This window comes from Molossus molossus, unplaced genomic scaffold (assembly GCF_014108415.1).
Source record: "Molossus molossus isolate mMolMol1 unplaced genomic scaffold, mMolMol1.p scaffold_m16_p_14, whole genome shotgun sequence".
Lineage (NCBI taxonomy): Eukaryota > Metazoa > Chordata > Mammalia > Chiroptera > Molossidae > Molossus > Molossus molossus.
Window position 1 is genome coordinate 25,286,647 of NW_023425349.1, and position 72,089 is coordinate 25,358,735.

The window sequence follows — 72,089 nt, forward strand, 5'->3', positions numbered from 1 at the left end:
TCATAAATGCAAGGACCTAGTTAGAGTCATGTGTGATGGAAAAGATCTATTATATAATCAACATCAATGTCATCCATATTTATTAAACCTTTCCTCATCATTATGGTAAACTGGGCCATAGTACTACATGTGGTCACTGACTTTCAGCTTCCTAATCAAGCTTGCTCTTGTGAGATCCACTGCTTCTTGGGGGATAAAGTACTATGAGGTGAACACAGACACAAATGCTGGGAATAGTTGTTTTTAATATATTTCATTAGTTTAGAGTGCCAGAGAATCAGGTAGTTGTATAGAAAATGATCTTACGCCCTGGCCAGTTTGGCAGCAGTTAGAGCATTAACCTGCGGTCCAGAGAGTCCCGGGTTCGGTTCCCGCTAAGGGCATGTACCTCAGTTGCAGTTTGTCCCCAGCCCTGGTTGGTCGTGCAGGTGGTAGCCACTTGATGTGTTCCTTTCTCGTCAATGTTTCTCTCTCTCTCTCTCTCTTCCTCTCCCTCCCTCCCACTCTGCCTGAACAAAACATAGAAAAATGTCCTCGGGTAAGGATAAAAAGAAAGAAAATTATCTTACTTCAGTTGATAAAAGACTAATATCCACTGGTATTTGGACCAGATAATGTTCACAACAATGTGCTTCCAGTTCTAAATGTGAGAAAGAGTTTATCTATACCAAAAAGACAATAAGGTCAAAGCTAATCTATGTAGCATACCCATGCAAATATGTGTGTAGAGACATCTTCCCTTATTTGCAGATGAATGAAAGATGAATTCTATATAGAGCATATGAAATCAAATTGCAGCCAGAAAGAAGGCTAGCGTGATCCTGATACTCAGAGAAGTGACATCCTTGAGAAACATAATATAAACTAAAAAGGAGTCTTACATTACAATGAATTTCCAATGGAATTCATGATGGCATGACTTCTAAAAAATAAAACTAATTATAATAACAAAGAAATAAAAAGATTAGAAAGAAAGGACAGAATGGAGAATTAAAAGTATAATAAGATGAGGTGCAAGACAATTAGTTAAGATTAAAGCAAGAGCCAGGCAAAATTAGACAGTAATAACAAAAATGATATCTCTATTAGAAATAGAATGGAAAGACACACATATGGAGAGAAGACTGAGGTTCCTAAGAACTCAAAGGAGAAAAGCAAAAAAATTTAATTAGGTAGATAATAAAAAAGACCCCCAAAAAATGATGCAATCTAAGAATAATAGATAATTCCAGTAATTTTGAGTAACAAAAAATAACCAAAGACATAACTAAAGAAAACTTCTCAGAACAACAACAACAAAAAAATGTTTTAAATATTTTTAAATATTTGGTACCTAAAATTTATGAAAAACAAGACTAAACCCAGATATCTGGAATTTTTGTTGATTGTATAATTAAAGCAAAAAGTAGTCTTTAAAACATTCAAAGAAAAATGTTGTTATCTTAAAAGAAACACAATTCAAACTGGTCACAAATTTTTACAATTTGTTCAAAATATCAGAACATAATAAAACAATGTCTTCAAAGATTTGGCGGCAGGAGAAATATTGTAATATGAGTATTTTGAACCCAGGGAAAACATTCTTCATTTGAGACACCTACACTGTGTTGTGTGTAATATGGGAAGGGCCTCTTAATGGATTACCTTCCATCCTTCTCTCTATGATACCTCCAGTCTATCTTCCATACCCTTTGCATTGATCCTGCTTCCTTGCTAAAAACCCTTCAGAGCTATATGATTGTTTTAGTGTGGTAAAATGTTAATGTTGGAAGAACATCAAGCTGACCAGGCCTTCCTGATTCTCTACCAGATTCCCTGAGTGCCAGCAGTGGTTATCTGTCTGTCAGTGGTGACCTACTGACAGAGAATGGAAACCGCTAAGGAGGAGCTAACCCAGTTTCATGTCTAGGTCCTCAGGACAGTTTCCTACTCTGTCTGCAGAGCCACAGTGCTGTATTGCCCATAACTTATATTATGTCATTTGTACTGCAACAAGGTAATGATGACTGGTTTCCGATCAGGTCCCACTACATATTTCCTATTTGACAAGGCTTAGAAAGAACTGAGCACAATGTCTATGAGAAGATACGACATTTTCACAGTAGTCACTCTTCTCCTCCAAGAATATATATGTCGTGTCTTTCCATCTATCCAAATATTCTTTGTATTACCCTGTATACTTTGTTAAATAGTTTCTTCATGCTTTAAAATTGTTACTACTTTTGCCTGGCTGGTGTGGCTCAGTGGGCTGAGCATTATCCCATGGACTGAGAAGTCCTGGTTTGATTCCTGGTCAGGGCATATGGCCAGGTTGCGGGCTCAATCCTTGGTGGGGTGGTGTGTAGGAGGCAGCTAATTGATGTTTCTCCCTCACATCGATGTTTCTATCTCTCTCTAAAAAATCAATAAAAACATATTTTTAAAAATAAAACAAAATTGTTACTACTTTTATTATTGTCATTGCAATTGTAAGTTAGATATTTTTCTACATCATATTGCCTAATATGTTATTTATTATATTGAGAAAAATCTATTAATTTTTACATATTTATCTCATATATTGACATTTTACTGAACTCTGACTACTTCTAAAAGTTTCACAGCTGATATTCTTGGGCTTTCTAGAAACATGAAAATAATAAAATAATGATGTCTTTGTGTCTTTCTTTGCAATAGTCTTTTATTTCTATTTGCTGTCCTATCGTATGGCTCAGAACTTCCAAAATAAAGTTATATAAAAATATCTTGTTTCTAACTAAGAAAAACAAACAAACAAAAAAAAACCTCATACATATGGACAACAGAACAGTGATTAACAGAGGGAAAGGGAGCGGTAGAATGAAGAGGATAAGGGGGGTCAGGTGCAAGGTGACAGGAGGAGACTCAACTTCAGGTGGTTAGCACACAATTGAGTGTGCAGATATTGTATTTTAAAGTTGCACACCTGAAATTCATATAATATTATTGAACAATGTTATTCCAATATATTTTATTTAAAAAAATAAATAAATGTGTGCTTCCTGATTTTGTTGCCAATGAGCCTAATGTTTCACTATTAAGTGTCACAATGTTTATTTTTAAATAGTTTATTTGACACATTGAAAAAAGCTGTTTAGTTTCTTAAGATTTATGTTTTAAAATCTGAGATAGCATGCTATTGTATGCCTTTTCACTACCTACTAACATTATCATATAGCTCCTTCTTCTTTTACTTAGAGTTATGATGTATTATATTAATCAATTTTATTCTGTCCTAGAATTTGAAAATTACCTTCATATTCCCAGAATAAACCATACTTAGTCATGATGGATGACTCTTTTGACGTATTATTGTATTCAGTTTGCTACCACTTCTTTTTTAAGATTTTTGTATCAATAGATTAGTGAGAATGGTCTCCAGTTTTCTTTTGTATACTATCAATATTATGCTGCTCCAAAAATTTCACAGGATCTGTTTAGACTGTGCATTTACTATCCTGGAAGATTAAATGTAATATTATAGGAATCTCCATCTCCACATTGTTCCTATCCTTAATGGGGACACTAATAATAATCCCTGCAAGTGTCCCCAAAGATGGGATATTGCTTTGAATTTCTCTTCTTAGCAAAATAGAATAATTCTACGGACTTTCATTTGTAAAAACATAAAGTAAGCCCTGGCCGGTTTGGCTCAGAGATTAGAGCATTGGCCTGTGGTCTGGAGAGACCCGGGTTTGGTTCCCGCTAAGGGCACATACCTCGGTTGTGGTTTGTCCCTGGCTCTGGTTGGGTCGTGTGGGTGGCAACCACTCGATGAGTCCCTTTAACATTGATGTTTCTCTCTCTCTCTCTCTCTCTCTCTCTCTCTCTCTCTCTTTCTCTCTCTCTCTCTCTCTCTCACACACACACACACACACACACACTCTCTCTCTCTCTATCTGAACCAAATATCAAAAAATATCCTCAGGTAAGGATAAAAAATAAATAAATAAATAAAGTAAGACAGTAGGTAGTTCATAGAATTAATAACAAAGCTAGAAGACCATGCCTATAGACCAAGGAAAACTGAGTATAGCAGACCACAGCCAGAATACTGTCATATCACTGGACCCCAGGTGCCACGCCCTCCATTCCAGAAGATTCTTTCTAAACTGCCCCTGATTCTTTGCTCCATTCATTTAAATTCAAAATCCTGGGATGGCCACTTGCACAAGGCCCAGTTTCTAAGTTAGGGGGGCGGAAAAGCAACTATGTGGCTATTTTATATTATGGGATGTGGGTCAAACTTTCTTTGAGAACTCACACAGATATCTGGAGGGAGTCTGGAAGATGTGCCACCTCCTTTACAAAAAAATAAAAGGCTCAGCCTTTGGAGGTGACTCCGCTGAGCCAACACCAGTGCACATTGAACACTTATTTCTAATCCTCCAAGTGCATGCAGTTTGTCTCTTCTCACTGACTGAATTTCTGTTACAACATTTTAGTGCATTGGCCAGGAAGCTGAGAGCCACACTGGACCCTTGAGCCACTGTTGTTGGAAGCCAGTGGGAAGGAGCCACTAATATTATGCCCCCTTGACAGAAAGGAAGGCACACCACTAGTGATTTCACTGGACCCTGACCCTCACCAGCCACTGTTGTGCTCGAACAAACTCCAGAAAGAATAGAAAAGCCTGCCAGGACATTGGGTGGATAGACTCGAGAAGAGATTCCAAAATGGCAGTGGAGTGAATGGAAGCTACACAGACCATCTCCCAGGAACAAACTGGAATTACAACTAAAATAAAGACAAATCATTTGGGAAAAAGCAACAGAAAAGCAGCTTGCGAGGACCATATAACCCAGGGACACTGAATCTATCCTGGTAGGATTGCAGAGGCGCGAGAGGGCTGGGAGCCCATGGACAGCAGTGTCTTAGCTGTGAGCAGCACTCTCAGGGTTAAAATCCCAAGACGGCTCCACAGAGCAGAGGGCCAGGACAAAGCACTAAATTAGCCACAGCCGCTCACCTTGGGCTCCAGCAGAGAAAGGGTGGACTGGACTGGAACTGTATGGAAACACTCAAAATTTGGAGGGTGCTCAAAGCTTTAGCTGAGTTGTGGCCACGCAGGACAGTGGCCATCTTTCTCCTCTCCAGGGCTCTGAGGAGAGGCAGCAGCCCCTCACTCAAAGAGTCAACCCCACCCAGGTGGGCCATTGAAATGCAAATTGAGACTCCTTAACAACCAGCATTTGCCCCACCCTCGGGAAATCCTCTTGTGCTGAACACCTGAGGGAGTTTTTCATTCAACTGAGAACCCAAGGCTCTTCAAGTAACTGTGACTAATAGCCTCCAGGCAAAAAGCTAGAGGATAACTGAACCATTCCTGGGCTTGCAAATCTACCCAGGAAAGTAAGACTTGATAGTGGTGGTTAACCTGGGCCAACCCAGGCTCATCCAAACCCAGTAGAGGGAGCCACAAACAGCATAACACCAACACCCACAGAGAAAATTTGGCAGGCCCCAAAACCCACTGAGATAGCCAAAATGGTGAAACAAAGAAACAAATCCCAATGAAAGAACAAGAGACCTCTACCAAAGATGAGATAAATGAAACGCAGTTAACTAAGTTATCAGAGGTACAATTCAGAGACATGATCTTGAGGAAGCTCAACAGCATAACTAAGGACCTCAATACCATGAGTAAAAATACAGAAGCATTGAAAACCAACCAAGTAAAAATGAACAATGACATAGCAGAGATAAAGAACACATTGGAAGGACTAAACAGAAGAGTAGAAGAAGCTGAGGATCGGATCAATGAATTAGAAAACAGGATAAAAAAAAAACATCAACCAATCAGAAAACCAAAAAGAAAAAAACAATTAGCCCTGGCCGGTTTGGCTCAGCGGTTAGAGCATCAGCTTGCAGTCCAGAGACCTGGGTTCGGTTCCCGCTAAGGGCACGCACGTATCTCGGTTGCCATTTGTCCCTGGCACTGGTTGGGTTGTGTGGGTGGCAGCCACTCGATGTGCACCTTTCACGTCAATGTTTCTCTCTCTCTCTCTCTCTTCCTCTCTCTCCATCCCACTCTATCTGAACAAAAAATGGAAAAATGTCCTCGGGTGAGGATTAAATAAATAAATAAATAAAGCTTTGTTTCAATTTACCAAAAGAGAAAAAAACAATTAAAAAAAAACAAACAGGAAAACAGCTTAAGAGATCTGTGGGACAACTGGAAATCTAATAATATTTGCATTATATGAGTCCCCGAAGAAGAAGAAAATGAGCAAGGGTTAGAGAATATATTTGAAGAAATAGTAACAGAAAACTTCCTTAATTTGGTGAAGGAAGAAGACATTCAAGTTCAAGAAGCACAGAGAGCCCCAAGTAACAAGAACCCAAACAGACCCAAACCAAGACACATAGTAATTAAAATGCCAAAAATTAAAAACAAAGAGAGAATCAAAAGACAGCAAGAGACAAGCAACAGGTTATCTACAAAGGAACCTCCATAAGGCTCTCAGCTGACTTCTCAACAGAAACACTACAGGCCAAAAGGGAATGGCAAGAAGTAATCAAGGTTATGAAAAACAAGGATCTGAATCCAAGACTACTCTATCCAGCAAGGCTATCATTCAAAATAGAAGGTCAAATAAAGAGCTTCTCAGACCAAAAAAAAAAAAAAAAAAGACTAAGGGAATACATTAACACCAAATCAGCACTGCAAGAAATGTTAAAAGGACTGCTGTAATTAGTAGAGGAAATAGGAAGAAAATATATCCACGCTAAACAAAAATGGCAATAAATAAGTACATATCAATAATCACCTTAAATGTAAATGGATTGAATGCTCCAATAAAAAGACACAGAGTAGCAGATTGGATAAGAAAGCATGACTCATATATATGTTGTTTACAACATAAAGACTCACAACAAAAGACTCACATAGGTTGAAAGTAAAAAAATCTTCCAAGCAAACAGAAAGGAAAAAAAGGCTGGGGTCACAATACTCATATCTGATAGATTAGATTTCAAAATGAAGGCTATAACTAGAGACAAAGAAGGCCACTACATAATATTGAAAGAATCTATCCAACAGGAAGATATAGCCTTGGTAAACATACATGCACCCAATATAGGAGCAGCAACATATATTAAAAATCTTCTGGAGGACTTCAAAGGAGAAATTGACAGCAATACAATCATAGCAGGGGACTTCAACACCCCACTGACATCACAGGATAAATCCTCTAGACAAAAAATTAACAAGAAAACAGAGACTCTAAAGGAAGCATTAGACCAAATGGATTTAATAAATATTTACAGAGAATTACAACCCAAAACTGCAGAATTCACATTCTTCTCAAGGGCACATGGGACAGTCTCCTAGATAGAACACATGTCAGGGCACAAACTTAGTCTCTACAAGTTCAAGAAGATTGAAATTATATGAAGCATCTTCTCAGATTACAATGGCATGAAACTATAGAAATCAATTGCAACAAGAACATGCAAAGACATTTAAACACATGGAGGCTAAATAGCATGTTATTAAACAATGAATGGGTTACCAAGAAGATCAAAGAAGAAATTTAAAACTTCCTAGAAAACAATGAAAATGAACACACAAAATCTATGGGATGCAGCAAAAGCAGTTCTGAAAGGGAAGTTCATAGCACTACAGGCCCACCTCAAGAAACAAGAAAAATTTCTAATAATCTAATCTCACAACTTGAAGAACTAGAAAGCAAACAAAAAGAAAACCCCAGAGCAAGTACAAGGAAAGAAATAATAAAGAGCAGAGCAGAAATAAATAACATAGAGACCAAAGAAACATTCAAAGGATCAATAAAACAAAGAGCTGGTTTTTCGAAAAATAAACAAGATTGATGGACCCTTAGCTAGACTCACCAAGAAAAAAGAGAGATAACCCAAATACACAAAATCAGAAATGAAAGAGCAGAAGTAATAACTGACACCACAAAAATACAAAGGATCATTAACAAATACTATGAACAATTATATGGCAACAAATTCAAAATCTAAACAAAATGGACAAATTTCTAGAAACACATAGTCTCCAAAAACTGGACCAGGAAGAGATTGAAAACTTGAACAGACCAATGAACTAACGAAATTGAAGATGTAATCAATACACTCCGAGCAAACAAAAGCCCAGGCCCGGACAGCTTCACAGGGAAGTTTTACTGAACATTCAAAGAAGAAATAACACCCATTCTCCTCAACTATTTCAAAAAATTCAAGAAGAAGAAAGACTTCCAAACTCGTTTTATGAGGCCAGCAGAATTCTAATTCTAAAACCAGAAAAAGACACTACAAAGAAAGAAAACTACAGGCCAATATCCCTGAAGAACATAGATGCCAAAATCCTGAACAAAATACTAGCAAATTGGATCCAGCAATACATCAAAAAAATTATTCAACATGACCAAGTGGGATTTATCCCAGGGATACAAAGCTGATACAATATTTGCCAATTAATAAATGTGATACACCAAACAAAATGAAAGATAAAAACCACATGATCATATTAATAGACACTGAAAAACCATTGAACAAAATCCAGCACCCATTTCTGATAAAAACGCTCAGCAATGTGGGAATAGAGGGATCATATCTTGACATAATAAAGGCCATATATGAAAGACCTACAGCCAACATCATACTCAATAGACAAAAACTAAAAGCATTTTCCTTAAGAATAGGAAAAAGACAGGGATGCCCACTTTCGCCACTCTTATTTATGATAGTACTAGAAGTCTTAGCCATAGCAATCAGACATAAAGAAAAAGTAAAAGGGATCCAAATTGGAAAGGAGGAAGTGAAACTGTCATTATTCGCAGATGACATGATATTATACATAGAAAACCCTAAAGACTCCATCAAAAATCTACTAAACTTAATAAATGAATTTGGCAAAGTAGCAGAATACAAAATTAACGTCAAGAAATCAATGTCAATCTTATACACTAATGATGAACTCTCAGAAAGAGAAACTAAAATAACAATCCCATTACCATCACAGCAAAAAAATTAAGATACCTAGCAATAAACTTAACCAAAGAAGTAAAGGACCTATTTGCAGAAAACTATAGGACATTGAAAAAGAAATAGAGGAAGATATAAAAAAGGGAAGCACATACCTTGTTCATGAATTGGAAGAATTAACATCATTAAAATGTCCATATTACTCAAAGCAATCTATAGATTCAATGCAATCCCCATCAAAATACCAACGACATATTTCACAGAACTAGAAAAAATACTTCAAAAATTCATATGTAACCAAAAAAGACCCCGAATAGCCACAGCAATCTTGAAAAAGAAGGACAAAGTAGGTGGGATCACAATATCCGATATCAGGTTACACTACAAAGCTACTGTAATCAAAACAGCCTGGTACTGGCACAAGAACAGACATATAGCCCTGGCTGGTTTGGCTCAGCGGTTAGAGCATTGGTCTGCAGTCTGGAGAGACCTGTGTTCGGTTCCCACTAAGGGCACGTACCTCGGTTGCAGTTTGTCCCCAGCCCTGGTTGGGTCATGTGGGTGGCGACCACTGATGTGTCCCTTTCACATCGATGTTTCTCTCTCTCTCCCTCCCACTCTATCTGAACAAAATATCCAAAAAACAAAACAAAAAAAAAAACTTTAAAAAAAGAACAGACATATAGACCAATGGAACAGAACAGAGAACCTGGACATTATGCTCAATTCATATTTGACAAAGGTGGCAAGAGCATACAATGGAGTAAAGACAGCCTCTTTAATAAATGGTGTTGGGAAAACTGGACAGCTACATGCAAAAAAAAATGTAACTAGACCATCAACTTACAAGAATAAATTCAAAATAGATAAAAGACTTAAATGTGACTCATGAATCTATAAAAACCCTAGAAGAAAATGTAGGCAACAAAATTTCAGGCATCATATGCAGCAGAATTTTTACTGATACAGCACCTAAGGCAACAGAAACAAAGGAAAAAATGAACGCATGGGACTACATCAAACTAATAAGCTTCTGCACAGCCAAAAGAAACAACCACCAAAATGGAAGGGCAACCCACTCTATGGAAGAGCATAATTGCCAATGATACATCAGATAAGGGGTTAATTTCCAAAATATATAGAGTGCTTTGTCTTTGGGAAGACAAAGAACCCAATTTAAAAATGGCAGAGGAGCCCTGGCCAGTTTGGCTCAGCGGTTAGAGCGTCAGCCTGCGGTCCAGAGAGACCCGGGTTCGGTTCCCGCTAAGGGCGCGTACCTCGGTTGCAGTTTGTCCCCGGCCCTGGTCGGTTGTGCGGGTGGCAGCCACTCGATGTGTTCCTTTCACATCGATGTTTCTCTCTCTTCCTCTTCCTCTTCCTCTCTCTCCCTCCTACCTGAACAAAGAATGGAAAAATGTCCTCGGATGAGGATAAAAAAATATATATATTTTTTAAAATGGCAGAGGACCTTAATAGACACCTCTCCAAACAGGACATACAAATGGCCAAGAGACATGTGAAGAAATGCTGAACATCACTAATCATCAGAGAGATGCTAATTAAAACAACAATGAGGTATCACCTCACACCTGTCAGAATGGCCACCATCAACAAATCATCAAACAACAAGTGTTGGTGAGGGTGTGGAGAAAAGGGGACTCTAGTACATTGCTGGTGGGAATGCAGACTGGTGTAGCCACTATGGAAAACACTATGGCGTTACCTCAAAAAATTAAAAATTGAATTGCCATTTGACCCAGTGATCCCACTTCTAGGACTATACCCTAAGAAACTTGAAACACCAATCAGAAAGAAAATATGTACCCCCATGTTCATAGCAGCACTATTTATAATAGCTAAGATCTGGAAACAGCCCAAATGTCCATCAGTAGATGAATGGATAAAAAAGCAGTGGTACATATACACAATGGAGTACTATGCAGCTGTAAGAAAGATCTCTTATCCTTTGAGAGAACATGGAGGGACCTGGAGAGTATTATCCTAAGTAAAACAAGCCAAGTAGAGAAAGACAAATATCACATGATTTTACTTATTTGTGGAATATAATGAACATAACAGTCTGAGGAACAGGGTAGACCCAGAGACGTGGAAGTAGGGTATAGACTGTCAACCCTCAGAAGAGAGGTGGTGGTTTGGAAGAGATAAACCACAGAACTTATATGCATGTATGCATAACCAATGGACATAAACAACGATGCTGGGGATGGGGTGGGGGATCGAAAGGGTGGTGTCAATGGGGAACAAAGGAGAAACATCTGTAACAAAATAAATTAATAAAAATGAAAATAAAAAAATAAAAAATCTTCCTACATAATAATTATTTTCTCTGCTATAAAAATAGTTTATGTATCTGTATCTATCCTAAATTCTGAAGTAACTCACCACCAGGTTCCAGAGCATTTTATCAGTAATTCTATAGCAACACTCCCTAATTCTTTTATGATCATTAATATGTTTAAAGGGCTTGTATTGGGTGTATTCAAGGCTGGGTAAACCAGGAACTTATAACCAATACAAATGTGATTATATTTCTTCTTGTACTCTGTCATTAAACAGAATGCCTAACACACAACAGGATCTCAGAAAAAGTTTTCTAAAAAAATATTTTCCAAAATGCAAATTCTTTTTAAAAGGTTCATTTAAAATACTGTCATGTTTGTTTGGGAATTCTCCTGATTTAGTGACTGCATTAAGGTTCTCTTGAAGAAATCAAACCCGGCAATTAGATAACCAGACAGGGCATTAACAGTGATCCATGGATTACAGAAGGATTGAGGAAGCCAAGTGCAGCTATCAATGTCCTCCTCAAAAATTGATCATTTGAGTGTAAAAATGAGCCAAAGATACTGAAAGTTATCTACTATTATACACAAAAACACAACAAAAATTGTTTTAAGAGTTACTAAGCATCGTTCATGAGAACCCCAGAAGGGATGTAAAAAACCGTAATAGACAAAATTGAGCAAAGCCATCTAATTTCACAAGCATAGAAGAGTCATTGCTAAAGGCAAGTCCACCCACCATTTGTCAGAGTAAACACGTTGAGGTTTAGAACCATCAAAAACTAAACCATCCAATTCAGTCAACCCTGGAGATGAAAGTTATAAATATTCTGGTAATCATAAGAATCCCTTTAGAAGGCAGCATGTGTTTACGGAAGATATCATTATGGCCCTGTTTTCTTAACCAAGGATTCCTAACCCAGGCACCTGAATAGGGAAGCAAGGCCAGAATTAGGCAGGAAGTGACCATTTCAGAAACCTCTGGCCAACTGCGGGCATGGGAGTGTTTTCTTAAGGCTTTCTTTCACTGCTGCTTTTGAAACTTTTTTTTTTTTTTTTTTTTTGCTAACTGGTCCAGAAGGAAAATTACAAGGTGGAATGAAAAAGAGATGAAAACTCCTAGCAAAATGATGACATGTCAGTCCTTTTAAAAGATGCTTGGAAGACTCTTCACAATGGCCCCTGTTGATTTTTAAGCACCCAAAATGTGCAAATCGTTGCATTATTTTTCATCATGCCAGAAAGTGTTTGCATTTTTATTTTTGTGGGCAGAGGCAGATGAATTCCTAGAAAAGAAGCTGGCACCGTGCCATCTTTCAGAAGCTGATGTGGGTGGGGATCCAGAATCGAGGCAGGAAGGTGACGAGTCAGTGTATTATGTTATTGTTTGCAATAACTTTTTTGACATCCATCATCCAACCACAATTATATAAGGTAAATAATTACGATTCCAATTTAACAGGCCAGTGTAGCAGGATTTGGCTCAACACTGACGGCTCAAATGGATCTGGCTAATGTGATCACTCAGGCCTGTGTCACCTTTCTCTATCACTGCTCTCTTTTGAAGTTTCCCAGCTAGAAGACCACCCTTTAGTAACGGGGGTGGGGGGGGGGGATTTACAGCTCCCATAGAAAAGTCCAAACCTGCTTTGGGAATTCCCTGAACTTGGGTGGGAACTCTGACTTGCTTCTAACCCACAGAATACCTCAGAGAAGACGAGGTGTCAATCTTGTGATCACATTGCTTCATACAGGACTCCACCTCAGTAGCCACTCACTCTGGTTCTCCTGATAGCCTTGAAGAAGTAAGATGCTATATTGTCAACTGCCTATGGGAAGGGTCGCTTGGCAGGAAACTACAGGTGACATCTAGAACCTTTGGGGGACCTCCAGCCAATAGCCAGTGAGAAGCCAAAGGCTCCCAGCCCCCCATGAGCCACAAATAAATGGTTTCTGCCAACAACCTGAATGAGCTTGGAAGTATATTCTTCCCCAGTCAAGCCTCCACCTGAGAACACAGCGTGGTGGGTACTTCGTAGCCTCTGAGACTGAGCAGACTTAACGCAGCCTCTGACCCGAAACTATGAAATAGTAAATGTGTGTTATGTTTAAGCCACTAAATCTAGATGACAAATGCAAGCAGAGCTGGACTGAAACCCAAGTTAGCCTATCACAAAACTTTATTTCTTCAGTTGTACCAGCGAGAATCAACTTATGTAGCTGGAACAAACTTATAGGATGTGAACCTGACTGAGGCACAGGCCCGGCAGCCCCAGCGGAGGGGCCGCCCCGCACTGAGGGCCACACTCATTGACCAGCCCTCCGTGCGCACGGGAAACGTTTGATGACTAGAATCTCATTCATCTGGGTCCTCCGTCTACCTGGAGACATCCTGGCATCACAGTACCAGCCAAATGCCCAATTTTTTTTTTTTAACCACTTATATGCTTATTTGGACTTGTTTGGATAAGTCACACCACCTCCCCCAGTCTCCATGTTTCTCATCTTTAAATCGGGGGACATCATAATGGGGACCCAGAGGGATTTAGAGCTATAATACATAGGTGACACATATTAATGGTGAATTAATCATGTTCTATCTCTATGATTTCTCCCATTTTACAAATGCAAGCTCAGGAGGACTTGTCCAAAGCCACGCAGCTAGCAGCCATCGAAACTGGGAGAGGAGCCCAGGTCGTCTGGTTCTAATCCCAGAGCTCTGCCGGCTGCACTTCCCTGCTAATTCGTGAAAAACGTTCGAAACACAACTTAGTTTAATTTATGTTAATTTGAAAAATAAATATATTCCATTCAGCTGTTTGAGGAGAAGGGGTTGCAGTGTAATGAAGTAAAATATCTGAGCTGACTCAAATCCTTTGTGGAATAGGTCAGGACAGAAATGCATTTCCAAAGAGGACGGGAATCCTGGGTTTAAATAATTACACCGAAAATAACCACCACAATTATGCAGCTCTAACATCAAGTTTCGGGACTTTGGCAGGGGCAGTTGAATTTTTCCATCATGGTTAGAAAACAGGATTAATTGAATCACTGTGACCCAGTTGCTCTTGCAACTCTGGGGAAGACGATTACCATAGGCCCACAACACATCTGCAACCGAATATTAAAGCTTCCTCCGGAAATCACCAAGGGACCACCAGTTCTCACAGACGGGGAGTGGTCAACACATACTAATTTAACAACAATAACAACAACAACAACAGAGCTGCTGTTCTGAAATTAGCTCAACCGCAGACTTAGTCACCAAAATAAATGTTGTCGCCTGAATGCAGCACCACTCTCCTCGGCTTCTCCGGCCTGACCCGAGCCCAGGAGCAGCTGAGAGGCTCTGATATCTCCACGCTGCCTAAGGAAGCCAAGCACAGCATCAGATAGGGATGTGGACTAGACCTCCCTTCAGGTCCCATGCAGCTCTGGGAGCCCACGATTCAAATGTGTATTTTGCTATTCCAAGACACGGACAATATGAGTGCTCGGAGGAAACTAGATGGATAACAAAATGCATAGGTTTTATTCAAGTGCCACCGCTTTGAATCACACCACCAGCGAAGTGTGCTAAAACACTTAGTTGAGCTATAGGCACACAAGCCCTTCTATTTACCACTGTAAGCCGGGATGGGGGACAAGAGAAGAGCCGCCAAACCAGGCAGAGATGCAGGTGATGCTCAGAGCACTGTCAACTTTTAAAATTATCTAGAAATAAAAAAGCAGGCCATTAAATAATAAGTGTCAGATGAAACAGCAACAAGCGTAATCTAGGTTTTTAAAAATACTCATAAATATTAATGGAATACCTTAATTAGCAATAAGCTGCATTATTAGGATATGTTCCCAGGGGAGCAGTGGGAAGGGAAACCATCCGGTCCCCGGGGAAGGCTTGCACAGAAGCGCAGACAGAGGAAAAGGAAAGGAAGAAAGATATGGGACAATTACGCTGTTTCTGTTTCTTACACTTCAGCGGGGGGTACTTCTTCCTAAATCAGTTGAACAGTCAGTGATGTGAAAGATGAGGACTCGTTAGGCAGCCTGCAGACAGCACCTGAAATGGTTTGTCAAACAGTCGTGCCTCTGAAAATCAACAAGGAACCAGGAGGTGATGCTTTTCTTTTATAGGGAAAAAGGCAAAAGCAATCTAGAGCCACAGACAGGCTACGGGGCTTTGCACAGGCTCATTATGCTGAGTTCTGCCGAAAAATGACAGTCGCAGAATGCCAGAGTGGAAAACCGGAATGAAGGCAGCAACAAGGGAGGGAATCTTTATTGAATATTTATTCCTACAAATACTGACTGAACGCCTACTAGGTGCCCAACACCGCATATCCTCTCTTTTTCCTTCCCAGCAATCCCGAAAGATGGTAATGGTTCCCCTTTTAGGGATAATAAAACTAAGGCTCACAAAAGACCATTTGCTCAAGGTCACGTTGCACCAGATTCAAAGGCAGACATGTCCAACGCCATACCCAGATCTCTTGAACAGGTCAGTTTTCCAGAAAGTACAAAACATGAAGGCCAATGCCCATTCATGAAAGAGCTCGAGTGAAAGAGTTTTTAGATGAGTCAAGGAAATAATTGTAGACCTGTGAATTAAGAGCTGATTGTGGATCCAGCTTCTGCCTCTCACAAGTCAGGAAGTCTGGAGGGTGCACAGTTCATTCAGGAATCAAGGCAGAAAAGTAAGCCTGCGGGCAGCATCTTTGTGTGTCTGCCTTTCTGGGCAGTGGGAGTCTTGCTACGCTCTGGTCCAGATATCCCAGGGCGTCCCAAGTTCCCCTGTTTGCAAGAACCCTGCCCATGTCCTTCCAGCCCAGGAGCCAGTTTCTCCGACTATGGGAATGGCTTGCTAGAGGGATTCAGGACTCTCCTCACTGCCTAAAAAAGGCTAAAAGTAAGTAACACTGCTTGAACACGACCCCTCTGAGCTCCTTTTTGCCTTGATTGTATAATTCCTCATCCAGCCAGGAAAAGGGCTTTTATTGAACAAATATTTAATGACCCCCTACTATATGCCGAGTGTTAGGTTTCATTTCACTCACCCACTTGAACTCAGTCTCAAAGAAATCCATAGACTCCCTCAGGGCATCTTACCCAATTCCCACATGCAGAGGGAGCCCACTCTTAAACTCGAGTCAACAAATAGTTCCTGCAGTCTAGTTACCATGGGAGATACCCAGAAGCACAGGGCTTGGCCCCTGTTCTCCAGGAGGCTGGAGATGAAGCAGCTTGTAAATGTAGGACGCCTGGTAGGTGCATAAAAGAAGCCAAATCAGCTCACGTTCTGCCTTCCCTAGCATTTCCACTACCAGCCCCACCACCGGATGCAATGTCCTCCCTGGGGTTCCGGGACAACAAAGGAAAGAGCAAAGACTAGTCTGGTGTATGGACTGCTCAGAACGCTTCTTGGTCTCATTATCCAATTTGGCATCATAGCAGCTGGCCATACCAGGTTGCAAGGAGCAGCGGTAACAAAGGTTTACAGACGTTCAAACCTGCTCCCCACCATGCTCCACCACAGTGACAGTTGTCCCATATCCTCACTCCACGTCAGGACAGTCAGGCATGATCAGCACAGGGTACGTTTTCAGGAGGAGCAGAAGGAACACCAAGCCCTGAGCTCTCACTGCAGAGAGTATGTCCTCAGTGGTATCATCCAGCGAGCTTACCTTCTTTGGAATGGACCCCCAAGCCAAGTAGTCCCAGATTAAATAAGTAAATGTATGGTAAGTGTTTAGAACAGTATCCAGCCCGTTGTAAAAACTATGTCGGTTGTTATCATTGTATTAGTATTATTATTTTTCTTCCCATCACCTCATCACTCTCCGCAGGCTATATGAGGGGGCTTCTAGTTTCCTTTCCCTCCCAGATCCCTCCCAATATCTTGGCCCATCTGAGCAGGTTTAGACGTGCCACAGGTCTTGCCAAGTCCCTTCCCCAGCAAGGTTCAACTCGTTCTTTTTATTCTCCTCCCTGAGAACCACACATAACACACTCTGATATCGAGAATCACCCTTGACTGAGCCGACTCAGCATCTCGGCTGCCTGGTTTTGACTTTTGTGGCTGAAACAAACTCTGTTCAGTGTGCCACCCACCGGCACCCAGAGGCACGTGTGTGAGGGTAACAGGTCTCAGGGCTCTGACCGAGCTGAGGAGAATTTTTCTCAAAGCTCATATATACAGCCAGAGAAAGAGCATGAGTCATATCAGTGAGGAAACTCCAAAGCAGCAGTGTTAAGTCTCTGCTGTAAGGATAAACAGGCAAATAACCAAGAGGTCAGAAGCCCAGGATATTGGGAACAGGTCAGGAAGCGAGGTGCAAAATGGCCTAAAGCAAACAGCTCAAGGCAAAGGCTGTGAATGTCATCTCCATGAGGACAGAGATTGTGTTTCTTTTGTTCCCTTATATAATCCTGCACCTGGAAGGTCCTCCAATATCCACTGAATGAATAAACGGATGAATCACCAGGGTGTACAATTCCTCTTTTATATGCTGCTGGCTTGTGGCATGGGAACACTGGGAAGCACAGGCCTCAAGATGCAAAAGATTTGAAGAACTACAAACGAATCCCTCAGGGATCAACTGTAAATACCCCTCCAGCCCGTACACTGACTGCTGGCTTGCTGCGTGCAGGTCCCTCCTCTGCCATTCGAGCCCCTGCACTTCCCTCTATCAATGAACCCGTTACCCTGCAGTGTTCTGTCCACTTCGCTACCTACCCCACTGAGTGTGACACAGTACCTGGCACATGAGGAGAACTCAAGGATGCTGTTAAGTGACCCTGCCCTCAGGTCTCTGCCATGGAGATAAATGGGGGGGGGGGGGAGAGAGAGAGAGAGAGAGAATGAATGAATACAGTCAGCCCTCGCAGTTAATCAGTTCCAGACTCTACCACGATAGATGAATTTCCGCGAAGTAGGATTCTTTATTTATACAGTAATATAATTTAGAGGTTTGGGCCTTATTATTTTCTGGAAATCAGGGCAATAATGTGGGTTTCTGCTTTCACCCACAAACAGTAGGATAAACTGAGAACCAACAGGAAAACAACCAATAAGGTTTGACTCTAGACTGACCAGGATGGCAAGGGGACTTAAAACTGAATTAAATTTTTTAAATAATAACAATGGCCGACATGAAGGGAGGAGGTAGGGGTATTGGTTGATGAAGAGCTGACTGAATCAGCAGCACGATGTGTCTGCCATGAGAGTGACCAGTTCTGAAGGTACACGCGCATCCGGAACAAGGGAGCAAGCCTGCCCATCTCTGCAGTGGTCAGACCACACCTTGAGTGGCGGCTGCTGTCAGCTCTGAACCCCATACTCTCAAGAAAAGAATGGAAAACCCGGATGTGCTCCGTTGCAAGTACCCATAAGATGAGCAAACTCAAACTCATGGCTCAAAAAGAACTGGAGATGGTCCGAAGCGACATCAGAGCTGCAGTCAATATCAAAGGGCCCATTAGACTAGAAACAAGCTCAAGGAGGGTAAGTTGCTTGATCAAAATCACGCAGTGACTTGGTGGTAGAGCTGGGATTCAAACTCAAGTATGAGCACTCTGCGCCATAAATCCCATTATGCCTGAAATGGACAAGCCTTGATGTCTTAGAAAAGCTCCTCTGGGTCTCAAGTCCCCATCAACACAAGGACTAAGCCACATCACTTCAGCCGGGGGCGCTCTGAAGATTTCAGCACTGTACACACATTAAGTGAAGGAAAGGTGATCGGAACATCGTAGCCAAGTTGGACAAACTTTCTCACAGGCTTGGGGAGCTGACATCTACAGGTCGTGACAAACCTTTCGCCATCCTAACCTGCAATGTGCAATAATACAGAGTGAAACAGAGTCCCATTTGTCAATGTCTGATCAGGGTGATGGCTGGAACCCCGTATTCCAGCAAATATTTTCAAGTGCCTACTCAAGCCAAGCTCCATGCCAAGTGCTGGGTACACAGCGGTTAATAAAATAGCAATCTAGTGGAAGAGACAAGCATTAATCAATAAACCACAAATACACTGTATATAATTACCAACTGTGATAAATATAATGAAGACAAGTACCAGGATTTTATAAGAGAAAATAACAGGAAGGTGGGGTTGATTAAACAGTGCAAGCAATACACACCCCCCAGTGTTGTTCTCTCCAGGAAAAACTGTTTTAGAACAAGCTTTGCTCTGAGGCCAAAATTGAGGATTTGAACTCTCAGGCATGCCTCCAGAGAACACTCTGGAGCTTCAGTGAAACAGTCCAGCCCTGGCCGGTGTGGCTCTGTTGACTGTATGTAGCCCATGCACCAAGAGGTCACCAGTTCAATTCCAGGCCAGGGCACATGCCCAGGTTGAGGCTCAATCCCCAGTAAGGGGCATGCAGGAGGCAGCCAATTGATGTTTCTCTCTCACATAGGTGTTTCTCTCTCGTTCTCCCTTCCTTTCTCTCTAAAGCCAATAAAAACATATTTAAAATAAAAAGCCCATCACATATGAAACAGAGAGAAGGGTGTCTCTCTAAAAGAGAGAGAGAGACACTACCTGAGCACGTATTACATCCTGGGATTAAGAATGTAAGAGGAACCTTCTTAGTGGAGCTCTAGAAAGGTAAAAGGAAGCGGGAAGCAGGCAGGAGGAGATACTGCACATGAGCAGTTCGTGTCCTTTAACATATGACACTACCCGCTAGTGACAATAATAATAGAAATGACAACATGCATCCACACAAGACTTGTGCATGGATTTCAAAGAAGCTTTCCTCATAACATCCCAGCACTGGAAACAACCACAATGTTCATCAACAGGTGACCAGATAAATAAATTGTGGTATATTTGTGAAACAAAATGACAGTCAGCAATAAAAAGGAACGGGCTACTGATGTACATAATGATATTGGTGAATCTCACAGACACTATACAAAGTAAAAGAAATGAGACACAAAAAAGGGAATATTTATTGTATGATTCCGTTTATAGGAACTAGTAGCCGCACGAAACGAATCTTAGTGGTATAAATCAAATCAGCATTTGCCTGGGGTGACGGGCGGGGCGGGGAGGGCAGGAGGAAGAGATGGACTGAGAAGAGAGACAGAAAGAGAACGCCTAAGGAAATGGAAAGGTGCCGTATCTTCCCTGGGTGCTAGTTACACAGGTCAGTGACCTGTATACCAACACCCATAAATTTAATTGTATGCAAAGTATACCTCAATAAAATTGATTTAAAAAAATGTCCTCATGCTTTCGATTGTGTTCAAGGTTCTTTCAAAAATGAGAACAAGTTCCTTCGAGGAAAGGAAATCAACACGGGTACACAGGCACGGCTAACCCTCCACCGTCCGGGCACTGGAGTGGCGGTCAGTGCCTGAGAACCCGAGGACACCCTCCTCCCCTCTGCCAGGCTGCAGCCAGCCCCGGCGCCTGCGGTGGCCGTTTCTTTCAGGAGGCCTGCCACCCTCTTATTCACGGCAAGCCCCACTGCCGGTCCCGATCACCGTGGCCGCTAAGACTGAAACCCTTTCGGGGCAACTGCTTCAGAAGGCTGAGGCCTCTGACCCACGGACCCTGTTGTGGAGAATATTACTCACTACTTCTCCCACTCCTGCACAGAGAAACACAAGAGAACTCATTCTCTGGTCTTAGTCCCAGGATTAACTTTGCTAAACTGTTTTTCACTTATGGATAAGAACTATGAGTCCTCTTTTATTTAAAAAATTTTTTTTCTTTATTGAATTTGAGAGAGAGAAAAAGGGAAAGGGAGATAGAAACAGCAATGAGAGAGGACACTGATTGGCCGCCTCCTGCATGCCCCCCACTGGGGACCGGGCCCACAACCTGGGCATGTGCCCTGACCAGGAATTGAACTGGCGACCTCTTGGTGCATGGGTCGATGCTCAACCACTGAGCCACACCGGCTGGGCTATGAGTCCTCTTTTTGAATTAGCTGCTCCAGAGTTAAATAGGTGCCGCATCTCTGGCAAGAAATATTTTTGCAGTGCATGTTTTAAAAAGTGATCTGTTATTGTTGTTGTTGTTAATCCTCACCTGAGAATATTTTTCCCATTGATTTTTAGAGAGTGTGGAAGGGAGGGAGGGAGGGGGAGAGAGAGAGAGAAGCACTGATGTGAGAGAGACACATGGACTAGTTGCCTCCCGGCCCAACCCCTTCCAGAGCTGGGGATGAAACCTGAAACCCAAGTGCATGCCCTGACTGGGAATCAAACCCACGGTCCTTCGGTGTGGGGGCCCACACCCTAACCACTAAGCCACACTGGCCAGGGCTAAAAGTGATCCTTTTTGAGATAAATTAGTATAGTGGTAGTTTTTAATGTAGATTTTAAATATGAATAGAATAACAAAGATTGTACCACAGGTAATTTTCTCTTCCTTTGATTGTTTTGCTTTGTTTGGGTTCCTTTACTGACTGTCATGTTTGAAAAAATCCCTTCCTCTCTCAGGGCCTCTATTTCTTCTTCTGTAAAATGAGGGACCTGAATCAGATGATGGTTCAAGTTCTCATGGGGTACATGCAGATGGCACAGCCAGTGAAGGGCAACACCCCTGTTCATATCATAGCAACAGAGAGACCTCCACCCTCAGCAATCTGAAAAATGGATTTCACATGTTGACATAAGGGAGATGCTTAGTGACTCTCTCTAATCTTCACGCCCATGTCTGTGAGGAGATGAGCAAAAAATGGATAATATTTGATCCATTTCTTGGAGAAGTATCAGAGATGGAAATCTCTCCAGGGCTGAACTGTTAACTGACAGAGTGGAAGAAACACCAGGACTCTGCGTTACAACTGAATGTAGGGGAGATTGGAAAGAAGAGACATGAACATGCGTTACGAACCTAACCTGGAAATGGTTATGGAAAAAGCAAACAAGTAAGAAGAACAGCATTTAAAGCCCGTGGAACCCCAGCACCCCCGGGTGCTCTCATAGACATTAGCACCACTTCTATTGTGGGGAAGGTTCCTTGGAAGCTCAAGCTTTTATGAATGATTCCCATTCCTTAGCAGGTTTATTAACTATACTTTGTTTTTCTTACAGGTGAAGAAACAGGTTTAGAGAGATGAAATGATCCACCTCAGACTACACAAGAAGTGATAGAAAAGAGTGAATTCCAAGTCTTTCAACTTCAGATCTTGGGCTCCCCCACCCCACCCCATTTCTGCCTCACTGTGATTGGCTCAATGTTATCCTTTTCCTGTGCAAATCTCCCCCTGCTGGCCAGTTTTATAGGGCGTTATGGACATATTCCATATGACTCTAAGTCAGGAGAGATTATTAATATCACAGATGTTGGGATGACGAATTGAAAACAAACCTAACTGATTGCAATACAGAGCAGAAGCCATATGATGACAGTTTACAGGTTTAATTTGAAAACCTGAAAAAGGTATGAACCAATTTATGTTGTCCACTGCTTTGCACCTCCAAGTTTCAAGCTGTTTCCTGCACAGGTGCCATTCCTCCCTAGCCAACCTAGCCAGGCTCTGCTAGTCATCCTACAAATTCTAGTTGCGTGATCTACCCCTCTCAGAAGCCTTACCTGGAACACAAGGCAGAATCATCAACTCTTTCTTTTGTGTCACGACTATACCTAGAACACACTTTTACTGGTACACGGACCTCAGAGTAATAAATAATTGTGTCTGTCTATGTCCGTCTCCTCGGTGGAAGCCAAAATAGATTGTCACAAGAATTCTGTGCACATTATAGTTATTTGCTTATATGTCTGGCAGTTTCTGCAGTGCAGGATCTGGGTCTCATTCATGCCTATATTACCCAGCCAGCACCAGACAAAAGAATAAGTTTCTATGCCAGGAGTATTCCAGGGAACAAAATAAAGTTTATATCCTTATGGCCCTTACTATGTTCTAGTAGAGGAAAGCAGATAATACACATCAAGGTCAAGCAAAAGAATAAGAGCATTACAGCTAGTTGTACATGCTATAAAAATACATAAATAAACAGGGCGATTAGAAAGGGATCAGAGAGGGTTTTCTTAGCCAGGTCAAGAAAGGCCTCTGAAAGAGCTAACTTTGGAGGCTAAGTCTTGAGTGATACGTAGGAGCCAGCCATGGAAGGATCTGGGGGAAGACCATTCCAGTCAGAAGGGCAGCCGTGTTTGATAAATCACTGAGACATGAAGAAGCATAGCACATTTAAAGGAACAGAAGCAAACTTTATTACGTTTGGAATCATACCTCAATCTTCCATAGGGACAGGGTAGAAGAATAGAAGGGAGTGCCATTAATTTCTCTTTTTTATTTTTAAATAAGTTCCTATTGATTTGGGACAGAGAAAGGAAGAGGGAAAGAAAGAGAGAAACATTGAGGAGAGAAAAACACCGATCTGCTGCCTCCTGCATGACCCACACTGGGGATCGAGCCTGAAACCTGGGCATGTGCCCTGCCTGGGAATGGAACCAGCAACCTCTGGGTGCATGGGATGACGCCCAACCAACCGAGCCACTCCAGCCAAAGCTCATTCATATTTCTTGAATGTCTTCCCGGCCCCTAGAACTTTCCATGTGTGACAGAATCCTTACCACCACAGAGTACAATCCCCATTCCACAGGTAAGGAAACCGAGGCCCATTGAGGAGGCATGGCAGAAGCCAGATCTGGCTGACCCCTGGCACTTGCCACCACACTACGCTGTCGCCCTCCACCAGCTGCCTCCTGGGGCAGAAGAAATTACAGAAGAGCACGTCCCATTCTAATGCCAGGGGGGAAGCCGTAAGTACTGCAGACCAAAGCATTGGTATTTCAGGACATGAAGGAGCAGAGCCCATCTCGCCTGCTCCTGCCATCTGTCATTGCCGCAGCACATCATGGGCACCCAGAGAGGTCCTTCAAATACATTTTCTGAGCGTTGTGGTAAGGATCAGTTTGAAAAGAAAACGCTGTGAAAGCTGAGCTGTAGATAATTCCCTAAGCTCTTTCCCCCTAATTATGGTGCACACAGAGAGCCGGAGAAACAAAGACTTGGGCCCTCTGTTGATTCACTGCCGCCTCATCTGAAGTCTAGGTATTTATTTTAATTCAGGACTTGGTTCCTTTTAAAGGAAAATCAAAGAGTCCCTGAAGAGATTCTCCTGCTAAGATTTCAATCTCTATTTCCTCCGAAATGGATGTCAAAGGCAAAAACCCCAGGATCCTTGTGACAGTCCACTTCGGGTTTCTAATTTTGACAAGGAAACCATAATCTGGTGGTCGAACCCCTGACGAAGAACGTTAAGAAGGAATGAAAATCAAATCGAGGAATCGATCAAAAAGAAAGAGGTCTGGGCAGAACGACATTCATGGAAATCAAGTCTCCTGAGGCCCTAAGCTAACAGGAACAGCTGGTGAAGACCACCAAAGACCACAGAGGGCTTCTCAGGGACAATGCAGCAGAAATTAGCATTCCAATGAACCCACACAAAGGGACCCTGGCCAAGCCCGGGAAAGAGGCCCCCTTTCTCCTGCCCCTTCTTAAGGTCCATTTGTATCTCTCTGCAGCCTCCCCACAAAATAGGTTGGTTTCCTACACGTTATCTTCTTGCGTGTGTTTTTTAAAGGAAGTGTGTTTTGGGGCTTCAGTTAGCTAAAAATAACTCACTCCTCTGCTTGGTATTTGGGCAGAATATGGCCCCGACATTTCAACACACACTTGTGGTCAGAATTTTGCCGGCTCCTTTTCCCTTTCTTTGAATAAAAGTTTGGATTCCACTGAGCGCTCCTTCACTCTTAAGCTCCAAACATTTCAAACGGCACAAAAGATATGACAAGATGAAAGGAAGTGTCCACAAATAGACAGCTAGACAACTAGTTAGCAGCTGTCTGCTTTTCTTCAGGGGTTTTTTATTTTTTTTTCCTGCAGGAGGAAAAAAGTTTATTTTTTTTTTTCATTCTTGAAGGAGACTGACTACAGACTCCCTCTCCTATGTGCATTCTCTCTCTCTCTCTCTTTCTCTCTCTCTCTCTGTTGGCCATTTTCCAAGCCTGTTGAGTGTTAGAAGGAGAAAAACACTTACCATGCCATGTGTAATCCTGACCTTTAGAACTCATTGTCCTTCTGGGGCAACGTGTGGAGAGCTGCAGCGTTTAAGTGGAATTGCTCATTCTCCATCTTTTATAGAGCAGTGTTTGCAATTTAATGAGGTTTTGGTGTTCCATCAAAAAACGGGTATTTCTTTAACAAAAAGAACTCGAAGCACAGGTTTTGATTTAAAAACCTGCCCTGGCTTGTTGAAATCTATTTCAGATCCGGATCAACTGAGGTTTAATTTGAACTTATTCCTCTTCTCCCTTGACAGGCCTGGCAAGGGCATTAGCCTTTAATTCTTGATTTTAATTGCAGCTGCATTGCAAGCCACTCCCTCTTTACTCGCTCCTTCTGGCCTCAGCAGACCTTAAGCTCGTGAGATGAAGGTCCTGGAGCATGAAGACAGACATGTGCAGGGCAGCTGAGAACACCTCCTTGATGCTCATCCACATCTCCACTCAGATCTCGAGCTGCTACTGAGGGAGGGGGAGAGAAGCAAAAGAGCTTCCTTCGGGGCTGGAAGTGGGCACCTGTGCTCACACCTTGCTGTGACTCACGGCACCGTTCTTCCCTCCTGCTTGTCCAATTGGACGGCCCGGGGGTGTTTAACTGGCCAGATCAGATCTGTCGTGCGCTCCCTCTTTCTCATGAGCGACAATGTCCTCCCCTTGTCCAGGAAAAGGATGTCAGCCTCGCGTTTTCCTCTCTCACCCATCAACACATCAAATCCATCTCTACTGATGTCAGTTCTCTCTGCTAACCACCTCTCAAATGCGTCCCTGCCCTCTCCCCAGCCTCCAGTGGTGCCCAGGTTTCAGCCTTCATCTTCCTACTGATGCTACCGCCTGAAGACGCAGGTCCCTCTAACGCATCCTCCACACTGCAGTAGGGGAAAAGCAATTACTATTATGTACCACCAACCCCCAGTGAGTCTCGGCTGCCTCCACATCAAGTCCAGACCTACGCTAGGCTTTAGAGCCCCTCACAGCAATAAATACAAACTGATGGGTAGATTAACTAATTAAGAAAGACTTATCTAAAAACAGGTCAGAGGTTTCTGCAGTCCTATCTACCATGGCAGGAAAAAGGCCAAGAGGTCCTCTTCAAGAAGGCTCACTGAGGGCAGCATTTCTGTCTCCGGCTGACTGTCCAAAGGACAAAGGGTGGTGGGTAAGGCGCTGTGGGTGGGGACTCGTCCTCTCCCTGCTCTGCAGGCACCCCCTGGTTAGCCCTTCCACATCATGAGGGACAGCCTGGAGGGAGCAGAACCAGGCTGGGCTGGACTCCAAGGCCGGGATCCTCTGCCATTTACTCACTTTGCAACTTGATGGAAATCACATAACCTCTCTGAGCCTTCACCTGTTAAACATGAAAACACCACCCAACCTCGTTTCACAGTCCGTCGGGAGAAAAACCGCATGTGGATGTATTTTGCACACCAAGGGTGAAAGGAGTGATCATTCTCATTTCACTTTTCAAGGGTTTATCGCCTGGTCAGTTTAGCAAATGTGCATGAATTTTTTTTTAAATGTTTTTAATCTTCATTTTTTTTTTTTATCCTCACCCGAGGATATTTTTTCCATTTTTTGTACAGATAGAGTGGGAGGGAGAGAGAGGAAGTGAGAGAGAGTGAGAAACATCGACGTGAAGGGACACATCGAGTGGCTGCCACCCGCACGACCAACCAGGGCCGGGGACAAACTGCAACCGAAGTACGCGCCCTTAGCGGGAACCGAACCCGGGTCTCTCCGCACCGCAGGCCGACGCTCTAACCGCTGAGCAAAACTGGCCAGGGCTTAATCTTCATTTTTGAATGTATTACAGATGCTCCTCATTTTTCCCCATTGACCCCCGCCACCCCACTCTCACCCTCCTCCCACCTTTTCCCACACTATTGTCTGTGTCCATTGGTTATGCATATAAGTTCTTTGGTTTATTTCTTCCCACTCCCCAACCCACTTCTCTTTGAGGTTTGTCAGTCTAGCAACCAATTTGTTCTTCTTAATCCCTTTACCTTTTTCACCCATTCCTCCAATTCCCCTCCCATCTGGCAACCAACAAAATGTTCTCTGTATCTATGAGAATGTTTCTGTTCTGCCTGTTCATTTTGTTTGTAGATTCCATTGTTGATAGATACGTATTCATTGCCATTTTGTTTGTTTGTATATTTTATCTTTTTCTTCAAAAAGACCCTTCAACATTTCATATAGTAACGGTTTGGTGGTGATGAACTCTTTTAACTTTTTCTTGTCTGGGAAACTCTTTATATGGCTATTGATTCTAGATGACAGCTTTGCAGGATAGAGTAATCTTGGTTGTAGGTTCTTGCTTTTCATCACTCTGAATATTTCTTGCCACTCCCTTCTGGCCTGCAAAGTTTCTTTTGAGAAATCAGCTGACAGCCTTATGGGAATGCCCTTGTAGGTAACTAACTGCTTTTCTCTTGCTGCTTTTAAGATTCTCTCTTTGTCTTGAAACTTTTGCATTTTGATGATGATGTGTCTTGGTGTGGGCCTCTTGGGGTTCATCTTGTTTGGGACTCTCTGTGCTTCCTGGACTTGTGTGTCTGTTTCCTTCACCAAGTTAAGAAAGTTTTCTGCTATTATTGTTTCAAACAGGTTTTCAATTTCTTGTTCTCTCTCTTCTCCTTCTGGCACCCCCAAGATGCGAATGTTGGCACGCTTGAAGTTGTCCCAGAGGCTCTTTACACTATGCTCATTTTTTTAGATTCTTTTTTCTTTTTGCTGTTCCAATTGGGTGTTTTTTGCTTCCATATATTCCAAATTGATGTTTTGCTTCTTGGCTTTACCTACTCTACTATTGAATCTGTGTAAATTATTCTTTATTTCAGTTAGTGCCTCCTTCATTTCTGACTGTGCATCCTTCATTTCTGACTGTTCCTTTTTTATGCTCTTGAGGCCCTCACTAAGTTCACTGAGGTTCTCACTAAGTTCACTGAGCATCCTTATAAGCAGTATTTTGAACTCAGCATCTGTTATGTTGCTTATCTCCATTTTGCTTAGTTCTTTTCCTGGGGATTTTTTCTGTTCTTTCATTTGGGACCTGTTTCTTTGTCTCCTCATTTTGGCTGCCTCCCTGTGTTTGTTTCTGTGTATTACTTAACGAGAGGTATGGGGCTAGCTGAGACCAGATGCTGCTTGTTTGAAAGAATTTAGGAGAAAACCTGAAGCAGGATCCAAGACAGGCCAATCCTATGGTTAAGCAAGTGGCAACAGCTTGGGTGGGCCTGAAAGTTGGGTGGGGCGGGGCCTCAGGGAGTCACCAGGGCGGGGCTACCAGTGTGAGCCAGGTTGCTGGAGTCCCAGATATGGCTTCTGTCTGCCGCCCCAGGGAAGGGCTCACCAAAGGAACAAAGGCCTCTGACAGCACGTTTGTCCCGGAGAAAGCCTCCTCTCCAGCCCTCGCTCCAGTGCCAAACAGCTCAGTTCTTCCCTGTATGTCTCTGGTGCCCCTCGAGCTGCCTCCCCTCCAAGCTTAGAGGGAGAGAGTCCGATAAGTCCGTGCGCGGGCCCTTTAAGGAGCTGCCTGGGGCTCCAGCCGCCTCAGCCTCCCTGAGCCTCAGTTCCTGCTGGTTTTTTCAGCCAGAAGTTATGGGGATTCTCTTCCTGGCACTGAACCCTGAGCGGGGCACCTGGTGTGGGACGGGGACCCCTCAGTCCTCAGGAAGGACCTTCCCAGCCGAGGTGTCCTCCTGATTTTTATCCGCCACACGTGGGTGTGGGACCAGCCCATCCCCTCCGCCCCTCCTACCTGTCTGGATGTGGCTGCTGCTTTAATTCCGTAGTTGTAGGACTGCCATTCAGCTCGATGTCAGGGGTTTTGAATGATGGTTGTTCTGTAGTTTAGTTGTAACTTTGATGTGGTTGTGGGAGGACGCGATACTGCGTTTACCTACCCGCCATCCTGACCGGAAGTCCAAATGCACATGAATTTTTAAAAGAATGTCCCCTCGAGATATTCTCGCACTAAGATCTTGAACATATATTTACAGGCAAGTAGGATATGAGGTATACCTGTGTGGTATAAAGTCATATTTTAAAGTAGTGATCTGTGTTTTTCCTTCATGACGGCTCTCATGGATTTTCTTCACTGTTCCCCCAAGGATATTCCCCTCCCTGCATGCCTAGACACGTGCATGCGAGTCACCCTGTGCTTGCAGCTAAGGGGACACTGAGGAACCAGAAAACCAAGAGGGGATATTCTTAAATACTGAGTTCAAAATCCACTGGCCCAGGGGTTAGACAGAAAGATTTAGAGCATACTTTCAGAGCAGGTTGTTGCTGCCACTAGACTAAAGACTCAGGGGTCAAGGAAGAAACGAGGGATCACATGGATGGAAACAGAGTGGGATGGAGAGACTGCAGGCAGTTCCCTGAGCAGGCACCATCCAGCAGCAGCAGCAGCAGCAGCCTGGGAGCTGGGTAGAGACCTGGTTCCCTTGCTGTTGTCTGCTGATTACTACCAATCCGCAGCAACCAGCACACTATCCACGACTTGCCCAGGAGAGATGTTTACCTTATCTCTGTCCTAAGAGTTTGCCCAGCCCCTCATCCTATCTGCTCCACGTCAAATGTGGTCCAGGACACTCGTAGGGCCCTACCCATACATGCATACCAGCATACACATACATACACACATGCACACATACACACACGCACACACACACACACACACACGGGCATGCCTGCACTGACAAGAAAATAGTGCCCTGGAGACACAGGGGTGGGGAGGTTATTCCCACAGTTTTTTGGTTGGTTTTTCTTTTGTTTAGGAATAACAAACATTTATTCAGCAACATGTAAGTAACACTGTCTCCTCCCTTCATTAATGATCCCTCCTCTCCTTTTGAACAAAATACACAGATGGAGGATATAAGAAAGCGGGATGTAGAGAGGAACACAAGGACTGGCCCACCACCTTCTCTTCCATTTCCCTGGATGACATCCTATAGAGCAGGAGGCAAACAGGCTCCACCCCTCAATGTCCCATGTGGCTATCTGGAGGACAGGGCCCAGGCAGCTGCAGCTTGGCTCAACAAAAGTGTGATAACCAAAGCAGCCTGGCACAGGACTGGGGGAAGGGGCAGAGTCAAGCCATGCTGGCTAGATATTTACCACCCCTGCTCAAAACAGAGTCAAAGCAATGATCCATTGGTACCCAGTACCTGAGAAACCAGATCCTTGAGTGATCTCTTGGGCCAAGAAGGGGAAAGTGTCCAAGGTGAGATGAGATGAAACCAACATAAGATCTGCCACCAAGCTGAGACTGGGACACACACAACCCCATCTCCCCCCATTATATATGTATAAAGTACCCATTGACTTTACATAGAGCTTCAAAAACTAAACTGATAAATCAAATGCAAGTTTTTAGGTGGAAAAAATAATTTGACCTTCTAACAAATAACACAGAATCTTTACTCTGAAGAATTGACGTAGAATAATATCAAGATCTTAACTAAAGTAGTTATTGTAATAAAAATTCTCCGAGTGTTTGTCCTGATTTATCAAAAGTGGTTGGTATATTTTGCCATCATGAATGAGCATTTATGGAGCCAGATGATCCTATTTACAGAATAGTTAAACACTGATACCCAGTGAGTTGGGGACAGAGGGATGTTGGATGGTGTCACACAGAAAGTATTTGAGCGTCCGTGTTTCTGTCTAACAAAGGAGGAGATCTGTTTTATATTAATATTCTGATTTTTCTGGCAAGAAGTCATCCAGATTACACCCCACTCCCACCCCCATCCCTGCTGGGACGGCTGAGAGCAACCATAGCTGACCAAAGCCTGGAGCTTGAAGGTGAGAAAAAGACAGTGTACAGAATCCTACAAACAAAGGAGAAGCCTAAACCTTAAAGGAGTAGGAAAAATGCAGCATGCGCAGAGCCATGCATGTTGAAGAATACAAATGTCACTCATGCATTCACTCATTCATTCATTGGATTCTTCGTTTCTAAGCACCTTTAAGTTCCAGGCACACTGCACTGTGAGAACAGAAATCAGCACCATCAACAGAGCTGCTGTCCTCGTGGAGGTCACCATCAACTACAAGAGAAATAATTATGGAGGCAGTTACAGTGCAGTAGAACAAGTGTAATAATAGGGAAAGGAGCTCCCCTGCTGTGCCCCTATTATGGAGAGGAACTGGACATAGTCGAGACCTGAGAGTAGCCGTTAAGGAAGGTTATGCAAAAGTAACTTTTCAGCTGGGCTCCAAAGGATGAGTACGAGTTCTCTAGGTAAATAGAATGTAATATGTGACTCAGGCTGTCAGAATAACCAGAGTCCTCATGTAAGAGGACCAAGAGAAAAAGCAAACCCTCAGGTACATTTTGTCAGGCTCACAGAGTTTTATGGGTTGTTGCTGTTGTTGTTGTTGTTGCTGTTATTCATTACTGGCCAACAATGAAGGTTTTGCATTAAATTTCAGATTCCTGGTTTCTCTGAAATTCCCCCCTGGTAACAATTGGCTAGAATTGAGTGGCAATTGTCCCTTTAAACAGGGTCTAGCCCTGGCCGGTTTTGCTCAGTGGTTAGAGCGTTGGCCTGCGGTCCAGAGAGACCCGGGTTGAGTTCCCGCTAAGGGCATGTACTTCGGTTGCAGTTTGTCCCCGGCCCTGGTTGGTCGTGCGGGTAGCAGCCACTCGATGTGTCCCTTTCACATTGATGTTTCTCTCTCTCTCTCTTTCTCTCTCTCCCTCCCACTCTATCTGAATAAAAAAATGGAAAAATGTCCCCGGGTGAGGATTAAAAATAAATAAAATAAACAGGGTCTGATTTGCCCCAGACCCCACCACACCTTCTTGTGTCCCTAGCAGTGAGGCCTAGTTCCTTTGTCATTTATCATCAAGTTTGTGACGTTGTCTTTCTAATAAAGTTAAAAAATGCAAAATGTTTCTGAGACTCATGTTTCTACCAAAATGGAAAAGGTAGGACAGAGCAAGGAAGACGTTTCACCCAGCTCTTTGCCCTCATTAGTACGGACAGCTCAGCCCCAGTGTGCCTGAGCATGCTGGGGCCGGCCTAGACCAACGAGAGGGTGGGAAATGTCTTTTTCACCTCTCTGGGTTCAGCATGAGGCACCGTACCTGGCTCTTAGTGGAGGAGAAAAAAAAATTTAATGATTAAAAAAAAAAAATGTAAAATGGCTACAATCTAACAAAAAGCACATCTTACAATGGAATATTATTCAGCCATTTTTTTAAAAAAGGAAATACTGCCATTTGTGACAATGTGGATGGACCTTGAGGGCATTATGCTAAGTGAAATAAAACAAATAAGAGAAAGATAAATACCACATGATCCCACTTATATGTGGAATCTGAAAAAAAAAAAAAAAGCTCATAGAAAGAGATCAGATTCGTGGTTATCAGAAAGGCAAGGAGTTGGTGAAGGAAAAATCGGATGAAGGTGGTCAAAGGGTACAAACTTCCAGTTATACGATGTGTAAGTAAAGCAAGTCCCAGGGATCTAATAGGCAACATGATGACTGTAGCTAACATCACTATATGGCATGCATGACAAGTTGGTAAGAGAATAAATCCTCAAGAGTTCTCATCACAAGGGGAATTTTTTTCTTTTTCTGTCTTTTTGTTGTCTCCACATGAAATGATGGATGTTAACTAAACTTACTTTGGTAATCATTTCACGATACCTATCCAAGTCAAATCATTACACCATATATTTTAAACTTATAATAGTGCTACATATCAATTATATCTGAATAAAACTGGGAGAAAGGAGAAAGAGCACATCTTATTCAGGGAATGGGGGGGGGTTAAGATGAACGTAAAGAAGGGAGGAGGAGCCTGCCATGACAGTGGGCAGGAGGGCAGTGGCCACCTCAGAAAGGTCTGGCCAGATTTTCTAGAGTTTAGGCTTTATCCTAAGGGCAATGGGAACTTCTTGAAGGGTTTTAAACAGGGGAGTGGACTGGAGATTTATGTGTATCTCTCAACAGCATTGTAAAAGATGAGTTGGGGAAGAACATCATAGAGTCTGGTCTAAGGAGGCATCTCCACCATCAAGGTGATCAGTAATGAAGGCCTGAATGGACAGTGGCGGTGATATGGTGGGTAAAGAGTTTTTAGGAGACAGACTGCCAGGTTTGGGTGATGGTTTGAGGGGAGAGAGGAGGGAGAGGGTCAGAATGAGGTCCTGTGGGTGAAACCATCCAGTACTGGAAAGAACAGGGATCCCGCAGATCCGTTAAATCATGATGGGTCCACCTTCCCCTGTCTCTTCCTTTTCTTTTTCCATCTTTTGCCTTTCTGGAGGTTCAGCTACTGTTTCAGCAATGTTTTCCAGATAAAATACATGGAACAGTTGGGCATCCTGTTTTTATACTTGGTAAATCTTCCAACCCTGATTTCAGCACACTCCCTCCAGAGCCCCAACGGTTACCCATCCCATGGCCCAGAAGTTGACATCTAAGGAGGCGTTGTCATACCACAGGGCACGAATCTACAAACACGGTGCTAGAGTGCCCCTCTTGGCAAATAAATGAACTTGTTTTCCTGTCATACATTCCTGTGGCTCATCAAGTCTTGACCTAAAGAAACTATCATCACCCTGGCCAGTTTGGCTCAGCGGTTAGAGCGTCGGCCTGTGGTCCGGGGAGACCCAGGTTCGGTTCCCGCTAAGGGCATGTACCTCGGTTGCAGTTTGATCCTGGCCCTGGTTGGTCGTGCGGGTGGCAGCCACTTGATGTGTCCCTATCACATCGATGTTTCTCTCTCTCTTTCTCCCTCCCACTCTATGTGAACGAAATATGGAAAAATGTCCTCAGGTGAGGATTAAAAAAAAAGAAGAAAAGAAACTATCACCAAACTCCACACCACAACAGTTCCTAAAGGGACCAAGGGATTAGCCATAAGGCAGAGGCAATGAATCAAAATCATAGACACAAACAGGGACAAGAGGAGAAAAGGGGCAAATATGAGGTGGGGAAGGGGAAGGGGAACAGACAAAACCAGCTCATTCTGGGTCAAGCAGAAGACTCCGAGGTCCTCATATCATAACAGGCGCACACGGAGTGATGGAATTATAGATACTATTTTATTCTTTAACCTTCAGATTTTTTCCTATTTCCAAAAGTGCTCCACTAACTATGTACTACTTATATAATCAGATTTTTAAAAATCATAGAACACTATTTTATAGAGGAAAAGTAGACAGGCTATTTGAAATGTTTGCTGCAACAAGTTAGGATTTATCTCCAGACCTTTGCGAGCAGTCAGCACCGTCTGAGCTCATGGGGCAGGCTGCCTTTGCAGCAAAGTTGGTGGAAGAGACAGCACTGTGCGAGGGCTCCGCTTATGCAGTCGAACCCAAAGCACTTGCACTGAGGAATGGCACATGCTCACGAAGAAGCTACTTGTGCTAATCTGTCTAAAACCTTAGAAAAACCCTATCACCATGCCCCACTTTTTAGCAGAACCATCATGATCTGATGCCACCCGGAGTGTCACCCAAAAGAAGAAAGGATAAAATATGTTTTCTTTGTTACAATGCCAATTTGTTTTGTTGGTTTTTTTTAACCCACACATGAATTCCAATGGGTGCAAGAGGCAATCATGACAAATTATCCCTTTTCCAAGTCATCATCATCTTGCTCTGTCTCTGTCAAATTGTTCCTCAAACACAGCAGTCTGCAAGCCCGGCTCCCCCTTCCCCTCCAGTGCTATTTATACCTTTTGGATCAAACCAGCACTTTTGCATATCTCAGCCATTCCGGGGCTGTGATGATGAAATGCAGTTTTTCAGTCCTTCCCGTCAGAGCTGCTTGTGGTCACGTCCCTGAAATATCTTTCAGGACATTGCGTCCCACAATCACTTCCATCTAAATCTGTTGATAGTTATGATAGAGGGGGATAAGCTAGGTTTCACCCAGGAAGGAAGGGCTCATTTTGCAAGCCTACATGTTGCTTTTACATGACCTATCAGCAGTAACACAACTTTGATCTGCAACTGTGCCAAGAAGTAGACATGAGAGTCTTGTTGTTTTTTTTTATTCCCCTGAGAAATTAATCGCTCCTTCGCCTAAGAAATGACTGTGCTTTTTCTTCTTAAGCCATTTTCTTTCTTTCCCAGCTGTGTGTTAGGTCTCTGTTTCTTGTATTTGGAGTGGGTACTTGTGGAAAAGAAACACAATACTCAAAGTGACGGAAGACTGAAGAGGATGGAAGAAAGGGATGGAGCGCTGCAGAGAAGGGAGAGAGGAGACGGATGGAAAGGATCAAGTTAAAGAGACGATGAGGTTCTGCCCTGGAACAATAGGCTTAGCAGGACACTGCAGCTGCTTCCTTCCAACCCTTCCCAAGGATGGAAAGCGAGTGAGAGGCGCTGCAGAGTTTTTAAGCTTCCCCATGATGGTTCGCAAGCTCCCCTTACCACAGTCTCATTCCTCCCACTGACCCCCCTTCGTGTCGTCAGCAGGCTAGGAGTTTATATCTAAAGTATTTAAAATTACTAGATGCGGTTCTATTCTAAACAAATAACTGACACTACAAAATCAAGACGTTTAAAACGAAAATGATATATTTGTAAAACTTCAGTGAGTATGGAGTGGGGGGTAGAGAAGAGAAGTTTTTTGTTTTTTTTTTAAGAATTCCAAGCCTTTCAAGAAAAAAATAGAGAACTCTAAGTCTCCTTTTTCCAACCCACTCGGAGTCCACATATTTGGAAAATTCAAGGGAACTTATGATATTTACTGGAAACTTGTTGGATTCTAGACAGTGAATGAGGCTATGTTTCACCCATCTTCCCACTTGGGTTTAGGAAAATGTATAGGAAGGAGCGTCACGCTGGCCAGCAGTCCCCTTAACTCTCCAACAAGGAATGCAGTGAGAGGCCAGCTTGGACCTCCGCGACCTCAAAGGAAAAATTAGTGTTTCCACTTAATTCCTACCCGATGTGGGAGACCAGAAAGAGTACAAGATGTGAAATCAGGGGACCTGGATTGAGTATTGCCTATTTGTAGATATAAACCCCATTTTTCTCACCCTTAAAATTAGAATAATGACTCATAATCTCTGAGCATTTACGGACAGGGAAGGGAAGGGAAGGGAAGGGAAGGGAAGGGAAGGGAAGGGAAGGGAAGGGAAGGGAAGGGAAGGGAAGGGAAGGGAAGGGAAGGGAAGGGAAGGGAAGGGAAGGGAAGGGAAGGGAAGGGAAGGGAAGGGAAGGGAAGGAAGGGAAGGAAGGGAAGGGAAGGGAAGGGAAGGGAAGGGAAGGGAAGGGAAGGGAAGGGAAGGGAAGAGGGAAGAGTAAGAAGAGAAGAGAAGAGAAGAGAAGAGAAGAGAAGAGAAGAGAAGAGAAGAGGAAAAGAAAAGAAAAGAAAAGAAAAGAAAAGAAAAGAAAAGAAAAGAAAAGAAAAGACAAGACAAGACAAGACAAGACAAGACAAGACAAGACAAGACAAGACAAGAAAAGAAAAGAAAAGAAAAGAAAAGAAACAGGTAAACTGAAAAGCTCACAGTGCGTTGGTTTTCACCACTATCCTGGCTCAGGGGGAGGTTCAGCCCCTCCATCCTCCTTCATCATTTGACTGTGGCATTTGCTTCCAAAAAGTTAGCCTCAGAAATGTGTTTACCCTCTGTGTGTGTTCAAGCTCTTTAAAAGGGCAAAGTGAAAGTTGAAGAGGTGACCCTTTCCTGCATGATTAAAAGATGTCTCCAGATCAAAATGCTCATATCTAAAAGAAAAATTGAAGGATTTTCTGCATGATTCTTGCAATGGGAACATGGTAGTTTAAAAAGCAAAAAGCAAAGCTGGGCAGAAACAAGTTCATTTGCTCTAATGATAATAATGGAAAATCCATACACAGCCTTCTCTGCGTTGGGAAGAAGCCCTGTGAAGTATGTACTATTAGCACCTCATGGCACACATGAGGAAAATGAGGCAGAAGGCATGTGAGTGACATATGCCCAAGGTCTCCTAGCTGGTCAAGGACAGTTTGGCTGGATTCTGACTAATTTGAGCTCATATTCTAGAATCAGTGATGATACAGTGTTAGCAATGAAGGTGACAGACATGACTTTCAGTGGTCTAACTTTGCTTTCAGGGTCAAGTTCAAGCCCTTCAGCCACAGCTCCAGGCCCTCCTGGCTTTGGAGGACCCCTCCAGCTGTATCCTGCCAAATGCTTTCACACTCCAGCCACGCCCACCTCTCTGCAGTTCCGTAGGTCTCCTGCGTTGCTCTGCATCTTTCTTAATTCACTTCCACTGCCTTTGTGTACCCAGCTGCATGACACTCATCGGGGACATCTCCACTCAAGTGTCGCCTCCAACCCTAAACCCAGCTAGATCCCCACACTCCTCCTCTCCACCTTTCCTGCCACTCACAGGGTGCCTTGCAGCCTCACTGATAACAATATCACACACACAGGATCGAGTCCTTGACCGTCTCCACAACTAGACGCCGGCATCTTTGAAGAGGGAGGGGCAGCATCGTTTCTTCGGAAGGCGTGGAACAGCCTCTACAGGGTAGTGGTTACCATGACGTGCTGACTGAACGAAAGACGAGGAACAGAAACATGCAGGAAAAAACCGTCTTAATAGTAATGCAAATACCTCATGATAGTATGTATCTTAAGCATTTTTTTTTAAACATTTTCATAGATTTTTCTTGTTTCGCCCTCATTAAGATTTTGCTTTGTCATGAAAACACTGATTTATAAATAACTTCCCCACCCTAAACCAACAATATTTCAGAGTACATTTGTATAAACTCCCTGCTTTTAAGTGTCTGTTTTCTCTGTCTCTCCTTTCTTCCTCGTATTCATAAGTGTCATCTAGATCACATTGTATATACACATATAGGTCTTTCTGATGTCCTACAGAGTCCCTGTCCTCCAGGACCCCTTGTTTCCAGTGAAATTCCACAAACTCTTCCTTTGTGACAATAGCTAGCCACGCTTTCTTCTTGTGGTCTCATAATTAGTCCTCTGGCTCTAAGCCTTTTGCTATGGGACATAAAGAACCAGGAACTTACTGTCTTTCACCAGCAGTCTGTTAGGCAGAATATTCTAGTAACTATCTCTTTTGTTTCTGTCCTGTTTTTTCCTGCTCCCTCTCACAGTTTAGCCTCCTTAACTTCTATTTGCTGATTTTTCAAACTGTGCTCTGAGGCTCAATGGAGACTCCTGAGCACCACAGCAGGGGCCACGGAGGGGCTGCAGGAGGGGCTCCCCCTTCCTTAGTGTCCAACCAAACAGCATCTGCCATGTGCTTCAGCTAAACTACATGTACAGAGCAGATTCTGAGTCTGGGCTTCAATAAATATCAAAATCATCTCCACCCACTGGATGTTGCATTGGAGACTCCTTGCGCCGTTTCTCTTTCAGAATACAACCCTTGCTTACTTTATCTTTTGGCTGTCAACGTCCTTTCCTCAGCATCCTCAACGGAACATACAGTCCCTAGACTTTGAAGTAAGCACCCTCTTTCTCATCCTAAATCATCAAAAGTTCTTGGTTCTATCTCAGAAATATTTCTCAAATCTGGTTCTTCTTCACTGTTCCCGCCACCTTGTTTTGATTCAGGGCTTATCATCTCTTAAGTAGGCTCTTACACTGAACACTCCTTGACTGACCTCTCTCTCTCCTCTGTCCCTTTCCCCCCCTTCCACCCAGCCCCCACACTGTGGCAGGAATAATCTTCCTAACATACAAGTATCCAAAAGTCCTTTGTCACCTTCATTTCCAGCTCCTCAGTCCCATACATGTTATCTCTCTTTTCAGCCCCCACATCAACCCAAATACAGGACTGAACTCTCTTCCTCTCTGTTGGGTCCTTCTCAAAACAACAAATGAGTAAAGTCAACTTACTAATCTATGGAGAAAATGGACTTCCCACAGCAAAACCATTTAAAATTTTTGGTTAGTGTCTCCTCCAGTGTCTCTTCTGGGCCAGGTCACCCCTAGGACTTTCTCTCCCTGACACTTCCCTGAGCAGTGCCTGGTGCCTCTGGCTCCCCTCTTCTCTCTTACTGCAGACACACCCATAAACTTAACATTCCTTCTACAGGTATAGACCTTAAGCTCAATGAGGCCCAATTGTGAGAACATGAATTTGGGGTCAGATGAATCTGATTAGAATCCCAAGTCTGTGACCTTAGATAAGTTACTTTACATCCCCCTGTAGGGGGGCCTCAACCTAGAAATGTGTAACTTAAATAAAGATCTAGATTCACAGCATCCTATCTTTATTTTCCTATTGCCTTCTCCAAACATCGCTAGACAACTCGGCTAGACAAGTGGATGATTCTTTTACCTATATAGTTGCCCCACATGTTAAAGGTAGAAGTTAGTCTTTGGAGAACAGCATCATGGTAGAAGCAATATTACTTGAGAAGTTCCAGCAGAAAGGTAAATCTTGGGGGGAAATACTGAGATTTATTGATTCATTTGCTCTCCCCTTTCAAGGAATTCTACTTACAGTGCCCACTGGGTGGTGTCTGGATTTTATTGTTATTAGGAATGGGGCATTTCCATATATAAGTACTAATTAGGTCATGTGGTTTCTTAGGGAATTTCTTGCTGTTATCCTTACTCTGGGCAACCTTGATGTACAGAATCATAAAAGCACCTGGAATAGCTAAACGAAGAGGTGAAGAATCAAGTGCTTAAAACATAACATTGACAAAATGCTAAATCAGACACACAAATTTAGAGAAAACCCAACAGAACAAAATACTGTTTCATCCTACTTATTCTTAGACATCACCCAAAATGGAGTCCAAAGCGTGACACCACTTTTTTGGTCCCAGGACAGGTTCAAGTTCATCAGTTGACCTCAGTGTGCTGTAACTAGAATTGCTCTTACTTTCTGTGGCCAGTTCCTCTCTAACCCCTACAGGGACTGCTCCAAACATCACCACTCACCACTCCCCTGCGTCTTCCCTGCATCCCTCTCCCTCAGATGATCTCACAGAAAATTATTTGCCCAACAAAACAAGTAACCCAGCCTGGACTGCTTTATCCTCTGTCTTCTACACCAACAATCATCTTCTACCACATTATCTTGACCTTCTCCCTCTAACATCCAAGAGGGAGATGTTCCTCCTTCTGCTTCAGACACATTATACCTTATTGTTCTTTGTCCTAGTCTTTCCCATCAATTGCCCGTCAACTTCTGATGGTTTAAATCCTTCCTCTACTGAATCTTTCCCCACTGCTGAGAAACAGAAACAAGTACCTCTGACCGTTAAGGCTCTCTCCCACTCCTATGTCCCTATCTAGTAGCAACTGTCCTCTCCTTCCCTCTTTTCCAAAACCAAGTATCTAGTAAGGGTTGTCCACCTTCAATGTACCTAGACTCTATCTTTTACTTCTCAGTTCAAGATCCTAAATGCTCTCATCAAGAGTACCTGTGAGCTCTACATTACAAAATCCAAGGAACACTTTTCAATCTTCATCTATAACTCCAGACCTTTGATGCCCATCACCACCACCATCTCAATTGTCTAGAAAATGCTTATTTATCCTTAAAATATGGTTTGAGTCACATCCTCTGTGACTGTTTCCAGGCCTCTCTGACCAAAGGTGATTCTTCCCTCTTGGGGCCCATGTAGTACTTCACATATTCTTTTTTGTAAAATATGTTTTATTGATGTTTTAGATAGAAAGGAAGGGAGAGAAACATTGATGTGAGAGAGAAACATCAATCGGCTGCCTCCTGCACACCCCCTACCAGGGACCAAGCCTGCAACACAGGCATGTTCCCTGACCAGGACTTGAACCAGGACCTCTCAGTTCATGGAATTATGCTCAAACCACTGAGCCACAAGGGCTGAGCCACACATTCTTTAATTACACCTCTTCTTTCATTGTTTTGCATTGAACTCTTTACATTTCTTTCCCTTCTCCTGATCTGCTCTGTGTTCAGTACCTAGCAAAGAGGCCTTCAACACATGTTTTTTAAATTTAACTGAATTCATTCTAATCTGCTACTAAGGAGTAAATTGAAGCAAAGTTTATTTGTTTATTTAAGAAAATCGTGTGGCCCTGGCCAGTTTGGCTTTGCGGTTAGAGCGTCGGCCTGTGGTCCAGAGAGGCCTGGGTTTGGTTCCCGCTAAGGGCATGTACCTCGGTTGCAGTTTGTCCCCGGCCCTGGTTGGTCGTGCGGGCGGCAGCCACTTGATGTGTCTCTTTCACGTCGATGTTTCTCTCTCTCTCTTCCTCTTCCTCCCACTCTCTCTGAACAAAAAATGGAGAAATGTCCTTGGGTGAGGATAAAAAAAAAAAGAAAATCTTGTGGACTGATTTAAACCAGAGGCAAGTCTCTTTTACCTATAGATATTAAACAAAAAGAAAATTCAAGCATGAAAATATTCTCCAAATTGAAACTGAACCTCACATATTTTAATTCATTTCACAGTGGTAACACTTTGAGGTATGTCACATGCACTGCAGTTACACACTAATATCGGTGGCGACAAGGGGGGTCTGCCTGGGGAGGCAAGATGGTGCCGCTGAAATGATCCTAGACCAGGAAGAAAGGCATCTGGGTTCTATCCTCTGCTCCACTATTAACTCACTTGACCCAGTCCCTTCCTCAAGTCACCCCACATAAACAATGATGAGGTTGAATTCAATGATCTCTAAGGGCACTTCTTGCACTGAATGGCAAAATTCTATTTTTCTGAGGCTTAAAAAGATTTTTATATATGGAATATAGATAGATAAAGGTCACAGTTTTCAAGAGGCTGAGGGACTGTGAAAATAGCCTGCAGCAAGGTTATTGAGGTTTCGAAGAAAGCCAATCATGGATGGGATTCAAGGAAAGGCTGTGATTCAGGTTTAGATGATAAATGAAGAGGCGAGAGCAGTATGGAAATCAGCAGATTTCCAGGATGAATCTACTGAGGGGCAGTATGAATGGAGCCACCGATTACAAAAGTCAAGAGTCTGGAGAAAAACTGAAGGATGACAACTGAGGGCCAGAGGAGGGCAAGGACCACGCAGAACCCCCTCCATGCCATGGAACCACCAGGAAATGGGCACGGTAGTCTTCACTGGACAGAGCTGCAAGCAAAGACCGGCTACCCGAGAATATCCAGTTTTCCGGTAAGGTGAAGAAGTTTGTATTTATTATATATGCAACAAATATCCCTACTGTATGCAGATACTGTGCTAGGCAGTGTGAATAAGACACATATGGGTGCAGTTATTTGACATATTTTCTGTGATAGAACAAACTATAGTCCAAAGGATGCCAAGCCCGCCTTGGGTAAGACTGCGGCACAGCTTCAGCTGAGCAAGGCAGTCAAGGCTTGCTCCTCTGGTGACAATGTTCTACATCCTGGAGGGATAACGAGGTCTGACCGTGTGCCTAAGGTTGATAAGACTAAAGGGGGTATGAGTTGGTTGCAAAGTTGCCAGGAAATTTGCTTCTTTTTAGTGATTTGACAAACTTGTCTCCATACTATGACAGCTTGGCTGAACATCTCTTTACAGGTGGACTTTTGGCCCAAGACTTGCCTCCTGTTGGAGCAGATTGGTTTCATGTGTCACCCCCCTCATTTCACCCAGAGACTTCTTTGTCTGCTAAAAAGTCCTCAGCATCAGCATTTTGTTCTCTTCCCAGAGCCACTGAACTAGAGCTTCAGGTTTTCATCCTTTGTAGCCACACACACACTTATTGAAAACTTCATTTGACAAGTTTTGAACTTGGGGCAGCTGGCACCAGTGATTGGCTCGGTCCTGGGCCCTGTTGGATTTTGATTTCAGTACCAAAAGACAAGAAGGATGAATTGGACCCATCAAAATCTCAGAACCAAATTAGCTCCTAAGAAAAATAGGGTGGTTTATTAGTCAGCTTTTGCTGCAACAACAAAAGCCCGCTCCCCACCCCCCCCCCCCAAATCTTAGTTTACAACAGCAAACGTTTGGTTTCTGCCCTCATTACAGGAGGGCGGACAGCAGTTCTGCTGGGCTTTCCTGGGCTCCAGCGGGTTCTGCTGGATTCCACAGGTTGTTTTCTTCTGGGACCCAGACACAAGAAAAAACCATATTTGGGGCATCCTATTCTTACGGCAGAGAGCAGACGCTCAAACTGTGGGACCAGACCATGCACTTTTATGTACAAGTTCTGTTTAGACATGGTTTATATCAGATCTGCTCACAAACCATCGTCTACAGCAAGTCACATGGCCAAGTTCAAAGTCAATGAGGCACAAAAGTATATTTTCATCAACATGAAAGTATGGCAGGGGAACAGGGGCAGGCAATGGAAAACAAATTGTGTCAATAAATATTACAACCTAGCACAGATGGTATAATAAAAGAAAAGAAAGTTGAAGCCAGAACACTGCAACTCCGGTTACTGCTCCAATTATTTACTAGATGAGCTTGGGCAATATTTTACTCTCTGAGTATCAGTCTCTTCATCTGTAAAATGGGGAGGATAATGGTCATCTAAACTAAATCCCATGGTAATTTGAGGATCAATTTACCTGATGTAAATGAAAATGCAATGTCAGCTATTAAGTACTTTGAACAGTTTTTAATTTTTTTTTCTTTATTGATTTTTAGAGAGAGAGATAGAAACATCAATGAGAGAGAACATCGATTGGCCACCTCCCACATGCCCCCCACTGGGGACATGTTCCACAACATGGGCAGGTTCCGTGACCAACTCGGAACCAAACCAGCGACCTCCTGGTGCATGGGTCGATGCCCAACCACTGAGCCACACCAGCTGGGCTAATATTTTGAATTTATCCAGAACTTAAACATATAAACAAATAAATAAACTCAGTGAAAAGTATGTTCTCTTGTATTCATCTATAAAAGATGCCAGATCTGGCCCTTTCCAGTTTGGCTCAGCGGTTGAAGCGTTTGCCTATGGTCTGGAAGGACCCGGGTTCAGTTCCCACTAAGGGCATGTACCTTGGTTGCAATTTGTCCCCAGACCTGGTTGGGTCCTATGGGTGGTGGCCACTCAATGTGTCCCTTTTATGTCGATGTTTCTCTCTCTCTTTCTTCCTCTCTCTCCCTCCCACTCTCTTTGAACAAAAAAATGGAAAAATGTCCTTGGGTGAGGATAAAAAAAAAAGATGCCAGATCTGAAATCTGTAAGATCCATCTAGACTCACCATAACCACTGTCAGAAGGGTAGTTTTACAAAGGTTACATTGAGATTTGAAATATATCCAAATTTCCATGTTATTCATGAAGACACTGAGTCTCATAAAAAATTAAGTCAGTTGCCCAATGTTCCTCAGCCTAGTAAGACAGGGATGCTTAAGTTAAATTTAGGTAAACCAAGTTTCCTACTTTTCCATAAAACTAGTAAGAACATTTCTAAAATATATATTTAATACATAGACAAACTGATGCATGTGATAAATAACACTGAAATTCCCCTTGCTGCAGAGCCCATGAAAATGATTAGTGGATGTGTATAAAAGTTTCATTATTTTAGAATGAAAAACCTGACAAAAAGATCAAAGAAATGTAGCCCCAATCACACAGCAGTATCTGAAAACTCACCCAGTCCAACTTTGCAATCAGGTGGCTTGCTCCTAGGCAGGTGGCAAACAAGGTTTCACTTTCCAAGGTGACCGTGGGCAAGTGGGCACAGGGAGAATTGGGGAAGGGCACACACACACTCACATACACACACACACACTCAAAAGAGATTTCTCAAACCCCAGCCCTAATTGTCCAACACACAGGCAAAGTACTCACAACTCAGAGGAAGTAGCACTTGCCTAGAGATATTTCCTGAGAGTTGCAGCCTACCTTTTATTTCACCAATACACTGCTTTGTAAAACTATAGCATTCATGAGAATCCTGACGCTGTGTGAGTCCAAAAACTTATGAGAAGGTGGGAACTTCTAGTTGCCACCTTTCACAGACTGATGGGGCCCAGGGGTTATGAGGTGGCAGATTGGAGGCTACAGCTAAGAGGAAAATTCAAAGGAAACTTCTCGCTGACTTTCCCCTGGATCAGCAGGTGGATTTGAGGGAATTCCCTCTGGGAATAGTGCTTCTACTCTGTCACTTTAATCAAGAACCTCACTTTTTTTCTTTCCTGAACCACTGCAGTAACATCCTAACTGGAATCTGAAGTCCTAATCTCAGTCCCCTTCAATCCATCTCTTAAATGACAACCAAAGTGATTTTTTTCAAGTGCCAATCTAACCATGTCACACTCCTTAGCGGGGGGGGGAAAGAAAACACCCTTCAAGAAATAAGGCTAAATCCCTCAGTGCTAAATCTAAAGTTCCTCATCCTTTTGGCTCAATTCCGCATCTCACCCTCAACCCTGCAATTCAGCCTTGTCAGGTGAATTTCCGGAGATATTCCTGGGGGTACCATTTTCTCTCATGCCCCCACACCTTTATTCAAGCCAGACTTTTTGCTTGAAATGCCCTTTCCCTTCTGTCCATTATGCAAACTCCTCTTAAAATGCTTAGAAGCTTCAGCTCAAATGTCACCTGGTCTAGACGTCACCACCCGACCTCCATCCCCAAAGTGCTCCTACAGCCACATGCCGACCTTTTTCCTAGCATTGTCCTCTATATATTATAATTGCCTCTTTTCTTCTCTGTCACCCCAACCTAGACTGTGAAGGCAAGGAGTGTGTCTTCTACACCTGTATCTCCCCAGTTTGGAAGGGAGGGACATGGAATAAATGTTTAATGCAGGTTTGTTGAAAAGAGTCAATGGAGCATTTGTGAAACTTCATAGGTACACTGTAAATTGTATTGGGAAAAGTACCTGTAATGCACCGGGTTCTCTTTCTATGTTTAGTACCAGGGGAACACATTGCTAGAGAGGTAAAGTGATATCACTTACTTGCTTCTAAACATCTGTCCATGGACCACATCCAATGTCTGATACAGTTTTTACTAGGTCATAATAAAAATAAGGACCAAGTAACATAGTGAGGTTTTCTACAATTATTCTTTTTCTCTTTTTGGTTTAATGAGATAAGTGAAACAGTAGTAACCAGCAGTTTTGTTTGGATTTTACTTATTTGCTTTTGCCCTTACTTTGCAGTCTAAACACAAGCAAGTCAGTATTGGGCTTCGTAAAAGTCGGGGTTCTCAGCAGGGAACAGAATTCACCCTGGATGGTTCAAATAAAGAGCTTTTAATGAAGGAACCACTCACAGAGCTGGGAGAATAAGGGTGGTGAGATGCCCAGAAGGGTCAAGGGGAGGAAGCAGTTTCACTGGAGTCGAGCGGCAGTTAGAGTCTGGGAGAAAGATGCCTCCCCCATCAGAAGTCATAGCCTTGGATGGACATCTCTACTCCTGACACATGACAACATCTCTCTCCTACAACCCCTCACTCTCCTGCCAGGGACTCCCAGTGGCCACACCCAACGGGGAACGAGGATATCCAAATGGTACACTCCACGGGAGACCACCTCCTGGGCACAGAGAAGGTCAGAGATGGGCACAGACTAGATAAGGACAAAGGGAGGATGGGGAATAACTTGCATAGTTCCCCTCACTTTTTAAACTTCCCCATGAAAACTAAATCTTGGCCACCACTGACCTAGTGGCCTAAGCACCCAAAAGGGAAACAGAATCTCAAATTCTAGATTAATGCCTTCTGGTTATTAGCTGGGTGGCCTTAAGCAAATCCCTTAACCTCTCTGAACTACATTTTTGTCATCTGTAGAGTGGGAAAAATAATCTCGGTCTTACCAACTTTCGTTGTTGTAAGAGTCAGAAGAGGCAACACATATGAAGAGATTATATACCATGTAAAGTTCTATGTAATATTTACATGGTGTTACTGTGTGCCAGGCTCTGCTCTAAGGCCTGAACAAATCATGATCACAGCCATCCTTCATACAGATTTTCTCCATATACAGGGGGACATATCTTTTTCTTACAGGGGCAGAGAGTGTCTGAAGAATAAACATTATCCTCATCTCTTCCATGAATGTTATAACAGGGATCAACTTCATTCATTATGAAACAAGAATAGTACAGTAGTCTTTATATACCCTTCTAATCAGTTTTTGGATACCTTGTTACTTTTATTCAAAATAAGACTAACAGATTAATGGATAAGAAAAATATTCTTCCATCTTTAAAGAGAAAGCAATCCTGCCATTCGCAACAACATGAATGAGTGTGGAGGACATTATGCTATATGAAATAAGCCAGACACACAAAGGCAAATATTGCATGATCTCACTTCTATGTAGAATATTTTTTTTAAAAGCCTAACTCATAGTAACAGAGAGTAGAATGGTGGTTGCCAGGGGCCTGGACGAAGGGGTTCAGGGAGAGAGATTGCTTAATGGGTCAAGTTTCAGTTTTGCAAAACAATGAGCTCTAGAGATGGATGGCGGTGATGGTTGCACAATAACATGAATGCACTTAATACCATTGAACTGTACACTTAAAATGGGCAAAATAATAAGTTTTGTGTCATGTGTATTGTAACACAATAAAAAAATAAAAAGTATAAAAACAACCTGGCTGGTAGCTCAGTGGACTGAGCATCATCCCATGGACTGAGAGGTCCCAGCTCGATTCACGGTCAGGGCACATGCCCAGGGTTGTGGGCTCAATCCCTGGTAGGGGGCGTGCAGGAGATCGATGTTTCTATCTCTCTCTCCCTTCCTCTCTCTCTTTAAAATAAATAAATAATCAAATAAAAATAAACAAAATAAGACTACAATTTACCTGATTTTCAAGTGTTTTACTACTTGAGAAAAGTAAGAACCAGTGGCAGACTGTGAACATTTAGTATTGTCTTATCATTACTACTACTGTATTAGTCAACCAAAATTGAGACTGTGCAGTGGCTTAGAGCTAAACACAGAACATTCTCCGAGGAACATAACACAATGTTATGGCATTCCTTCGGTTTGTTTTATCCAAACACTCCAAAAAATAGTAACAATCATTTGCACCATAACTGTTTTCATCAACGACCAATGATCAGTGTGTTCCACCAACCTATTCTTTGCTTTGCCAGTTGGCTGACCATGACCACCTGCAAATTTGTACTAGGGGACATGCTCCAAGCCTGTTCTCAATACCCTTCCTGTGCCTGGAGCTCTCATAAAACTTGACCACAAATCATCACTGACAGAGAATTTCTAGTGGGGATTTTGAAGGCCATGGTTGGAGGTTAAAAGCTTTTGAGTTCAGTTACACATTATTACTACAGACTTTCTTTCATCCTAAAGATGCACAAATCCCAGGCAACAATAGGGTAGCAGAAAGAAGATAGGCATTGAAGCCAGAGAGACTAGAATTCAAATCCCAGCTCCCCCACTCACTAGGTGTGTGACTTTGAATAAGTTCCTCAATGTGTCTGAATCTCAATAAAGGAGCGAAATAATTTCCACCTTATAGGACTGTTATAAAAACAAATTAGATAATGTACATAAAGCACCTGGTCCAGTGCCTAGCATATAGCAGGTGCTCACTAAAGAAGGATATGATCATGATGAGGATAGCCTATGATGTTCCTAATCAGAAGGGGTGGCTATGAATGAAGACATCTAAAGTGGATGAATGTAAAGCTTGGCTTTGTCTTCAGATAGTAATCGATGCTGATCAATGCTCCTCAGCTGTAGTGCACAGCTTCTGTTTGTCCTCCCAGTACTTCTTCCCATTTCTGGGAAGAGTACTCCTCTTTTTAATAGGGGTGGTGCCTCCTCTTTCTCCAGCCATCTGTTCTAGTGGGGTGGGCCTATCATAGGTCCCCATCCCAACCGTTGTGCCACCTCAGGCCACAGAAGGGACCATGTGATCCAGCCAACTAATCAGAGTCCTTCCCCTGGATTTTCCAAATGACAACTAAAATCAGAAAGTCTTTTCCACCCTGGAATTAGGAAGATATGGCCTAAAACCTGCCTGTGCCCAGGGTTATATCAAGGTGACTCAGACCTGCTTAGTACCCTCGAGGAAATTTAGCCTCAACAGTAAGCATCTGAGCATTTGGCGCCCCGAGGCCCTAAAAACTACCACTGTTTACTAGTCTCTCTCTTCTAGAAGCTCCTCAAATAGTAGGTCTCATTTTATCTACCTTGACCACACATGAAGTGCTCAATGAATGTTTGCTGAGATAAAATTAAGTGGACATCTGAAACAAAAGAAAACTAGAAACATTGAATATAAAACTCACACACTCTTCACAGACCCAGAATGATCTGATTTACCATTACCCCTCCCCCCATTTAACTGAGTACGAACCCACAAAATAGACGCACTATGTTCCCCAAACAGGGCGTGAAGAGTTTATAAGTCCATAAAAAGGGCGTTTTCATTTCTCCCCTCTCCTTTGTAAGTGTCGCCCTGCTTAGAAAGGAGAGGGAGATAAACAGGAGACTCCAAGTGCTTCTGAAGCTGGGCTATCAACAAAGGATCTTCTAAATCAATTCGCCCCCAGGAACAGAACGCAGCGCTTCTCAGAAGCGTCTCACAAAGAAGCACAGAGAAAGGTTCTCTGAAGACGGAAGCAGGAGATGTTTCCATCCCGGAGATGGAAATTGAGGACAGTCCTAAAGCCTGTGCCCGCAAACTTCTCCGGGGGTCAGCAGTGCCTTGCAGCTCCGCGTCCATTTCAGTTCAAAGAGGGTCGAAACACTTTCTCCAGGCTTGAAAGTCAAATTTCCCAGCGTCCCTCCCCCTGGACTCCCGCCCTATCCGCCCGCACAAGGCCTACCAAGCAGCGGCCACCAGCACAGAACAAGCAGCATTGAGGAGGACCAAGTTGAGCATCTGCCAGCACCAGCTGCAAATTCCACAGACTGAGGAGACAGAGGCGGCTCAAACCCCATTGACTCTGAAGAACAGGGATGTCAGGGGGAGACTGATGACATCAGCTGGACCTCCCCAGGGCCAGTGCCTAAGGGGCTCAGTGTATCCATTTAGCTTTCAGATCCAAAAATATGATTTTGCCCATGTACCCTGAGCTGGTCAGGCTCTTAAGAAGTCGTGTTCCAACTAATCTCATGAAAGATGGGCGTATAAAACAAAAGGATTCTTCTTTAAAATATATTTTATTTTTTGGAGCAGTTTTAGTTCACAGCGAAATTGAAGAAACAAAACGGCCATTTTTAAATTTGCAATTGGGATCAATAAGCATGCTTTGAGTTTCTTACAAATTCTGAGGACATCCTACCATCAAAGACCCTACGTCTTGCTCCAACCTCTCCCACACAATGAAAATGAAGCATTTCACTAATGCTCTCCATAGGCTCTGCCCGATTCTTTCTCCTTTTCCCCCAGTGCGAAGGCCTCTCTCCAAGCCAGCCCGGGCCTAGCCCACCCTTGTGCCCATCTGTGAACACAAACTGGGCGGTTCTATGGATCACAGTCTCCTCACCCCTTGTGGACTGTGAGCCCCATCTTCAGGAGCAGGAGCTACATCTTCAGACTGTGTGCATGTGTGTGTGCACCGACCACAGACACAGTGCTGTGCACCATGGGGTGAATTTGTTAGCCTCTCTGTCAAACTGGAGACACGACAGGACCAACCTCAGAGGGTAACTGGGAGTATCACAGAAAATGATATATGGAAAACCCCCATCATAGCCTATAGAAGTACTCAAAACACATTTGCTCCTATTATTCATATAATTTTCTCTGTGTCTTAGTTTCTTCATCAATTAAATAGTAATAGTATAACCTCATTGGGTTATAGTGAGACAAGGCATGCAAGAACCCAGGCTGGTGCCTGCCACACACTCGGCTCTTTATAAATAAAGACAATTAATACTAGCGCACGGGGCAATTGCTTCTCGACTTGAATTCCAAAGGGAGTGAGTCTATACTTGGAAGTAGACCTGACACAAATCATCACTCTTTTATTTCATGAAAATTCACTCCACACAGTCGTCAGCGAGAGGCAAAGCTGGAGGATGAAAAGCTATGCCCCATGAGTTGAATCTCTATTCAGTCTTTCTTTCTTTGATCCACTAGACATTAGTGAGCACCTACTAAGTGTCAAGGTCTAACTTGGTGATGTGATGTATTTCTTTGTGGCAACAACTTGAAATACCAAACTCCTTTTTTTTCTTCTCTAGATTATCTCTCACTGGGGTTATCAAAGGCTAAATCCAGTGGAGACTTTGCAGGGTAGGAGAGACGTGGATAAAAGTACCAGAAGAAGTGACATCCTAAGGTAACAGCAAGTGGGGGAGGAGAAAATGGAAAAAGGGTGTATCAGTTTCCTAGTTCTCCCAGGACAAATGACTGCAAACCAGGTGACTTAAAACAATGGAATGTATTCTCTCCCAGTCCTGAGGAATAGAAACCCGAAATCAAGGTGTCAGAGGGCCATGATCCCGTTGAAGGCACTAGAAGATAATCTTTCTTGTTGCTTCCTTGCCTCTGATGGTTCTCAACCATCCTTGCTATTCCTGGGCTGATAGGCTGTATCACTCCAATCTCGGCCTTCCTCCTGTGTGTTCCTTCTCCTCTTTCCATAGAGACACAAGTCATTGCATATAGAGCTCGTCCTAAGTTATCATAGCCTCATCTTAACTTACTACATGTGCAAAGAAAAAACCTTATTTCCAAATAAAGTCACATTCACAAGTACCAGGGTTAGGACTTGAACAGATCTTTGGGAGTAGGAGAGACATAATTCAATCCATCACAGAGGGTTTCTTCAGAGGAAAAGCAGAATTTGGGGACCTGGGGGATCGCACTTTGGCACTTGGTCCTGAAATCCCTCCTCTTTCCCCTCCTCAACTCCACTCATGGAGAGAGTGCTTGACTTGGTCTCTCTGGGTGTGGGTGCTGCCAAGAGGCTTAAATGTGCATGTACCCCGAGTGCATGATGTTAGGACACTCTTCTCCCTGGACTTTCTTGGGCTCTCAGAGGCTGCCATGGAGGGCTGCGGTAGCACTCACCTAGATACACAGAGGCGGCGGCGACCGGTCCCAGGAAGGCTGTGTGTCTGAGCAGAAGCACACTCCCCACAAGGAGTGCCCCACTGATGAGGACTGCGGAGAAATGCCACAGCCACCCCCCCTGAGTTCTGTGAATTTTGATCAGGGCACAGAGAACACTGCTGCAGAGCCTGCTGGAAAGTTATTTATTCATTTATTCGTCTACCCGCCCATCATCTATTTATTTATAGCATAGACTCTTTGGAGACAGGCTTCCTGAGTCGGACCCTGACTCTATCACGGATTGGCTGTGTGACTTACACAAAGCACTTCATGCCTTAATCTCAATGTTCTCATAGGCTCACTTCATGGGGAAATTAAAACACCACAGTCCCTGCGTCTAGTGCCTGGCACAGAGTCAACATCCACACATGTTCGTGGCTATGATGATACAGAGGACAGTGACAGTGATGATGGCAATGATGTGCTGTCGGAAACCTGCACGAAGGCGGAGGGTAGAGCTGCACAAACGAAGCTGCAGATGGAGTGCACGCAGGCAACGCCATGAACACCAGCCCGGAGCAGTTCGAGCAAAGGCTCCTGCTTCTGTTACGGGGCTATTTTAAGACCTGTTGGGTTTCGAAAGGAAGAAGAGACGCTGCCATGTCCCTTCCAGTTCCCAGTTTACACGGGTCAGCTGCACACTTGCAATTACACCTTGAAGGGATTTGGGAAGGTGCTCATTTTCAACAGCCTCTTTTTCCTTTTTTTTTTTTACCATTCTTTCCCAGGTCTGTTCCCTCAGTCACTTGTCAATGTGTCATTTCCCTTCCACTTTCCCTCTAATGCATTTGCTTAAAAAAAAAAAAAAAAAGTTTCCAAACTCTGCTTGTTACCAGGAGAGACACTGAGACAGAAAGAGCAAAGAGGGAGCTAGAAAAGCTATAGACTCTCTTTGATGAGTCAAAGATCTAGCAGTTCCCTTCGTGACACTCTGCCTTTGGCTAATGTTGGGGCCTGTTTATAAATCTTTAACATGAGCCAGTGATTCTTTTTCAAAACCTCCAACAGCACACCAGACTCAACCTTTGGGTCGGCGACAGCGGGTTTGTTTTGGTTGCACGTTCTCGGGAGTTTTAATAAACAACCTTTCAAGAGCTAAAGTGGGAGGAATGGGGGGCCTGGGAGGAAGGAGGCGGGGGAGGGAGGCCTCCCAGAGCCTGGCACCCACTCCCCCTGCCCTGCTTGGATTACTGTCTGCTCTCGGCTACTGTTTCAAGCCACCGTTCACTCTCTTCTCCATCCCCTGCCCTGATCAAGTACTGTTTCTGCTCATCTCCAGGGACATTTGAATTGGCAACCTTAAGGAAGGGCACTGGGAAGAAGGAGCTAAAATTCTTAAGTGAGTTTCAACAATTCTGTTTTTCAAAACGTCAAGACACTGTGGAATGGAAAAGCAAATGACTGCTCTAGAAGAGCTGTGCATGTTGGTGTATGCACACTGATGACCCCTTTGTGTCACTTTGGAAACCCTTGACAACATCGGATGTTAAATTATTAAAGTAACAAACACTCTCGGTGGCCACAGCCCCTCACAAGGCCCAGTAACAAGTAACCATATCTCTAATAAAATGCATCCTCAGGCATCAGGCCTTGAGCCTACTGAGCTCAGCGGCTCATCCTGCCCGACCAGGCCTTGTGGATGACAGTCTACAACTGCAAGGGCAGGGTCACCTGCCGCGGTCACTCTGGCCCCTCCCATCGGCTGAGCTCTGATTCAGCCTCTTTCTGTGGAGACAGGAATATTTCCACTTGGTCACACCCAGGGGACAGGGCCTGCAACACAGTCGTGCTCAGAGACATGCCATCCAGACAAATTAACTAACAGGCATGGAGAGCAGAGGCCAGGGCCACCCGTGCCGGCAACCTGCGATTAGACAGGCTCCTGACATCAGAGCAGAGGGACCACGGCCCAAGGGGCAGGACCATGTGCTCTGTCAGCCTGCAGCCTGGGCAGGACCTCTGCTCCCCAGCTTCAGCGGAGCTAGAGGGATCGGAGGCACCTTCGCGCTGCTGGGAGTAATTGAGCAATAGCCTCCCAGCAGGCCGAATCGCAATGTGTTCCTTGGGAAATTATATACTTTTAACCTCTAAAACAATATAATTTGAAGGTGAATGTGTTTTTCCTCAATAGTTACAGGGCCTCTTATTTTCTCTAAAGATCTGAGGTGGGAGGTTATTTTGCTGACCATACATATATATTTAAAGAGATACCTACAATGAAATCACCTCCAAGTGTAAGTTTTGGTAGAGTATTTAGAATTCCTCTGAAAGAAACATTTCTGCAAAGGATTTCCTTTCCAGTGAATCCAGTTTCGTAACTAAAGTGCACATGCCCACCCTGTTCTCCCTACTCCGTTTCTGTTTATGACAACACACTGCTCGCAGGCACCAAGACTCAGCACCCCACTTCATTCCTCCAAGCGTCTCATTCACTCATCCCATCACTGAGCTAGTCAAGTGTCCTGCGTCAGTTAGGTTCTCCAGAGAAACACAACAATAGGATATATCAAATATATGTATATAAACACTCCTGTGATTACGGAGGCTGAAAAATCCCACCATCTGCCCTCTGCAAGCTGGAGACGAACCCAGGCGTGCCGATGGCGTGAGTCCTGGTCTGAGGGCAAAAGACTAATGTCTCAGCTCAATCAGTCAGGGCAGAGGGAGAAATCTCCCTTTCTCTGTTCTAGTCAGACCCTCAACGGATGGGATGATGCCCACCCACATTGGAGAGAGCAACCTGAACAGAGTCCACAAATTCAAATGCTAATCTTTTCTGTATACACCTTCATGGACACATCCAGAAATAATGTTTCACTAGATATTTAGCATCCCATGACCCAACTAAGTTGACACTTCAAATTAACCTTCACACATTCAATCTGGCCAGGTTCCCACTGAAATGGCTCTTGTGTCCTTTCCTATTTCGTTCCAATATCCCTACAGTACAAGAGTCTTCCATCCTCATTCTGGACTCAGTGTCAGGTCCAATTAAGCCTCCTGGATTGTAGCAGTTCTTCCGCATCCTGCACACAGCAGCCAGGACCATCCTCTTTCAACGATACTTGTGCCAGAGGACTCCTCTGCTCAAAAATCTTTAATGTTTTATATCCTACCACAACTTTCAGAGCCAACATTCTCTGTCACCTTCAAGACTATTCTACAAGCATCCCCCACCCTGTCTACCCCACTACATTCTTGATATTCCCCAGCCTGTATTCACCACTCCAGCCAAACCAATGCCTTTTGGACCCACAAACACTACATTTATTCATAGCGTAGGCCTCCATACGTTTTGTCATCCCGTTTTTTGGCATTCTTTCATCTTCTTTCTTTGTGACTCAATTCTAACCATTCTCCAAAGTCCACCTTTTTAATAAAGACTTTCTTGATTACATCATGCCCTTCAGCTCTCCACAATGCATATGGCCTATGTCAGAAAAAAAAAAAAAAAAGCTTCATTATAGACTATTTGTAACCAGGTCATTGTTTCATGTTCTTTCACAAAGTGTCCCAGTTTTTCAAAATTGCAAGAATTTGGATGTCAAAGTTATCTGTATCATTTCGGGACAAATTCTAGAACAGAATAGCAAATAGGCAGCTTATGTAGACTTTGAAAGAAATGAAAAGATGCCATGATGCCAACCTGAGCTCAGCAAAACAAGTCACACCAGATTAGCGTAACTCCCTTTTGTTCAGGGATTTTACAAAAGTAAAATAGGAAAACAGAATAAATGCAATGCTCCTGCCCTTCACCAAACTATGTAACAAAGTCCCTCCATAACACTCATTTAAGGGAAATAATAAGCTTGATGAACTTTCCAGATGACAGAATGACTACACCTAAGGACGCTAATCATTGTCACATTGGTTGTCAGCAAGGACGGCTCTCGGGTGTGCTCACAGGTCCATCCCAGGAATGTTTTTGTCGACAGCAGGATGATACTAATTATGGCACTCTAAGAAAAATATAGCGCTTGGAGAAAAAACACAATATTGGCTAACCAAATAAAGTTACAACATTTTTTTGAACTAATTGGAAAAAGCACCAACACGGACAGTTTTAAGGTGTTTCACCCAGGTTCATTCACTCAACATGACAGGAAGGGACTTTCTGTCACTAAAGGTTTTCTGATCGAAACTTTTTTTTATTCTTAAGATATTATACAGAATAGCTAATATTCCAGGAGAGGGTTGAACTATATGATGTCAAAAAAACAAAAAAAAACAATTTTGAAACTGTAATATTTTATGATTTCATATATCTCTATCTTGCAGCTTAACTAGATCATAAATCTGTTACCATGGACAGTGTGGTGTAATAAAAAAGAACATGGGGTTTAGAGTCAAATAGACAGGGGTTCAAATAATAGTTCTTCCACTTACTAGGTGGGTAACTTCCAAGTCTGTTTTTTTATTTACAAACTAGAAATTGAGTAAGATCGAGAGTTGACTCAGACACTGCTCCATCACAATGGCCTCACCCAGTGCCTGGCACATAGTAGCAGCTGAATAAATGTTAATTATAAATCTCTCTATATATCCTATGCAGCTAACAGAGTATTAGGAACATAGCAGGATATCAGCAAGACATCTTTAGTTCTTTTTTTGATGGATAGCTTGGAGAGGGTATGTACTCCTTGGAAAAGCTTTGGAGATGAGAACATAAATAAATAAAAGTATGGCAGCGGAGGAATCCAGGAGGAAAGGCGTGGAGTCAGAATGAGCAGGACATGACGTTCTGAGAGCGGTATAGACTCTGACCTACCAGAACTGGAGACTAGAGACAAGGTTGGATTAATCAAATGGCCCAGATGGCACAGAATTAAAATACCACTCAGCCAAATCATAAAAAAAAAAAAAAGATGCTTTGTGATGCTAATATGATAATCCAGCCTTTAGACCCTCTCCTTGGCATATCTTAAGAACATTAAACAATGACTGGAATCAAGAATTTTTTCTCATTGTGTGAGCGCAATGGCATGCCAAATGGAGTTCACAAAAGATGCCTCTTCTAGCAGCAACCAAGTAATTTCATTCTCATTTTTCAGGTTTTCTTTCAATAGCCAAGTTTTCCTGATTTTAACCAGGTGCCCTATTGTACCCATGCAGCCTCTCTAGCTGGCAGAGGTTTTGAGGACCTATTTCACCAGTTCTGTTGTTCCTTTTCTAACACGAACACAGTTGACAGGAATATAAGTACATGGAAAACAGTGTTTCCAGTTGACGTTCACTAGCAAGCTTCTGGTAGAGTTATTTTATAGATTAAAGGGAGGATCATTTGGACATGTGAATTTGAATATAATTTATAGATTACTTGCAGAGACTTTATAGTTGCTTATCTCTCAGACAGCTGTGAGAATAGACAGAAGTCACACGGGAGGTATGCAGAATAGGAAAAAAATATTAAATCTTAAAGCGGCTGATGAAGCAATTAATATTTCAAGCCTCCTTGTGCAAGAAAGAAAAGAGTAAGATTACAGAGATGTTAGATACCCATGAATATGTGATATTAGACTTGTGGGGGGACAGGGGATGGCAAAGGGGGAGAATGCTTAATTATGTATTGCAAAGCTAAAACCACTGGGCACTAATGGTCTATTTTTAAGTATTAGAAAAGAAAAACAGTGCAACTGAAAAACTTTGTTGTTGTCAAGGATTCAGCAGCCCAGTTCTAGCACAGTCATAAGTAAAGTGATGGAAGAGAAACAATGCCTAGTCAAGCTTCTTACAAGAATAGATTTTTAACAATTCATCAGTAAGTGTTCAGTAACCACGCTGCGTGGGGCCAGCAGACCACACCCCTTCCCCCACGAAACCCCATCTCCTGTACCAGCATGCACACAAGAAAAAGGCACAAGGTCCAGTCCTGGAGGGGTTTTACCATTACTTTAGGGGTAGAAGCAAACAGACAAAAGTTATACTAATGTCTTACAAATTTACCTCTCCAGCCCGGACTTGAGGAGCTTCTGAAACAAAGACTCCATGTGAGCTGGAGAAGCTGAATGAAGCTTCAGAGAGAACATGCTAGCTAAGGCCTCTGAGGTTTTCAGGCAGGTGGTGAAGGAGGAAGGTCTACAGAGAAATGAAGTTGTGTGTTTGTCCAAAGGAAAAGGTAATTTAAGCGAAACACAGACACTTTTAAACAAATCAGGCACCCCACCACCCCGACACACACTTTCTCAGAAATTTATATTCTGCCTACCGTTTCTAACAGATAGACGAAACTCATGTATCATGTTGATATGATAGAAAAATAATAATTTTCTTGATCAAACCAAATACAAGAAAGGGAGCCAGCTGTCACCAGAACTGTGGAGGAAATCCTGAAAAACAGAAAGCTTCTGAGATAAAATCAATAAAGAATAAGCGTTAGGTAAACTACAGCCCAAAAGACAATAAAAGTAGCCTTCCCAAAGGTGCGACTGAGCCTAAACAGGCAGGGGTTCATCATTACAAAACTATAACAGGACTTATACTGTTCATCAGACCTTTGCTCTATCCCCAGGCTTACAGAGCTTGTGAGACTGGCAGCAGCATGTTATGTCCCCAGAAAAAAACATGACAACTTTTTTCTAGCAATAATGAGGATGTAACTGAAAAAGGGAGTTAGTATAGGAAATAAGGCCTGAAAGAGTTTGAATAAATGACTGTAGACCTCCTCATTACACTAGGTGGAGGGGAGGTATGGGAGGAGTTCACTCTATCGAGGTATAAAATAAGAGTTCTAACCCTACAGCAAACTTCTATTACTTTGGAGATTGTGTAGAGGGTTCCTCAACCTACATGTCTCTTCCTTGTTCATGGCACCTACAGAAAATCTGCCCATCCACTCACCTTTATTGCAGCCCTAAATAAGACCTCCCAGTCAAGAGAGAAGCCTATTGAGAAAGTAAACTTTTAAAAACCACCAAGAACACCCCATACAATCTACCCATATGAATCAAACCACTCCTACATTTAAATCAGGATCATAAGACAGTTGAGAAAATTAATTTTCATTAAAAAGATGAACACAATATGACATCAAAAGAAAGAGAAATAATTAAGGAAAGTAAAACTAACTTTTAAATGTTCCAATATGTCTTTAGAGATACTTTAATGGTTGTTGACTAAACAACAAAATTAATGAGCCCTGGCCGGTTTGGCTCAGCAGTTAGAGCGTCAGCCTGCGGTCCAGAGAGACCTGGGTTCAGTTCCCACTAAGGGCATGTACCTCGGTTGCAGTTTGTCCCTGGCCCTGATTGAGTTGTGAGGGTGGCAACATTGCACTTTCCACGTCAATGTTCTCTCTCTCTCTCCCTTCCTCCCACTCTATCTGAACAAAAAAATGGAAAAATGTCCTCGGGTGAAGATAAAAAAAAAATGAATAAATGAATAAAAAATTGAAATTGTTGCCATTAAATAAAAATAATCATAGTATAAGAAAAAATATTCTGAAAATTAAAAAACACGATTACTAAATTTTTTTTAATATTATTATACGGAATAGAACATTACAATGGATAAGGCTGAAGACTTGATAAATGGAGTAAATTTTTTCATTAAAAAGCAAAAATAAAAAGAGATAGAAAACACGAGATTGTGAAAGATAGAGCCAGGAAATCAACATATATCTGAGTCCTAGAAGAATGATGAGAGACAATAGAGAAGCATAAACAAACAAATGATGGAGTGTGGAAATCTCAGAGGTAAATAAAGAGATCATTTTTTTATAGTGAAAAGACCTACTGAGTTAAAAAAAAAAAGTGATTAGAAAAAAAAGAAAAAATATGCCATGTAGGTTGTCTAAAATTAAATGCATTTAAATTAAGAATAAGAATAAGAATGAGGAGGAGGAAGAGGAGGAGGAGGAGAGGGAGGGGGAGGGGGAGGGGAAGAAGCAGAAGAAACGTGATTAGGAACAGCATACATCTAAACAAATTTTGGTGAAGTTTCAGAACTCCAAAGGTAAAGATAAAAATCCTAAAAATTATCATAAATTATCATAAAGAAGAGAAGTTACCTACAAAGTAACAGGATCCACATGACGGCAGACTTCTCAACAGCAAATCCTTCAAAGTTCTGAGGGAAATATTTGAAATTAGACATCTATACCTAGCCAAACTATCAGTCAAATGGGAAGTGAAAATTTCAGACAAAAATTTTAAAATGTTATCTCCTTATACTCCATATGAAAAAAGTCCTGATGAAGGCTCCCAGCAAAACAAAAGTAAATGAAGAAAAATGAAATAAGAAAAACATACAAGAAAAAATAACAGATGGACATGACCCAGAAGAAAGGACAGCTCCAAAAAACCGAGAGAGAACTTTTTGCCAATGTGGTTTATGATCTCTTTTGAGTGACAGGATCACATTTTCTTCTCTTTGGCTCCAGTAACTTCACTAGGCTGAGTTCTGCAAATGCTATTATTCTTTGGTTAATACCTAGAATTAACCTGTGAATAATGCACTACTGAAGACAATGGCAGCAACCGCACAGAGTGCAAAAATTGTGAAACTTGACAACATAAAAATAAATACAACAAAAATCAGGAGCAGACAGGAGATGTAGAAATAATTCTACGTGTACTGTATAATGGGAATTCTACAGAAAATGTCTAAATATAAGTGAACAGAGAAAGAACAATTTGTAAAGGTATAAAGCCAACCATTAGAATTACTGTACCTTAGGAGGCAGAGAAAAGAAAAAAGGTAAACAATACTGAAAATGACCAAACACCTCAAATTTCCGTAACAGGATGTCAAAATATACTATGAAATGTTGATATATCCAAAACATAAAATTCTGTTATATGGAATTTCAACTGTAGCTACCAAAAAACTAAAAGCAAATTTTTTTTTATTTCAGAGGAATTAAGTTGATATTTGGGGGTTGGGGGTAAAAGGCAGATTTTTGCTTTTCACTTTAGACTTGTGTAGTTTGATTTATTTTTATTTGTCATATGCAGGTTTTACTTTAGTGTTTAATTTAATGTTTAAAGAAAAAATATATTCTATTCCCCCAGTTTATCAAATGAGTGGAGCCCCCAAGTTGAGCTGGGTCATTTCGGGTTCAGGAATTTAATATGGCAGCTGAGGCTGAGCACTAGGACTAGGGATCCAGGAGCTGAAGTTCAGAATTTCTAGATATAAGATACACAACAGGGCCAGACCAAGACTAAAAGGCATGTATGAAAATAAACTCAGAAAAATCACTAATTGACACACATTTATTCACTCCCTCATTCCCCATTCATTCACTCATTCAGTGATTACATAGAAAATATAAGGCAGGCTCTCTGCTTTCAAGGAGTTTTAAAATCTACCCGGAAGTAAAGGAATCCTCTCAGACATCAGCCCCTGAAAGCACAGAGTCATTCTGGGGAGAGAGCAGCATGAGCTATCGGCTCTTGAACAGGATAACCAATGTACTGAGTCTTGAAGAGTGAATACACGCCAACTCAAAGGAAGGAATTTGTTCTTACTTCAAGGTATGTTCATACTTAATTTTAAAATTTCAGCCCTGGCCTGTTTTTCTCAGTGGTTAGAGCGTTGGCCATGTACCAAAGAGTCTCAGGTTTGATTCCAGTCAAGGACACATACCTTGGTTGTGGTTCAGTCCCCGGCCCTGGTTGGGGTTATGCGGGAGGCAACCAGTTGATGTGTTTCTCTCACATCTATGTTTTTCTTTCTCTCTCCCCACCCCAACTCCACTCTATCTAAAGATAAATGGAAAAATATCCTCGGGTGAGGATTTTTTAAAAAATTATTAGTTGGTACGTGGCCAACGCTCTAACCACTGAGAAAAACAGGCCAGGGCTGAAATTTTAAAATTAAGTATGAACATACCTTGAAGTAAGAACAAATTCCTTCCTTTGAGTTGGTGTGTATTCACTCTTCAAGACTCAGTACTAATCCCTTGAGATATTGAAAGACAGAATGTGAACCTTCTTCAAACCAGAGCTGAGGATCCATTGATCCAAAACAGAGCTGGCAATTGGTCCATAGGCGAACACAAGACTTCCTTCAACCACAAAGACCCATCACCCCCTGGTGTGCCTGTCTACGCTGGTCTGGGTCCTCCCAGGAGGATGAATTGTTCTGAGTAGAATGGTCAAGCATCCCAGCTGTCCCAGGACTGCCCTGAGTTTAGCACTGAAGCTTCTGTGTCCCAAGCAACCTTTCTCTCTAGACAAACTGGGACAGTTGGTCACCGTGAGTCAACACTCAGTCTCCAGCACTTTCGTGGACTTACTTCATTTGATTTCCATGGTAAATTTTGCTGAGGTTCAAGATGTTGGCATCTCCATTTTCCAGATGGCAAAACTGAGGCACCAAGGGGCACCTGAGAACAAAGGTGGAGGAGCAGGCACACGGAGTTCAGATTCTCTGTGCTCAGAGGGGCTGAAAAGGGAACAGACTGAGTTCACTGGTGCCCTGAGTTCACTGGTGCCCTGCTCTGACCCAGTAAGCCATGCAACCCAGTTCGGAAGAGAAAGATGAAGCAGCATCTACATGGGGTATTCAAGATCTCACAGAACTGTGTGCAGGTTTTGATGAAATTTCCACTTAATTAGATAGGTCTTCAACTGTGTTTCTCTAAATTAAGACAGCATGGTTCCTTATTTTCTACGGCGGATATAGTATGTCATTTCTGGATGCTAATAATAGTGATAATAATGACACACCCCTTTAGTAGGTCACTGTAGGTTTTTTAAGAGCAGCTTTGTAATCCCTTGTCAAGGATGTTAAAGATTATTTCTACACACAGTGCAGAGAGGGAACTTCTGAGGACCCTGCCAACCCTGGAAGAAGGCAGTTTTCAGACTCAGAAGAAACACCCATAATCCTAGAAAAATCTTTGCCTGTATGTGGGTTTTGTTTTGTTTTTGTTGTTTTTTTTTAAGCATGGATTCTATAAACGAGAAATAGCTGGGAGTGACGGATCTAATGAAAGAGGTAGATAAAGAAAGAAAGAGAGAAAAGGAAAAGAAGACCTAGACCTGCGCACTGAGACACTAGCATGAATAGATGTGAAAATGACCGCATGGAAAGTCGGGAGAGCTCAATTAATTAGTTATTGTCCATTTCCTTGAGGGACCTCTAACAGATCTGTCCTTGTCAGTGACAGGAAATCTTTCTGAATTCCTTGTAAAAGTATATTAATGGCGGTGGTAAGCTTCAGCACCCCCACCCAGTGACTCGGGGAGGTGGTGGGAGCTCCTGGAGGTCACCCAGGGAGCCAGCCTTGGTGCAGAAGCAGCCCGTCTCCGCTGCACACAAAGGGCTCTTCCCCAGCCCCCAGATTGTCAACCCTCTATCCTTGACTGGTACATCAGGAGACTGACATTTAATACCCTAAGGATATAGATGTTTGAAAGCTGGTTATTGTAACAAAGGAAGCCATCCAAACTCTGCAAGACCAAATGGATCAGATAAAGCTGACGCAGAGATAAATCTGTTTTACATCCCTTCTTGCACAAGTTTTGCTAATCTATGTAGTTATAGCTTTCCCACTGAAGGAGAAAAAAATAACCCACCACATGTCGGCAAGTCCACATCACGTTCCTATTTTTAATCTCCAAGGTATAACATTGTAGGCAAAGACCATTTTTATGCTGACTTCTGCATGAACTCCATTAACGTGGGATGACACAGAAAGAAAATGGGAAAGGAGGATCAGAGAGCGTCAGGAGGGGAAAAAAGAAGGGGAGAGGATTTCTTCTTGAATGGCTGCATAAATGCAGATTTTTTTTTTTCTTTTTGAAATGAATGAATTCTGCTCCATCATTGACACGGGATCGCATCTCTCCCAGTCAGTCAGACACCTACTCTTCATTAGCCTGTATTTATGCTGCCAGATTGGACTTTCATATGGGAGCCTGAAGCAGGGATGGTACAGATGGCAGGGGAGCTCTCGTGAGATTGATAACGATGAAGAAAGATGCCACATTAAGTCAGAAGGTGCCACTGTTAACATCCCTGCTCAGAGGAGAATATTTCTAGCTAACACTCCCCTCCCAGGGCTGTTTTTCTTCTGGCTCCAAATTTATTCCCCTCCCCAAAAGCTCACTGCCCCACCCTCTTGCTGGCAAGTGAGTGATCCATTTGCTTTAGTCTCTTTTGTGTGTCAACTGATTTTGCCTCCGATGCTTAACCTTCACTTTCCAAAGGTGGTTGAGATCCTAGCGGTGAAGGGGAACTGGGGGCGGGGGGAGGGAGGGAGAAGGCATTTTAGTCCATGCTTCCTTCAACAAAGGCACTACTATAAGAAGTTCCGTGCGGGAAACCTGAATGGTATTTATTGTTTCCACTTGGGCCCTCATTGCATCTGCTGCCTTTCAGAGACAGACGCTGTGTTCATAAAACCAGGGCCCTGTCTCAAAACCCTTGGAGAAAGGGCAAGTTCCAGGGTGCAGGACTGAGGGTGTGATGACAAAGTCAACACCACTGGAAGCTCTGAGGTGGAGACCTGGGCTGATCAGAGGGAGGAGCAGAGCCTTCCGACTCCCATTCTCAAGGGAGGTACTTGGACTCCTTTGTACCTGCAGCCGCTGCCTAAACCAGTTGGTACCTCATTCAAGTTCAAGCTTTTCTGCTACGAAGGAATTAAAATACCCACTACATTTCAGCAACAAAAAGGAGAGCGGTACAGCGTCTTGTCCCAGTTTTTAATCTCTGTGGCCCTGGTCACTGATTTTATCTAGCCAGAAATGTATCTCTGGCATCAAAGCAGGAATGATTCTCTCTGCCATCCTAGCCTCTCTGAATGGCAACCTGACACCAGACCAGGAAATGAGGGGGGGGGGGGGGCCGGTCTCCAGCCCACAGTGCAATCAGATAGGGCAAGTGTTTCCCTTGTTCAGAAAGAGTCACCCAGAAACCAAAGCAACAGAGAAAACGTCACATAATGGGACTTGCAAACTTAGCAAGTTTGGAAAATTTGGCAGCTCTCACCTAATGCGGCCAGTGATATATTATCAGGGTCCTTTCTGAAACATGCAGGCTCGGAGACAAAAGGAGGCCACCTCCAGGCCCCTGTGCAGCAATCACAAATGCATGCGGGTGTGTAAGCATTTAATTAGCTTCCTGGGTTTACAGGAACGCCCGTCAATTTAAGACCCTCTAGGCAGCTCCTCCCGGACGGCACCAACCCTCTTATAAGCTTGGACCTAGAATGCCTACCACCCGGGAAAGGTATTTGGAGATTCTTAATTGAAGGGAATTCCTATTTTTATGTCTGTATGATGTATCATCAGCATTTCCTCCCCCACACAAATACACAGAGGGGCAACTAGTCCAAATAACTGGTTTAAATCTGTAAATTACAGCACTGCTTCAAGGAAGTTTTAAGGTCGTTTTGTGTCTACGGAAAAGTTAGATGGCATCATAAAATTTTTAGAGCTAATGTAATCCTTATACAGTGGATTCATCTCAACTGATGAGATGTGTCTGGGCGCTACCCTCTCCTCCCTTTCCTTTGACTGTCCTTGGGTCCCTAGAGGAGACTGCTACTCAGGCAGCCCTGATGCCCTTACTCCACAGAAACCTCTTCCTCCCTCCAGGCTCTGAGGTCTGGGGTCCCAGGTCATTTCAGTCCGCTCTACCCAGAGAGGAAGGGATTGCTGTTCAATGCGGTTAATTTTCTGAGTTGGTTGCATTTCTGCTGTGGAGTCTAATCCTCTCCTACATCTCCTGTGTGTATTTCTTCTCAGACCTTCAGTCTTTAGTGACCTTCTCATAGCATTTCATTAAATGCCCTGCGCCTTGGTAAATTACAGTACTTTGAAGCCTTGGAGTTTAGCATATAAAAAAGCAAGAGCCTCTGTATACTGCCCTGGGATAAGGTGTGATGAAAATCCCATACAAGCTGAACTGTACTTCCTAATCAAATGGGTGTAACAGATGGCTGCTGGAGCAAACCATCACAATGGAAATATCTGCAGTTCTCATGGTAACGGAATCTGCCAGGTCTGAGGGATTTGCTGTTTTTCAGGACATCTGAGCTGCAATCTCTTTCGAGCTGTCTAGCAGTCTCCGTCTTGCTCTCTCTCACTCTCTCAGCATGATGGAGATAGAGTTGAAAGGTGGAGCCCGATTTTGCATTCCAGCTGTGATTAAAGACACAGGCACACATCCTGGGAGATAATGTGCCGCACATTCATTATGCTATCTAGAACCTCTTTAGCTACTGGGACACACCATCATACAATTGCAAGATGCCTTCTCCGGGAGTCAAGGCGGGGCCGCAAGGAAGAAGACCAGGGGACAAGGGAAAGGGAGAATGTGAGGCATTAAGATGCGTGAGATGTACCTTGTAATAAAGATATGGAGTGATATTAAAACTAGCAGTTGTTTCCATTTCGTGGCAACATGTCAAGATGACTTAACATAGCAGGATAAAACATCTGGCCTGGGGGGCAAAATACATGATGTCGAATTTCCAAATCATAACCTGGGCTATGCGGAAGAAAAACAACAGATAAGCAACTGTGTACCTTCCCAGTAAGTGAAAGCATGTGGCAGATTTCCTTATACTCTGCGATCAGGGCGGAGATCCATCTCATAAGGTGGGGGTTAGTATATAGACACTGAGCTTTCATTATAAATCCAAGGCTTGGGTTTAAACCCACAGGACTACATTAGAAAAGGGTTTTTTTTACTTTTTTTCCCCCACATGCTATTCATAACCTTCTGCTTTTATAGCCGTGCTCAGAAAGAGGAAAAATAATCAGTCACAATTCTATTTTATTAAAGTCTTTTTCTCCAAATCCCTATCGATTTAAAGAAATAAGGGAAAGTATACCGTCTTCTTTGCTATAGTACCTGCTAGCAAACACACACACACACACACGCACACACACGGTTGATTCACAGCTGCCTGGTCCCTTGGGTATTTGAGCTTGAAGATCAGACAACATATAAGAATTCAGCCATGACTTAAAATGGAAACAAAGAAGACCATTCTTAGCAAGTGCGGCAACGTGAAATGAAAAACTACAGGCTGTAAGCTGGAGCCCCTAGCACACTTACCCACCCCATTGTCCTTGAGGGCACTACTGTTAAACACATATGACAGCCAAAGAGATGAGGAGAATGGTTTCCAGAAAGCAGTGATTGGATCTCCCTTTTCATGAGGTAGAATAGGCAGGACTATGTAAGCCTCTAAGTAGCTCTTGAGAACAGGTCCTGTAAGGCAGCATTGTCTCCCTCGCATGTGCAGCCTGGAGAACATATTCTATTATATAACCTTTCCCCAGGCCGCCCTGCTCCGACTGAGACCCTCTTCCCTTAGAAGCCTGCTAATAATAACTTGTGGGTGACAATCTCTGTCTTAACAAGCTGGATTAGTTCGTTTAAAGCAATGAACTGAGGCCATTTGTGCAGATGCTAATCAAAAATGAAAAAGGGAAAAAAATGATAAAAGACCCGTGTGCGTCCATCTCTTGTAAGTACAATCTAGATAAAAAGGAGAGTGGTCCAGGGCCACGTCTGTGAGCTGACCTCCGTGGCGCACAAAGGTCTTTGGGGCTGTGGGTTTGGGAAGGAGGGAAGAGGTGTGTGTCAGGCCAGAGGCAGACAACGGTGATGCTCTGAAAGGGCAGGCATCAGGAAACTGAGCTTCTTTCCTCAGAAATTATTCTCTAGTTGTCTCTCAGGAGGTATTTGCTTGTTCAGAATCATCCCAGCTCCTAGCACACAGCCTGGCACACAGCAGAGGTGCACATGAAATGTTTGACGGACGGAGGCATGAGGGATGGAGGAAGAGATGGCGAAGGAAAGATTTTTAAATGTCAAAAACAAACGAGTCCCACCAATATGTCCTCTCTTTCCTCCCCACACCAAGAACATCAAATTGTATGAAGCCTGAGAGTCAGCACTCTTGGAAATATACTCTGTGTCTTCAGAGATCAATGGCCAGATTGATTATTAACATTCAACCATGACTGGCACTTTAAAATATACACACAAAAAGGAATGCTACTCAGCTGATGATTCAGACTTAAAATATCACAGAAAATTCAAGCCCATTAAAAAAAATCTGTCATTTCATCTTCTCTGACAGGTCTTTTATTCTATTCCATAACTAGAAAACTGACTCCAGAAGGAAGGGGTGTTTGGTTTCCTTTAAAATACTCTGAGAATGCCCTGGCCAGTTTGGTTCAGCGGTTGGAGCATCGGCCTGTGGATCAGAAAGTCACAGGTTTGGTTCCCTCTAGGGGCACATACCAAAAAATAAATAAATAAATAAATAAAAAATATAATACTCTGAGAATAACATTATACAGGGTCAGTCAAAAGTATGTTTACAGTTGTTTGTATGTAAAATGATACAATAATTAACAAATAATAATACAAGAATAAACTTTTTCGCATACTCAAAACTGTAAACCTACTTTTGCCACACCCTGTATTGAAGCTGAGTGTGTGATGAGTGTGAGAAAAACAAATTGTGAGAGAGAACACTAGCTCTCACATTCCAGAAAGTACAACACACATATATGTACACACACACACGCACAGCTTCTGACCTCAAATTTTTTATTTTTATTTTTATTATTATTTTTTTTTATCCTCACCTGAGGACATTTTTCCATTTTTTTGTTCAGATAGAGTGGGAGGGAGAGAGAGGAAGAGAGAGAGAGAGAAACATCGACATGAAAGGGACACATCGAGTGGCTGCCACCCACTCGACCGACCAGGGCCGGGGACAAACTGCAACCGAGGTACGTGCCCTTAGGGGGAACCAAACCCAGGTCTCTCTGGACCGCAGGCCGACGCTCTAACCGCTGAGCCAAACCGGCCAGGGCAAATTTTTTAAATGTTTTATTTAATTAATTTTTGTTACAGATGTTTCTCCTTTTTCCCCCATTAACACCCCTCTCCCACCCTCCTGCCCCCAGCATTGTTGTCTATGTCCACTGGTTATGATTACATGCATAAGTTCTTCGGTTTATCTCTTCCCTCCCCACTCCCCACGCCTCCTCTGAAGTTTGTCAGTCTGAACCCTACTTCTGTGATTTAAACTGCCCCTGAGAGTACATGTTGTTGTCTTAGCCAAATGTTTGCTGGAATGCTAGCTTCCTTAAGAAGCTCAGGACATCCTGCCAAGATCACTCAGTTAAAAGACATTCAACTGCCCTTAGAGAAGGGTAAGTTTGAGAACTGGAATTATAATTTTTTTTGAAGAGAGAGGAAAGGAGAAGGAGTAAGAGAAACATGGATGAGAGAGAAACATAGATTGGCTGCCTCCCACACGCCCCCTACTGGAGATGGAGCCCGCAACCCAGGCATGTGCTCTGACCGGGAATTGAACAGGCAACCTCTTGGTGCACTGGACGACACTCAACCAGCTAAGCCACACTGGCCAGGGCTAAAATTATTCTTTTAGAGTAAAATATAAATGTTGGCTCTCTGAGCAGCATCCAAAGAATATTTTTGTACAAAAAGATTGTAGTCAACTTCAAAAAGATAACAGCTATAACTGTAAACTTTTCCTTTTATAGTTTACAGTTATTTCAAATAAAAAAAATTAAGCGCTTCATATATATTCAGCCCATATAATCTCAACCACAGAGATTTGGGGGGGCAGGGGGGTTTACTGCCAATGACTGGCTCATGTTCTCATGTTCCTGTCACCTAGAGCTGAGGAATGGGATTTCCTGGTGTTGCTATTCCCAATAAGTTTTAGGACAGGGTCTGTTTCAGACCTCACCTAGTTCCTTGGTGTAGTCAAAGCCCAGGCAGGACAGTCAGACCTGTGTTTCAGAGGAGTTTCTTTCTTGCCAACCTTCTCTAGGACAGATCCTCAAAAATTGAGCTGGATTATTTTGCTGCAGTTGAGTTCAATGAACCAAAATAGGAAGCCTACAGCACACAGCACATTTGCAAGGCTCTGGAGAGGCTACAAAAACGAAGCGGCACCTCTTGTCCTCAAGGAGTTTACAATCAAGCTGGGACCGTTAAGATTACTAACGGTGATCATATAAGGCAGGACAACACAATGCCACAAAAGAAGTAAAATCCACGTATTCTGCAGAATCAGAGGAGGGTTCAGGAAAGGCTCTATGCAGAATTTAAAATGTGAAGGGTTTTATGTAAGATTTCAAAAGAATGGGGCATGGATGAGGGTATTCCCAATGCAAGAAATGGGCATTGATAATAGAAAAGTGTTGGAACCAGTATGGGCACAATGAAACTTATTTTTCTAAGAAGCAGAAAGTAAAGCGAAATATTGACTGGGGTCATATTAGAGGAGGTGAACTTTGATCCTAGAAGCATTTGGGAGCCGTTCACCATTTTTGAGCAAAGTCGCATTATAATTGGAAATTGCAGCTTTGCTAGGCTTACAAAATACCTTGCTTTGTGAGATTTCCAAGGATACTTCAAGCAGGTAACAGTCCTAAGGGTCCTTTACCAACAGGAATTCAGGGGGGCACCAAATTTGCATGAAGCACCCCAACTTGCATGAATAACACTTTCTTAAAGTATGAACCTTTAAGAGCCAAAAAGGCAAGTTGCAAAACCTGTCCTATTCTGTATGTCTTTGGAAATAAATAAACCTTTCTATTTCAATATTTGGCATCATGACAAGACCTAAGAGGAACTAGAGAGATAATTAATAAGGGCATGAGGGGAAAGTGCAATTAAAAATGGCAAAGACTACTCCATAAATAAGTGCTTCATACTGAGAAAGATTATTACCGTGATCTTCAGCTTCAAACCTGAAATCAAATCACACTGAATGGATAATTTGAGCATTATTAGGGGAGGAGAAGCCATCATGGTTCCTAGCCTCTAAATTACAGGAGAAACAAGATTTTATTCTGACCTCACTTTTCTGTTGGTTTAAATCAACAAAATAATCGTAGCTTAGTCCCAATTGGCATAACTCTCCATAACCTCAAGTTTTAACGTTGTCCTTCAGTTTCTTAACCAGAAGAGGAAGTCAGATTGAGAATGCCTCAAGAAGAGTCTTTTCCAGGGAACTTTAAAAAAAAATGGTTCCTAGGAAGGCAAACTCCCTTTTTCTGAACAAGAGCCTTTGTCAAAAAAGAACAAAAACTAGCAGAGCCAATCTGGGAGCTCAGATCCCACCAGGCCTGGAGATGTCTGGACCTCTGGGCCAGTTTACAGAACCTGCTTAAAAATGCTTTCCATCTAAAAAGCAGTCCACATGTTTGTCACTCAAAGGAGAACTTCTGGCTTCTGCCTTTTTTAATAGAACGATTCCAAACTGAATCATTTCCCGCAATTTCATAGCTGAATGTGAAGTAGAAGAAGATAAGGTCACAGGGACATGGATCTATCTTGAGAAAGTGATCACACTCCCTGGGCTGCCGTAAGTGGAGATTTAATTGAACACAGGTTTTGCTATTGTTGTAACACGGAAATAAATTATTTTAAAAATGGCCAATGACCACAGCCAACTCACCAGGCACATTGGTCAGAAAAAAAATTTGACTTCCAGTTATTGCTCAAGGTAGAAACAATTGCTTATGCAAATTTCAGATGGTCATAAATAGCTTTGTTATTTTATCATCATCATCATTCTGCCCTCTATTTGTCCAGCAGTTTCAGCAAGGGACAATGAACAGAGAGGAAAACCATGCAGTCTTTACCTTCGGTTAAGAAGGTCCTCAGGGCCCGGCCAGGGTGGCTCAGTGGATTGAGCGACGTCCCTGTTAGATTCCCAGTCAGGGCACATGCCCCGGTTGCTGGCTCGATCCCCAGTAGGGGGCGTGCAGGAGGCAGTCGATTGACGTTTCTCTCTCACATCAATGTTTCTATCTCTCTCTCCCTTCCTCTGTCTCTAAAAAAATCAATAAAAGCATTTTGTCTAAAAGAAAGTCCACTGAAATAAAAATGGCATGAGCAGCTC